The sequence below is a fragment of the Diplotaxodon limnothrissa genome, linkage group LG14 (assembly GCF_057381915.1).
Source record: "Diplotaxodon limnothrissa isolate DT_005_m linkage group LG14, D_limnothrissa_male_GT1.1, whole genome shotgun sequence".
Classification (NCBI taxonomy): Eukaryota; Metazoa; Chordata; class Actinopteri; order Cichliformes; family Cichlidae; genus Diplotaxodon; species Diplotaxodon limnothrissa.
The window spans coordinates 41,659,728-41,731,226 of NC_140609.1; the positions used below are offsets into that span (position 1 = coordinate 41,659,728).

Genomic DNA, 71,499 nt, shown 5'->3' on the forward strand with positions numbered 1-71,499 from the left:
GAATAAAGAAAGTAATTTTTATTGCAACTAAAGGTGTCCCGTGAGGGTAGCCAGAAAAACAACGTATGAAACCAGAAGAAACCGAGGGACCGCACAGGGAACGCCGAGAGCGGGGCTGTGAGAGGCTGTAAAACAAAAAGAGAGACAGATTACTGGGGTGCGGAAAAAAGGCAGCATACGAGGGAAGGTGGAGTGTGCGTCTCACGGTGATAGCCGGGCCGAGTGAACCAGAGGGGGGTGGAGCTCCAAAAGGGGTCGAGACGGCGAAGCTGAATGTGAACCAAATCTCAGGCGGACAGGTGGACAGGCAGGTGGCTCGAAAACAAAAACACGCCGAGTTGTGATCGCTGAGAGGCGACTACGGACTGGCATGGAGCAGCAGGTAGGGCAGGATTAAATAGTCCACCTGGTGATCGCCTGGGATGGGATGCAGGTGTGGGGTTAGCAGCCACGCTCGTGGGCGTGGACATCCCAGCAGCACCCCGGACGCCGGGCCGCGGACCATGACAGTACCCCCCCCTCAAGGGTCGCCCCCAGGCGACCGGCCGGGACCCCGCCTGCGGAGAGAAGCACGGAAAGCAGAGATGAGACGAGGGTCCAGAATGAAGGAGCGCGGGACCCAGAGGCGGTCCTCGGGGCCGTACCCCTCCCAATCCACAAGATACTGCCAGCCGCGCCCGCGCCGGCGCGCATCCAGGATCCGCCGGACCGCATAGGCCGGATGGCCGCCGACGAGCCGGGCGGGAGGAGGGGGCTCGGAAGGAGGGCACAGGGGGCTGAGGCGGACCGGCTTAAGTTGAGATACATGGAACGTGGGATGCACACGCCGAGAGGCCGGAAGCCGGAGCCTGACTGCCACCGGGTTGATGACTCGGTCCACTTCGTACGGCCCGATGAAACGGGGAGCCAGTTTGCGGGACGTGCCCCGGAGCGGGATGTTCCCAGCAGCCAACCAAACCTTCTGTCCCGGCTGGTAGTCAGGGGCTGGGGCGCGGCGACGATCGGCGTAGTGCGCCTGTCGTTCCTTTGCGCGCAGGAGGGCGCGGCGAGCGCAGCGCCACACACGTTGGCAGCGCCGGAGGTGATGAGGGGCCGACGGGACGGAGAGGGACAGGTCCTCTTCCGGGAAGAGCGGAGGCTGATACCCGAGGGACGCTTCGAAAGGAGAGAAGCCGGTGGAGGACGAGGTGTGAGTATTGTGGGCGTACTCCACCCAGGGCAGGTAAGTAACCCAGGAGGAGGGGTTTTGACTGGCTACGCACCTCAGCATAGTCTCCAGCTCCTGATTAAGGCGTTCAGTTTGCCCATTGGATTGCGGGTGGAAACCGGAACTCAAACTGACCTTGGCGCCGAGAATGGAGCAGAAGGTCCTCCACACTTGTGAGGTGAACTGGGGACCGCGATCGGAGACAATGTCCAGGGGAATTCCGTGGAGCCTGAAGACTTCCGTGACTAACGCTTGGGCAGTCTCAGCAGCCGAGGGCAGCTTGGCTAGCGGGACGAAGTGGGCGGCCTTAGAAAACCGATCCACAACGGTGAGGATGACACATTTTCCAGAAGAGGTGGGGAGACCGGTAACAAAGTCGAGCGAGATGTGAGACCAGGGCCGGTGGGGAGTAGTGAGTGGGTGGAGCTGGCCCATGGGATGTTTCGTGGATGATTCATTACGAGCGCAGATGGCACAGGCAGACACGTAGTCCCTCACGTCCCGTAGTAGCGATTTCCACCAGAAGTGTCTGCTGAGGAGGCGCGCCGTTCTGCTCACGCCCGGGTGGCACGCGAATCGTGCTGTGTGGATCCAGTGGATGACTGCTCCCCGGGCGGCGGCGGGAACGAAGCGCCGTCCTGGCGGTCCAGTCCCTGGGTCAGGGTCCCCCGGGAGCGCTTGGCGAATGGTCTCCTCAATCTCCCAGGTGAGAGCACCCACCACGCAGGAGGCAGGCAGGATGGTGGCGGGGGGGGGGCGCCTCGCTGTCAGGGGAATACAGACGGGAGAGCGCATCGGGTTTGATGTTTCGTGACCCGGGACGATAGGAGAGTGTGAAGTTGAAGCGGGCGAAGAATAGGGACCAGCGAGCTTGACGGGGATTTAACCTCTTGGCGGTTCTAAGGTACAGTAGATTTTTATGATCCGTCCATATAACGAAGGGCTGTTCGGTCCCCTCCAGCCAGTGACGCCATTCCTCCAATGCGAGTTTTACCGCTAGGAGTTCCCTGTCGCCGATGTCGTAATTCCTCTCCGCGGGGGTGAGTCGGCGTGAGAAAAAGGCGCACGGCCGGAGTTTGTTCAGGGGCCCAGACCGCTGGGAAAGAACCGCCCCGACTCCCGCATCAGATGCGTCGACCTCAACAACAAACTGTTTAGAAGAGTCAGGATGGGTCAGAATGGGTGTGGACGTGAATAATCGCTTCAATTTAGCGAAGGCTGCGTGGGCCTCAGGGGACCATGTGAAAGACACCTTGGGTGAGGTGAGTTGGGTGAGAGGCGCGGCCACCTGGCTGTAGTTTCGAATGAAACGGCGATAAAAATTCGCAAACCCCAAGAAGCTCTGAAGCTTCTTTCGTGTCTCCGGAACCGGCCATTCCAATATTGCTTTGATCTTCACCGGGTCGGTCTTCACCTGCCCACCAGCGAGGATGTAGCCCAAGAAGGAAATGGATGAGGCTTGGAACTCACACTTTTCCGCTTTTACGTACAGTCTATTTTCGAGCAGCCGTTGTAGCACGCTCCTCACATGGATGCGATGGTCCTCGAGCGTCTTGGAGAAAATCAAAATATCATCCAGGTAAACAAAAACAAACACGTTCAGGAAATCCCGTAACACGTCGTTGACTAGGGCTTGAAAAACCGCCGGGGCGTTCATTAACCCGAACGGCATCACTAGATATTCAAAATGCCCTAGTGGGGTATTGAAGGCGGTCTTCCACTCGTCGCCTTCACGTATCCGTACCAGGTGGTAGGCGTTCCACAGATCTAGTTTGGTGAAGACCGTAGCTCCCTGGAGTGAGTTAAAAATAGAACTAATGAGTGGGAGGGGATATTTGTTTTTGACGGTGACGTCATTCAGCCCCCTGTAATCGATGCACGGGCGGAGCGTCCCGTCTTTCTTTCCCACGAAGAAAAAACCCGCAGCCACGGGAGAGGATGACGGCCTAATACGTCCTGCAGTTAGCGACTCCTGGATGTAATTCTCCATGGTTTCTCTTTCGGGGCGAGACAGGTTGTATAATCTGCTAGAGGGCAGCGATGCACCCGGGAGCAGATCGATAGCACAGTCATATGGACGGTGAGGCGGGAGTGAGAGCGCCTCATCTTTACTGAACACCTGCTGGAGATCGTGATAGTCGGGGGGCACGGAAGAGAGGTCCGGCGCGGGTGGCGGGGCGGGCCTCCGTTCCGTTGAGGCGGAGGGAACGGCTGACCTCAGGCAGTTCGCCAGACAAAACACACTCCAGCTCGCGATACTTTTTCCGGCCCAATCTATGTGTGGGTTATGTCTCTGTAACCAGGGGTAGCCTAGGATAAGCGGGGTGTCAGGAGCAGGAAAAGTGAAAAAGGACAGCTGCTCTTGGTGGTTACCTGATGTGATTAACCGTACAGGCGCGGTTTGGTGAGTTATGTATGCAAACACTTGGTTGTTTAATGTAGACGCAGGGATGGGCGGTTCGAGTGGAGTAAGAGACACAGCTAGCCTCTTAGCCAGCTTCTCATCCATAAGGTTCTGTTCCGCCCCGGAGTCCACTAACGCGGGGCATGTAAAAGTCTGATTAGAAGTCACGATAGTAACGGACAGTAACAATCGGGGTCTAGTAGTGCTTAGAGTGCTGCCCACCCGTATCCCCGGACTCACCGGTGGGCCGGGTCGTTTGGGCGGACCGGGCAAGCAGCGATGCAGTGACCGGGCCTCCCACAGTACAGACATTCTCCAGCCCGAAATCGGCGTTCCCTCTCCTCCGGAGAAAGCCGAGAGCGTCCGATCTGCATGGGTTCAGGCGGGGGCGGCGACGGAGAGCGCGCACACGCAGCTGGGGGCGGGGGCGGAGAAACGCGAAACCCGGGGCGCAATACGGAGCCCATAGGCTTAGACCGCCGCTCGGCATCCCTCTCCCGCAAGCGTCTGTCAATCCTACGGGAGAGGGAGGCCAATTCATCAAAGGATCTGGTCTCCTCGTGAAAAGCTAGTTGGTCCTTCATCTGGTCATTTAACGACCGTAAAAAAACCCCACGAAGAGCCGAATCGGGCCAACCCACGGCGACCGCTCGAGTACGGAATTCAACTAGGTACTCCGCAATACTGCGCCGCCCCTGACGGAGCCCCAGCAACTTCTGCGCGGCATCGTCCTCCGATACCGGAGGGGAAAACGTAGCCTGGAACTCCTCCAGGAAGTCATCGTAATCGCAATCACGAATGGGGTGAGAATTTAAGTAGGCTTCAGCCCATGCTAGAGCACGCCCCCGTAACAATCCCACGAAGTGGGAGATCTTAGCAGTATCCGTGGGGAACGCGTGAGGCGTGCGACTGAAAAACAAGGAGCACTGGAAAAGGAACCCCCCACACAGGTCCAGCTCCCCGTGGAAGGGTTCCAGCGGCGGAGGCGACACGCCGCGGTGCACGGGGTCGGACGGCCTAGTTTGTAATTTATTCTGAGTGTCACTGAGCTCTTGACAACAGTCTTGGAGAGACTGGAGCTGCTGATCGTGGCGACCGAGGATAGCGCCCTGTTTATTAATAGCGGAGCGGAGTGGATCTGCTGGGTCCATACTGGCCAGTCCGTACTGTCATGAACCGAAGTTCCGAGCGCAGGCAGGACCCAGTAGCAGAACACACACACTAGGGTAGGAGCGAATAAAGAAAGTAATTTTTATTGCAACTAAAGGTGTCCCGTGAGGGTAGCCAGAAAAACAACGTATGAAACCAGAAGAAACCGAGGGACCGCACAGGGAACGCCGAGAGCGGGGCTGTGAGAGGCTGTAAAACAAAAAGAGAGACAGATTACTGGGGTGCGGAAAAAAGGCAGCATACGAGGGAAGGTGGAGTGTGCGTCTCACGGTGATAGCCGGGCCGAGTGAACCAGAGGGGGGTGGAGCTCCAAAAGGGGTCGAGACGGCGAAGCTGAATGTGAACCAAATCTCAGGCGGACAGGTGGACAGGCAGGTGGCTCGAAAACAAAAACACGCCGAGTTGTGATCGCTGAGAGGCGACTACGGACTGGCGTGGAGCAGCAGGTAGGGCAGGATTAAATAGTCCACCTGGTGATCGCCTGGGATGGGATGCAGGTGTGGGGTTAGCAGCCACGCTCATGGGCGTGGACATCCCAGCAGCACCCCGGACGCCGGGCCGCGGACCATGACACAGTTGGCATGGGGCAACCAAGATAATGAAGTACTATTCAATTCTATTCTATTTTATTCTATTCTATTCTAACAAAAGACAAATATACATTTTTCTGAAGGCCCATTTGCGTTTTCGAAACCACTAGTTTAAAATCTCTCCGGTGTGTCCCCTGATGATGACGTCATACTGCTGCAGTGAAAAGGATAAAACAAGAAGTGATTCAGTGCAGTTGGGAGGGACTTACAATCAGGCCGCTGATGGGTGATTCTCATCCTTAAATGTAGCTCCGTTTGTGCACAGTTTAAGTGATGTATGGTAAAAACAAAAAGAGGATCATGATGAACTCTTCACAGGTTTCATATTTCACACTCACTGCCTACCTCGACAGCGGGGCTTTGAAATATTTATATTTCACAGTTGTTGCATTTTTATATATTGTTATTGTTACTGTCAATGTCCTGCTGATTGTGGTTATCTGTGTGAACAGAAGCTTACATGAACCTATGTACATGTTTCTGTGCAGCCTGTTTGTGAATGAGCTGTATGGTAGTACAGGGCTGTTTCCATTCCTCCTGCTTCAGATCCTCTCTGATGTTCACACTGTTTCTGCTCCTCTCTGCTTCCTGCAGATCTTCTGTGTGTACTCTTATGCAAATTTGCAGCTCAGTAACTTAGCCGTCATGTCTTATGACAGATATCTTGCAATATGTTTTCCTCTTCAATATCACACACGTATGAGTCCATGCAAGGTATCCATGCTCATTGTTCTAACGTGGTTTTCCTCATTTCTTGGAATCACTCTTTTGATTTCTCTGAGTGCTCCTCTGCAGCTGTGTGGGAACATCATTAACAAAGTGTACTGTGACAACTATTCTGTTGTTAAACTGGCCTGTTCTGACACCACAGTCAATAACATCTATGGAATACTTGGTGCTATTTTCATAACCATATCCTCTGTCACTCTGATTCTCTACACCTACATGAGGATCCTCAAAGTCTGTTTTTCTGGATCCAAACAGACGCGACAGAAAGCCGTCAGCACCTGCACGCCTCACCTCGCTTCTCTGCTCAACTTTTCATGTGGTTCCTTCTTCGAAACTGCACAAAGTAGATCCAACATGAAACACGTCCCAAATATGGTGCGTATTTTTTTATCATTATATTGGCTCATATGCCCACCGCTCTGTAATCCTTTACTTTATGGACTGAGTCTGACCAAAATCCGGATCATATATAAAGGTCTAATCTTTGTAAAATGCAGGTGCTTGATGTTGAAACTTAGACAAGGCAGTGCATTAGTAAAGAGGAAATGAGAGTAAGAGGGTTGTGGGCTGCTGGCTCATGCTCAATTTACTGTTGACAGTTTATGAGAATAAAGTCATCTCTTATTATCGCTTTATTTATCATAACTCACTATTAATTTATTGTTTAAATCCTTTGATCATTTGCTCTCATGTCAGCTACCATAAAGACACCTGCTTACAGACTAAATCTGAACAAAACTGAAACAAATGCAAACTTTAACATGTAATTCTTTGCTAAAATATACATCGGTACTTTAGTCATTAAATATGTGACCTCAGTTTTTAAAAAAATATTTTTTCTTTTCCTGAATTTTCTGAGTTTAAGACTTTGAAGCGTGTCACATCTTGTTTAAGAAATCACTGTGATCATTTCATTTTGCTGCTATCATCAAACACAATGTTTGAATAATTTATTTTTTTATGAATAAAAATTTGTTGTAACTATGTGCCTGAAAACAAAAGCAGAATTACATTTTACTTTCGATTTGTAGCTCAAATGCAATTATATTTAAAGCAGTGTCATTGGTAGGCAGCTACTAGGCCAAATGATTTAAGTTTTATTCAGTCATCACAAATTACACATATTGCTCTTTAGTTTGAAGCCTAATCTTGAAAGTAGAGATAGTGTCTGTCTCCTGAATCCAAACTGAAGCTGGTTCCACAGAAGAGGGGCCTGAAAAACTTAAAATGGCGCCGATGAGGTCGGCTGCCGTGCTGGATGCTCTGCCCTAACTTCTCCACTTTTTGCAGTTTTTCGTCACTTTTTGCTATATCTGCGATAATCTTGCATGGGCATCATGCAAAACACACGAATCCGCTACAGTAGAGACACTTTGGTTTCTATTGGTCTGCAATACACGAACATTTCACCATGTTTAACTCCGGACCCAAACTGGCCAAAGGAGATCCTGAGAGAGAACAAAGGACGCGACCCTAAACGACGGCCTCGAGGTAAAAGAGCCGGCATCAGGAACAGGCTACGGGCTCGCGCACACCGCGCACCCATGCCCAGTATCCTGCTAGCCAATGTTCAATCCATCGAGAACAAGCTTGATGACCTCAGAGCCAGAATCAAGTTCCAGAGAGACATTCGGGACTGCAACCTCCTCTGCTTCACTGAGACTTGGCTGAACCCAGCGATACCAGACCACGCCGTGCAGCCGACGGGGTTCTTTTCGGTTTACCGCATGGACAGGACAATGGAGTCGGGGAAGAAAAGAGGTGGTGGAGTGTGTTTGATGGTGAACAACAGATGGTGCGACAGCACAAACATCTCCCCACTCACACGCTCTTGCTCGCCCAATCTGGAGCTTTTGATCGTTAAGTGTCGCCCTTTCTATCTCCCTCGGGAATTCACTGCGGTCATTGCCTGCACTGTTTACATTCCGCCTCACGCGGACTCGGACACTGCCTTATGTGAGCTACATGAGGCTCTCACACATCAACAAACACTTCACCGAGATGCCGCACTCATTGTTATGGGAGATTTTAACAGAGTGAATCTCAAACGGACATTTCACAACCTTCACCAGCACATCAACTGCCCCACCCGGGGCACGAGGACATTAGACCACTGCTACACCCCGTTCAAGAACTGTTACAAGGCTCAGCCCCTGCCGGCATTTGGAAAATCAGACCATGCCGCCATCTTCCTCATGCCTGCTTACAAACAAAGGCTAAAGCAGCAACCACCAATCAGGAGGGAGGTCGCTCGCTGGACGGACCAATCGGTGGCCGCGCTGCAGGACGCACTGGATGACGCAGACTGGGACATGTTTCGGCGCAGCTCTGATGACATCAACATGTTTGCGGAAGCGGTTGTGGGATTTATCGGGAAACTAGCGGACGACACAGCAGAAAGAACTATCATCCGAACGTTTCCCAACCAGAAGCCGTGGGTGGATAAAAACATCCGCGACGCTCTGAGATCACGCACCGCTGCCTACAATGAAGGGCTCGTCTCCGGTAATATGGACCTATACAAGGCTGCGTCCTACAACGTGCGCAGCGCGGTCCAAAAGGCAAAGCGGAGCTACGGGGAAAAACTAGAGTCACAGCTACGACAGTGCGACTCTAGGAGCCTGTGGAAAGGACTGCGGACTATAACGGACTATAAACGACCATCTTCTTCAATGATGAATGCCGATGCTTCACTGGCTGATGAGCTGAACACGTTTTATGCTCGCTTCGACGCCGCAGCAATTAAAACAACAAACAGCTGCGCGCGCTCGGAGTGCACCAGTGAAGAAAATGCATTCGTCATCACAGAGCATGCCATGAGGAACACCTTCAGGAGGGTGAACACCAGGAAGGCAGCAGGACCAGATGCAATCCCTGGCCGGGTCCTTAGAGCCTGTGCTGATCAACTAGCGGACTGGTCTGTTCACGGAGATCTTCAACCTCTCCCTGGCCCAAGCTGTGGTTCCCACGTGCTTCAAACGGTCCATTATTGTCCCTGTTCCAAAGAAACAACAGCCCGCTTGCCACAATGACTACCGTCCAGTAGCACTGACTTCAGTTGTAATGAAGTGTTTTGAAAGACTGATGAGAGATCACATCACTTCTTCACTTCCTGCCACCATCGACTCACTTCAGTTTGCTTACCGGACTAATCGTTCCACAGACGATGCCATATCTCACCTGCTCCACACATGCCTGAGTCACCTGGACACTGGCAGAGGGAATTATGTTAGGATGCTGTTCGTGGACTACAGTTCAGCATTCAACACAATAATTCCCTCTAAGCTTTTCACCAAGTTGACGGATCTAGGACTCAGCTCATCACTGTGTCAGTGGATCCTCAACTTCCTCACAGACAGACCCCAATCAGTGAGGGTGGGAAACAAGTCTCCCCCTCCATCTCACTCAGCACTGGAGTGCATCAGGGCTGTGTTTTAAGCCCCCTGCTGTACTCACTGTACACTTATGACTGTGTAGCCACATCCGACACCACCTCCATTGTCAAGTTTGCTGACGACACTGCTGTTGTGGGCCTGATCTCCGACAACATCGAGACGGCCTACCTGGAGGAGATTAGGAACCTGGAGACCTGGTGCCAGGAGAATAACCTCCTCCTAAACATCAGCAAGACTAAGGAGCTGATCGTGGACTTCACTACAAAGCAGGCGAGGAATTACAAACCCCTCATCATCAGTGGCACGCCAGTGGAGAGAGTGGACAGTTTCCGATACCTGGGTGTCCACATCACTCAGGACCTGTCATGGTCCTGTCACATCAACACCCTGGTTAAGAAAGCCCGTCAGCGTCTCTTCTTCCTCAGAAGACTTAGAGACTTCCATCTGCCACTGAAGGTGCTCAAGAACTTCTACTCCTGCACCATCGAGAGCGTCCTGACGTCAAACATCTGCACCTGGTTTGGGAACAGCACCAAGCAGGATAGACGAGATCTGCAAAGGGTGGTGCGCTCGGCAGAACGCATCATTCAATCAGAGCTCCCTGACCTGCTGTCCATCTACACCAAGCGGTGCAAGTCCAAAGCTAGGAAGATTATGATGGACCTCTCCCATCCCAACAATGGACTCTTCTCACTGTTGAGGTCTGGGAAGCGCTTCCGCTCCCTTAAGGCCAAAACAGAGAGAATGAGGAGGAGCTTCTTCCCCCAGGCTATTCGGGCCCTGAACCAGGTGTAGGACTGGACTCTCCCAAACACGTCACTATAAGACTGGACTCTCACACACGTCACCACACGCACCACCACACATTTCCTATAATCCTATAATTCCTATAATTTATAATCCTTATCTTTATAATCTCTTCTGCTATTTGCACATTCTTTACTGTAAATTCCTAAGTTAATTTGTAAATTTTGTAGTAACCTGTAAATTGTAAATATTGTAAAACTTTCTTCTGTCATTTAATGGTCGGGCATTGTACAGCTACAAGCATTTCACCCCCATGTCATACTGTGTATGGTTGTGTGTGTGTGACAAATAAAATTTGAATTTGAATTTGAAAACTGAAGGCTCTGCCTCCCATTCTACTTTTAAATACTCTAGGAACAATTCTCACTGTTAAAGGCCTTAAAGGTGTTTGGGTGACAATCATTCCACCCCGGAAAAACAACAGCTCAAAGAATCATTAAACACTCGTGCCAGTGTGTGGCACTGATAGGAAAGAGGCCAAAAGTGCTGCAGAGATGGATTTGCTGCAGCAGTATCTGATTTCTGAGAGCTTGTGGGAAATTTGCAATAATTTTTTAAAATTCAACTAATAAACTCACAACATAGAAAAGCATCAACAATTTTTTGTTTTCTCTTATCTTTTTATTTTAATTAATAATTTTTATGGAACATAAATGTATTCTTGTTGAAAGGCCATTTTTACAGTTCAAAGTTAATTACTGATTTTTAACTTTCTTCAGGTTTGATCTTTGGCATTGTTATGATCCAATGTTGTCAGTGTTTGTTTTATGTGTGGTTCCTCCCACCAGACGATGGCTGTGGGTCTTTTTCCCCTTTTCTTTCTTAGGGGGTGGACACCTGGGCGTGCCTGCTGAGTAGTTGGGTGGAGTCTCTTCCTGTCCTGGGACTGGATAATTGGTTGATCACCTCCAGTATTTAACATTCCCTGATCTGTAAACGTGTATTCATAGCCTAAAAACTCTTCACCTACTAAGAACTGTTATATTTCCGTCATATATATAACTCGAAAAGCTCTTGATAAACATGTGAAGCACTAATAAGCTAACAGTGTTTTTAATGTTAGAAGTGGTTACACATCACAGTGTGTTCAGTTACATCTCTGAGAGCAACGATGTTGCATTACAAACTAAAAATGTACAAAGAATTTAGTTTCCTTTTTTAACTTTGGGGGGAATAAAATATATTTATTGATATATTATGAAATTCTTACTTGGTTCCCAGTCAGCCGAGGATTTAATATTTTTGTTTGGAAAATGGAAAAAATATGTTTTTTTATGGTTTTGAGTTGAGTGTATTTCCTATAAACATGTGGTTTGTGCCTCAGCTGCAGGGGAGGCTGGAACAGCTAGCAGCCATGAGCTAATTAAGCCTCTCCTTGTTTTACGCTGGGACTGGGCCAGAAGGAGAGAAGCTGACAGCGAGGAGGCTGGTGCTGTACACTGAAGCTGACCAGGCATTAGTGCAAAAGCACTGAGTAAAAGCTGTATAAAACAATAAAGAGTTATACTGGACTGGAAATGCTGCATCCTGTTTGTGGTCAGCCTCTAAATTTAGAAGCTCGTTACAGTGATGAAAGCTGTAGGTGCTGGCTTGCTGGTACCTTTGCTAACCTTCAGTTATCACCACACTTTATTTAGCTTCCAAGACATGATTTGTTATCATTGTTGAGCTATTTCAGAACTTGTATTTGGAATTACTTGTCACATGAAAAATGAGTTTAGGCTCTGTGGAGTCTGGAAAGAGAGTAACTGGAATTTTGTTTCTGTTGTTTTCGAGAAACTTACAAAACCTCCTCAGGCTCATCCGTGTCCTGTAACACTTTCTAGCACTGGATTTACTAACCCTGGGCAAATTTGCTTAAAAGTACAGTGAATGCAACTTTGACACCTGTACCTTGAATGCATCACCGATTAAACACTTAACAATATTATGTTATTATCTCCCTGGCATATTGAATCACTTATTTACTGAGGGGCAACCGATCCGGCTAACTTTGCCCTGAGCTGTTAATGTACATTCAGGACAGTAACTAAGACAGATGTTTATTGCTGTGGTTATATTAGGCAGAAAACACGTAAAACATAAAAAAGCCACCATGAGAATAATCATAGAAATAATCTGAGTTATTTTCCCAAACAGTCAACCCATTTTTTCAACTCCTGACAGGAACATTTAATAAAAACATATCCAATTTTGTCAATGTTCATTCTGATCTTTTTATTTCAACTTATTGAATTTATTTATTTATTTATTTTAATATATTTTGATACTAAAACATGTTTATTTTTACTCATGTACAGGTGTTAAAATTGAAATTGGCAGGTGGGGAACCCTGAGATAGATGAAGCAGTGCCAAAAGGGGGATTTTTATTTTCCCCTTTACTTACTTCCCCAGCTTATTGAATTTAAAGAAATATACCACAGTTTCCACATCAAGCATTTGCATTTTACCAAAAATCAGAATTTTACATTCGATGCGGACTTTGGTCAGATTCAGTCCGTAGAGCACAGGATTGAAGAGCGGCTGAAATGTGAGCCAATATAAAGATAAAAAAAATACGCAACAGATTTGGGACGTGTTTCATATCAAGTCTGTTTTGCACAATTTAAAAAGAAAAGTAGAGTAGAGTAGAGAAGTGAGGTGAGGTGCTGACGGCTTTCTGTCGGGTCTGTTTGGACCCAGAAAAACAGACTTTGAGGATCCTCATGTAGGTGTAAAGCAGCGGTTCCCAAACCTTTTTGCAAACATTCAGTAAACAATTAAGCAAATACAAGTAACGCTGTGGCCACGTTATTGTTTACAGGAGATGAATCACAGAATGGCAGATAGAGACGAAATACTGTTAATCTGACTGTCTGCAGGTTTTACACGCAGTTACTGTCCCTCCATTTACAAAGGCAGAGGCGTCACGCTGTGATTATTTTACTGTTTTTTCCTGTGTAATAATGTTCAACATTGCTGTCAATACATTTTTCAAAAAACGCCTCTCTGTGCAAAATGGGTTTAAAAACATAAACAGCTGTGGGATCCTGTTTGTCCGTGATTTGAACGGGGGAGCAAATCGTGGCAGGATCAGCCTGATGTTATTTGTGTCCAGCTGTAACTTTACTGTATAAAGAACAAACATCTCCAACATGTCAGGAGTCGTTAGTCATTACAACAAGTGTTTGAACTAAAGATCAAGAATGTGCGACCCCATCATAAGACCCCCACGGTGTGCTGCAAACTCTGTGTCTCTGTGTGTGTGTATGCACGTGCACGTGAGTGCCTGTGTGTCTATGTGAGTGCACGTGAGTGAGTGTGCATGTAGGTGTGGGTGTGTCGTAACAGTCAAAGCACTGTGTGTGTGTGTGTGTGTCTGTATACGTGACTTCCTGGGGTCATAAAAGTAATCTCCTCACCCAAGCTACACCAGATTCCTCTACACAACATAGAAAACACAGTTAACATATTAGAAACACTGAGACTCCCACTCTGCATCCACTGGGCCAGTGGCCTCTTGTTGACTTACATTTACAGATAAGGTGGAGAGTCTCCTGCAAACCTGCTTCTAAGTTTAGAACAATTATGAGTTTTATTAAAGGTACAAGCATCAGCAACCCCCAACTGTAGCTTCCTGTCTCCTTCTATGGCAGGCTGACCCCAGTGTCCATAAATTCCTTTCCTTCTAAACAATTACACTCTCAGGCTACAGCTAAGCCAAACTAAAACACAGACCAATCCTTCCTTATTCCTCTGATCTAAACAAATTTAGCACATCATATTATAATAATTATTTTCTTGAGCTAATCTGAAGGCCACATGAAGTTTGGCTCTGCAAAAAGTTGGTGACCTCTGCACACTGTGCATCTCAGCATCCACTGACCCCACTCTGTGATTTTACATGGCCATCATGGCTGAGCTGCTGTTGTTCCCAATCACTTCCACTTGGTTATTATCCCACTAACATCTCACTGTGGAATTTTTAGTTGCGCAGGTGTCGTCCTATCACAGTAACACACTGGAGTTCACTGAGCTCCTGAGAGCGAACCATTCATTCACAGTGAATTCAGTGATTTGGATGGGGGAGTAAACGTGTATTAGATGTATTATTGTGTATAATTACTAACACCTCTATGTGTTATCGTAGGATTTACCTTACATTATAAAGCACTTGGACATAACTGTTATTGTGATGTGACACTATAAATAAAATGTAACTGGACTAAGTATCTATTAATGTTGTTGTGGCTACATAAGTGGAAAAAAATAAGCATTTCAATGACAGGGTCAGAGGTTTTACTCCCGGCCCAGACCTTTGTGATAAATGACTTTAATTACAACCTAACCCCATATACATGTGCCGAGCTGGAAGCTTCTACACTGTATCCCACTCCCCAGTTTTAAACCATCACAGATTTAACAGTTTTTATGGAAAACCATTTTTAAGGGAACCATCATGGATTCTTGTGATGGATGTTTCTACCAATGTTTCTGTGAGTGTCTATCAGGCCAGCTTGAACTATTGAGGTCAGCGTTGATCGCTGTTCAGCTCCACATTTGTAATCACGGTGTTGCAAGAATTCAGCTGCCTCAGCAGAGTACTGTGACCACTGATAAACCTGCAGCTGCACAATGCTGTTCATTAACACGGCATATTATAATCAGCAATTAAAAGACAAAGATGAAGGCGCTTCCAAAGAATACTTTATTGGATTTCTTTTAATTTTAAATTAAAATGTTTCCATTCATTTATCCTGTTCGTTGAGACTTTTATGGACCGTTGTTTCCTCTAGTTTACAAAATCCTTGATTCATCATTGAGACTAGAAAAGTTTTACATAAACACCACGCTATGTACCATTCTGACTAATGTGCTTAAATATGTTTTATTCTCTGTTATGTGAGAATTGATTGTGTAAATAAATGTTTCATTTATAAGATTTCTAAATATCCTTATTGTGAAAGATTAGCATTTCATATTATTCAAAGTGACAATATGTGACAAAGATTTAAATAAACTAGTTTTGTTTGAACTTGTTTTGAAAAATGTAAATGTAATGCCTGTTACAGTCACACATATTCCAAACAGTTCCAGAAATCAACTTAGTAAAGTATCTATTAACTTTTTAAATTCATATCTTACCAAATAAAAGACTTTTACATATGAGTCGGATTTTGGTTAGTTTGAGTCCGTACAGGACGGGGTTGAAAGCTGGTTGGCAAGTGAGAAAATATATTGATAGGAAAATGCGTAAAATCATGGGAGCTCTGCTCAGGTTAAACCTGCTCTGCACTATTTCAAAGAAGCAACCAAATGAAAAGTTGAGCAGAGAAGCGAGGTGAGGCGTGCAGGTGCTGACGGCTTTCTGCCGGGTCTGTTTGGATCCAGAAAAACACACTTTAAGAATCTTAACATAAGTGAACAAGTTTAGCAATGCAAGACCAATTAGTACAGTGAATGTGTACATGAGTCCATAGATGTTATTAATTGTTGTGTCAAAGCAGGCCAGTTTCACGACAGAGTAATTGTTGCAGTACAGTGTGTCAACAGTGTGTCCACAGAGCTGCAGTGAGGCATTCAGTGATATCATCACGACTATATTCAGAATAGGGAACAGCCATGTGAGAACGATGAGCTTGGCAACCTTGTTAAACGTCATATGTGTGTGATACTGTAGAGGACAGCAGATAGCAAGATACCTGTCATAAGACATGATGGCTAAGTTATAAAACTCTACATTTGCATAAGTGTACAGACAGAAGATCTGCAGGAAGCAGAGAGGAGCAGAAACAGTGTGAACATCAGAGAGGATCTGAAGCAGGAGGAACGGAAACAGCCCTGTACTACCATACAGCTCATTCACAAACAGGCTGCACAGAAACATGTACATAGGTTCATGTAAGCTTCTGTTCACACAGATAACCACAATCAGCAGCAGGTTAGATCCAAATATAAACACATACAGAGACATGACAATAGTGAAATATAAGTATTTGAATGGCCCAGTGTCAAAGTAGGCACTGAAAGTGAAATATGAAACCTGTGAAAGGTTCGTCATGATCAACAGTTTGCTTCTCGGAACTATGAAAGTTAAACGAGGATCACAGTGTTATTTAATAGAACTGCCAAACAAAAGTAGTTTTCAGTCTACTTACAGCATGTTGCAGAAGTGAATTAGCATAAAACTGACTGACATGCAGACGTTCCTTCATTTAAACTCTTCAACCGGGTGATGTAATAGTCTGAGCTCATTGCCAACGGACACTAATTGTGTCTCACCGCTACTCTTAGCATGAAAACAACTTTTGCTGAAATACAAAAAACTGTAATTCTAAACTTATTAAAGGGTTTTATATGTGGAGCTGTTATATTTCTATAATTTTTGATCTTTTGATTGGCTGATATGTTTCAGTGTGAATGCCAAAATTATATAGTTTAACATTCAGGACTGCCCATCCGCCACCTAGTCTGGATCTTTGTAATATATCCCACTTTATACGTGAATGCCTGTTAATCCATATGAATGACTTGAGCAGAGCACTTTTTTCCAGTAATCGACTGGGGGGGGGGGGGGGGGGGGGGGGGGGTGGCTAAAGGAAACATTGAACTTATAAAATGAATTCTTGGTAATACATTCATTTTAACTACAGCGATCCGAGCTGGCACTGACGCATGCGTCCATCTATTAACATCCTTTTCTATCTTTTTAAAAATATCACAGCAGTTGTTCTTAACAATAGAGGCTACAGACATCACTACCTAAGTACCTAAATAATTAACCTGTCCTACAATGTTTATATCTGGTGGGGTATTGAGAGTGTTCCAGTCTAATTTGAGTAACATAAGAGCAGATTTCCCGAGGTTAATCTTAAAACCTGATAGCTTACCAAAAGTATCTATTAAGTTCAATAGTGTGGGTAAGGTCGACTGGATAGCCGACATGTCGTCCGACAGACATCATCGGCATATAATGAAATATGGTGTTTTGTACACCCTATAGAAACAGGGATGAAGGTGTTGTTTTGCCGTGTTGACTGTGCTAAGGGTTCTATAAAAAGGTTAAAGGAGTGGGGAGAGTTGACATCTGTTAGGTTTATATTGCTGGATTGTCATTTATGCTTAGAAATATTTACTCATATATGCTTAGAGTTATATAATCAATTGCATATTGATAGGATGTCTGATCCTTAGCAGCCTGCAAAGACTCTGTGTGCCTCCCAGAGCACTCTGGCATACACACACATCTTAAGGTCACAAGAGAGGTCGTACCTTCTCTTACTGCAGGCATGTCCAAAGTCCGGCCCGCGGCCCAATCACGGCCCACAGCTTCAGTCTAATTATGTGTAATTTATGGCTCACTTTCTAAGTCTGAATAAATAAATCCTGGCTTTAAAGGTGTAGTTCCTTTTTTCACCACATGGTGGCTGCACATTTTTTCTGCTACTTGCGCCTGTGCGGCGAGCCCGCCCTTCTCTGCTCATTTCTGCCATGGCGACTGTACAAAAAAAGAGAAAGGTTGATGGTGAGGGCCGCTGCTTTCAGGAGCGGTGGGAATTGCAGTATTTTTTTACTGAAATTCGAGGCAATTGTGTTTGCCTGATTTGTAAAGACACTGTTGCCTTGTTTAAGGATTTTAACATTAGGAGACACTACGAGACTAAACATGCTGCAACATATAACAAGCTAACAAGGAGTGAGCGCGCTGAAAAAGTGAAGCAACTCCAAGCTGCTCTGGCTTCGCAACAGCGGTTTTTCATGCGGGCCTGTGAGACACATGAAAATATCATGAAAGCCAGCTACGAAGTGGCTATGTTAATAGCGAAACATGGCAAACCTTTCACTGAAGGTACGTTTGTCAAAGACTGTGTCATGAAAATGGTGGAGAACATTTGCCCCGAGTGGAAGCAAGAATTTCTGAATGCTTGCTTGGCACGCAACACTGTGGCACGAAGAGGTGAGGATATATCGTCAGACATTCACAGACAGCTGCGGGACAGAGGAGTGGATTTTGATTATTTCTCATTAGCCTGTGATGAAAGCACCGATGCATCTGACACCGCGCAACTGCTGATTCTTTTATGAGGAGTCGACGACAAGATGAACGTGACAGAGGAGCTGCTGGATCTCAAAAGCCGTAAGGGTCAAACCAGAGGATTGGATTTATTCATTTCTGTTTGTGAAGCTGTTGATGATATGAAGCTACCATGGAGTGAAGTTTCTGGGATCATTACTGATGGTGCACCTGCCGTGGCTGGTGAGCGAAGCGGATTGTCCACACTGATCTGCAATAAAGTCAGCAAACAAGCAGGTAACGGTGTTAAACTTCACTGTATCATTCATCAGCAGGCTCTCTGTGCCAAACATCTCAAATTTGATGATGTTATGAAACCAGTAGCAAAGACAGTCAACTGTATTCGCTCTAAAGCTCTGTACCACCGACAGTTTCAGGAGTTTCTGCACGACATCCAGGCTGAATATGGTGACTTAATTTATTACAATGATGTGAGGTGGCTCGCATCAAGTCCTTTGGAACCAAACTGCAACTTTTCCAAAGACACTTGTCCCTAACAGAGCCACTTCCCAGCTTTGAAAGAGGTTATTGACAGTTTCCCAGAGGACATTAATGTTCAAATGAAGAGGTACGCAACAGCTATCGCGTCTCTTTCTGGAGAATTTAACAAACGCTTTCAGGACTTTGCAGCTATTGAAAAAGACATGCTGCTTTTCTCATCTCCCTTCTCCGTGGACCCTGATGATGCTCCAGCTTCAGCTGGAGCTCATTGAACTGCAGTGCGACGATGAGTGGAAAACACTGGCAGTCTTCTCTTGTTGACTTTTATCGGCAGCTAGACAAAGACAGGTTTCCTGAAGTGCGATCTCTTGCCAAGAAAATGCTGAGCTTATTTGGTTCCACATATTTGTGTGAGCAAACTTTCTCTGTCATGAACTTAAACAAGAACCGATTGAGATCAAGGATGAGTGACTCCCACTTGCGTGATATTTTACGCATCTCAACCACTGCCCTCAAACCAGACCTAATTGCTTTACTAAAATCTAGATCTCAGTATCACCCCTCTCATTAGTCCAGGGATGCCCAAATTCTGTGCTGGAGAGCTGCTATGCATGTTTTAGTTCCTTCTGGTTTAGCACAGTTGAATCAAATGAAGAGCAGGCCTCCAGGAGTGACATCCCTGCATTAGTCATGTGTTCCTGAACAGTAAAAAGCATAAAGCATGCTAATGCAATCCACAAAAGGAAACGTATTTTGTTAAACTCTTAAGATTTGGTTTTAACTGTTGATGTTATGCTCTTAATTCATAGTTGAGTGTGTTGTGTACATATTGTGTAAATTTACAAATGTGGTTATTTCTTGCGGCAAGTGAACTTCCAGTTGTGCAATCTTCCAGTAGATGTGAAAAACTTTGGCTTCCTGAATAGTCTTGCAAAAGTCAAGGGCGAAATTCACTTTAAAAAAACGTTATTGATAACAGAACACTTTGCATTACTTATAACTCCTGTTTAAATGTTCATTAGGCAAAGATATGGCAAACTCGTGGAAATTTAGGGTATTCTATACAGTTTGTTCACTGTTGTCTGACTCTCCAGATATAAATGAAAGGCGGAATTGTGTCTTTAGAGTTGTAAATGCTTGAGTGTCTTTTATTTAGGTACATTTCTATTTTAAAAATAAAGGTAATTGTGACTATTAAAACTGTTCTTCATTATATTTTCATGTAACTTTGTTATGAAAAAGAAAGTCAAAAGGAACCATTGGCCCCCAGGCATCTTCACTTTATAAAATTTGGCCCTCTTTGCAAAAAGTTTGGACACCCCGTCTTACTGATTTATGGTATTGGAGGCCACCTACTCTGTGTCTGGTTAAGTATAAGAGCCCTTTGTTTAGGTGGACGGATGGACTCCTGGCACCAGCTTTAGGGAGTCCAGCGTCATATCTTGACACACACACACACACAAACACACACGCATCCCTACACGACATACGGACAAGGTACACTCTCTTCACATGTATGCCTATGTAAGACGTCATATGTTAATGAACTTATGCATAGTCATGAAACTGCAATACAGAGCAGTGCTACGAGGGAGCAGACGAGAGCAACTGGGGTCAAGCGAAGGAACAGCGCTCGTCAGCCCTCCCTCGTGCACGAGTAACACAAAGAACTTTGGTGACTTGCGTCCTGCTTTTGCTGTTGTAGTAGAATTGTCTCGTTCCAGCGGTGGGACAGAACCATCAACATCCCTGTCTTGTCCTGTGAAATATACTAAATGTAGATGAGGGACTTTCACCAATACAGACATTGGCTGAAGGCTCGGTGTATAAAATTTTTATCATCTTAATAACTTTTGGGCCAAAGTTAAATTTTCTAATACTTTCTACAAAAACCTCCACTCCACTTGGTCAAATGCATTCTGGACGTTCATAAAGAAAAGACCAATCAGAGATCGGGACCTACTAGATTCATCAGTAATATGGCCTTAGTCGGAAATAGGTCGATAGTTATTGCACTCCAGGGGATCCTTGCCTTACCAGACTTTGGCAAGACTGTTATTAAGGCTGTACTAAAGGTTGTTTAGTCCCACACATGGGAAATTTGTTTTGTTACAGCAGACAGTGGACAGTGCATAGTTAGATCGCAAAAATAAGTAAAACACTGGAATAGGATAAGAATAAGATACTGTACACAATACATTAGAATAAAATAAAATAAAATACTATATACAACTGAGTATAATACAACATTGTCAGAAAAAGAATATTGCACTTAGTGTTATTGCTATTGCACATGTGGAGTCTGACAGTAGCTGGAAGGAGACCTGCGTCCCACATGCCAGGTGGGTGCCGCAGCCACTGAAGGAGCTGCTCAGTGCTGTCAGAGTCTGCTGCATGGGCTGGGAGATGTTGTCCAACAGGGATGACAGCTTAGCCGCCATTCTCCTGTCACTCACCACCTCCACTGGGTCCAGAGGGCACCTGTGTTCCACAGTGTCCCCCTGTGTCCCCCTGTGTCACCCTGTGTTCCACGGTGTCCTGTTCCTCGTCTGCGTCTCTCTACTTCTCATCCCTTTATCGTATGCTCCCAGGTCTGTTATTTTTAGTTCCCCCAGTTTAGGTGTCTTCAGTTATTTGTCATGCCCCACTGCTTGTTTGCCACTACACCTTTGTAAATAAACCTCACTAGCATTTCATCCACTGCCTGCATCTTGGGTCCTTCTTCCAACTCCACACGGCTCGCCTCGGCAGCCGTGACAGTACGAACCGGCCACAATGGACCCAGCAGCATTCAACCCGCCCGAGGAGCTCCGGGAGGATATTATTTATTCTGTGGACCGTCTAATTAATTTATGGCTGGGGCATGAGGAGAAGGGATTCTGCCAAGCCATAACTAATCGATTGGAGCGACTGGTTTCCGGTCTCCCCAGGCTGCTCAGCTCACTCCACCCACTTGTTCAGAATTTCTTTCTGAACGAGCTGCACCTTCACCCCCCTACCGCTCGTCTGCTCAGCCCACCGGAGGATAAGCAGTCTGAACTGCCGGATGTGGAGTTACCCGGCCTGTCGGAGCGTTCTCCGAGGAGGAAGCAACGTTCGCGTTGTAGGCGCCTCACCCCACAGCCGGGTGGTGGGACTTCAGAACTGCCAGCTGTGGTGAGTGAAAAAGACACTCTTTCTGTTTCTCCAGACTTTGGGACTGTTAATTCTGGGGCTGTGTTTATTCAGTTAGCCGCCCGGCCTCAAGCTCAGTTAGCCGCCCGGCCTCAAGCTCAGTTAGCCGCCCGGCCTCCAGCTCAGTCTCCAATTCCACCACCGTCGTCATCCCAACCATTATTTCAGTCACCCTCAGTTCAGCCTCCTGTTCAGCAGCCACTAGCCCTGCATCCTGTGTCACTTGCTACTCCGGTACGACAAGCTCAGTCAAATCAATCTGAAAGGAACTGTGTTTCGTCCGTTTGTTCTAAGCAGAGAGACGAACCTAATAATAACGTAATCATTCCTAAAAAGCTGGCTAGTTCAGAGACTGTGATGCGCTCCAGGGCCTCCCCAGAGGCTGAGTTTCAGCCCTCAGCCCACTCTGGACCCCTGGAGGCTAGGAACCCAGCTGAGGACTGCACCCGTCTGTCACTGCCTGAGCAGAGTCAATGCTCTGCGCAGCTGCAGTCTGCTATGTGTTTGCCAGAGGCCACTGTGGCTGCTGGTCCTGTTCTGTCCCTGCCAGAGGCCCGTGCGCCTGCTGGTTTTGTCCTGTGTGTTCCAGGGGCCCCTGTACCCACTGGTCCTGAGACTGTTCTCGCTGGAGGGCCCGAGGAGCCCGTCCAGCCTTTTGCCTCGTCAGCTGGAGGGCCCGAGGAGCCCGTCCAGCCACCAGCTGCTCCACCAGCAGCCTCATCCACGCTTGCAGTGCCTCCGTCTCCAGCTTCCACGCCGCCGCCAGCTGCAGCCTCATCAGCGCCGCCTGGTCCAGCTTCAGCATCCTCATCAGCGTCGCCTGGTCCAGCTTCAGCAGCTTCATCCTCGCCTGGTCCGGCCTCAGCAGCTTCATCCTCGCCCGCCTCGCCTGGTCCGGCTTCAGCCTCCGCCTCAGCTTCTGCCTTGTCTGGTCCAGCCTCCGCCTCGCCTGGTGCCGCAGGGATCACGCCACCTTCAGGTCCCAAACTGCCGCCTCAACATCATCGAGCATTTGTCAGGCCGCTTGTTGGGCATCATCACCACCGTGGCCGCCCTCCGGACTTCTGTTGCCGCCCCCGCCTTCTGCGTGGACGACCTCCTACACGCCGCCACTGCCTTCCGCATGGCCGGCCTCCAGACTTGCATTCCCGCCGCCGTTGCCGTCCGCACGGTCGGCCCCCAGAACTGCATTCGCGCCGCTGTTGCCGTCCGCACGGTCGGCCCCCAGAACTGTTTCCACGCCACTGCCTACTGCGTGGCCGGCCTCCGGACCTGCCCCACTGCCGCTGCCATTCGCATGGTCGGCCTCCGGAACTGAACTGTTTTGGCCTCCTGCACTGTCGGCTCCCTGAACTTGGCCATCTGGGCCTTTTTTGGACTCTGTCCCTCCGTCCTGGACCCTCTCCGCCCGCCCTGGTCGGGTCGTTTTCTGTTTTGTTTTGGTCCGTTTTTGTGTTTCTGCTGGGCTGTCTGGAGCCAGCCCTTGGGGGGGGGGGGGGGGGGGGGGGGTACTGTCATGGTCCTGGGTCGGTGACCCAGTGCTTTTAGTTTGTTATCATTTTCTAGTTTATTATGATGATGATGATGATTATTGTTTGAGTTCTATGTGTTATATTCGGTCTGCCTTTGAGTCTGAGTCTGTATCTCTGTCTGTCTATGGTGTCACCCCGTCTGTTTGTGAAGCTGTCTGTTTAGTTCTGTGTCTTGTTTGGTTCCCCGTGTTTGAGTTTCCTGTTTTATTGTGAAGGTCTCTGTCTGATGTGAGTGTGTTCAGTTTACGTTTCCCCTGTCCCGTCAGCTCCGATTCCTCCCAGCTGTGTTGCCCTCCTGTCTCTCATCCCCTGATTACTGGAGTGTGTATTTAAGCCCTGTGTGTTCTCCTGCCTGTTGCCCGTTCGTCTGTGTTACCCGGTGTCCTGTTCCTCGTCTGCGTCTCTCTGCTTCTCATCCCTTTATCGTATGCTCGCAGGTCTGTTATTTTTAGTTCCCCCAGTTTAGGTGTCTTCAGTTATTTGTCATGCCCCACTGCTTGTTTGCCACTACACCTTTGTAAATAAACCTCACTAGCATTTCATCCACTGCCTGCATCTTGGGTCCTTCTTCCAACTCCACACGGCTCGCCTCTGCAGTCATGACATTTTCAGTCTCTTCCTGTCCACAGCAGAGATACTGCCACACCAGCAGACCACACCTTAAAAGATGGCTGAGGCCACCTCATAGAAGCTCTTCAGGAGTGGGCCCTTCACTCCAAAAGACCTAAGCCTCCTCTCCAGGAACAGCCTGCTCTGCCCTTTGCCAGCAATATGGACTAAGCTATCACAACAGTTAAACACAGGGATTGATGGACACCAAAGCTGAATGAGATTGTATCTTTTCACCAACTCCATAAAACATGTAGACTGGTTCGGCAAACTCCCACACACCCTGAAATATCCTTTACAGAACAAAGAGCTTGTCCATTGTTCCATGACCAGGATGAAAACTCCATTGTTTGTCTTTCTTCCCAGTACCCTGCCATCAAAATTCCCAGGAGACTGAGGAGACTGAGGAGTGTGATGCCGCTGTAATTAGAGTGCAGAGTGTGAAGATGGCGCCCGTGCGGTCGGCTGCCGTCACGACTGCTCCGACCACCTTTTCTTTGTTTTTGTTTTTTAAGTTAGTTTTCAGCGTTTTTAAATGAGCAAAATCATCACCATGCGGTACATTAGGTATGACAGAGACACTCTTGTTTCTATTGGTATACAATGTACTCACAATTTAAAGTTTTTAACTCCGGATCCGAGCTGGCCGAGTGAGATCTTGAGGGAGAACAAAGGACGCGACGCGAAGCGGCAGCCTCGAGGGAAACGAGCCGGCGTCAGGAACAGGCTGAGAGCTCGTGCACACCGCACACCTCTGCCTAGCATCCTGCTCGCCAACGTCCAGTCACTGGAGAACAAGCTTGACGACCTCAGGGCCAGGATAAAGTTCCAGAGAGACATTCAGGACTGCAATCTCCTCTGCTTCACCGAGACATGGCTGAACCCAGCGGTGCCGGACCACGCCATCCAGCCGGCCGAGTTCTTCTCGGTTCACCGCATGGACAGGACACGGGACTCGGGGAAGTCAAGGGGAGGCGGCGTGTGTTTAATGGTGAACAACAACTGGTGCAACAGTGCGAACGTTGTTCCTCTCACACGCTCCTGCACAACAAATCTGGAACTACTGTCCATCATGTGTCGTCCTTTTTATCTACCTCGGGAATTTACATCGGTCATTGTAAGTGCCGTTTATATTCCACCACAAGCGGACACGGTCACCGCCTTATGCGAGCTGCATGAGGCACTCACACAGCACCAGACACAACACCGGGACGCTGCGCTTATTGTGACGGGGGACTTTAATAGCGCCAACCTCAAACGCGCAGCGCCGAACTTTTATCAACACATCACCTGCCCCACCAGGGGTGAAAGGACACTGGACCACTGCTACACTACGGTCAAGGACGGCTACAAGGCACAATACCGCCCCCCGTTTGGCAAATCTGATCACGCCGCCATCTTCCTCATGCCAAAATACAAACAAAGGCTGAAACAGGAAGTTCCGGTTCAGAGGAAGGTCGCGCGCTGGACGGACCAATCGGTGGCCACGTTACAGGACGCACTCGATGACGCAGACTGGGACATGTTCAGAAACAGCTCCAATGATGTCAACGTGTTTACGGAAGCGGTTGTGGGATTCATCGGGAAACTAGCGGATGATACCGTGGAGACAAAGACTATCACAACGTTTCCCAACCAGAAGCCGTGGGTGGATAAAACCATCCGCGACGCTCTGAGATCCCGCACTGCTGCCTACAACACGGGACTCATGACGGGGGACATGGACCCGTACAAAGCCGCGTCATATAACGTGCGGAGGGCGGTGAAAGAGGCGAAGCAGCGCTACGGGAGGAAACTAGAGTCACAACTCCAACAGAGTGACTCTAGGAGCCTGTGGCAGGGACTAAGGACAATAACGGACTATAAAGCACCAACAACCGGTATGACGAACGCGGCCGTGACTCTGGCAGACGAGCTGAATACTTTCTATGCTCGCTTCGAGGCTGCAGCTAAGGTCTCCAACAATGCTAGTGCTAGCGGCGCTAACGGCTGCAGACAGGAAGATACTGCCAGCACCGGAAACATGCTCGTCATCTCCGAGCATGAAGTAAGGAGAGCCTTCAAGAGAGTGAACACCAGGAAAGCAGCAGTTCCAGACGGCATCCCAGGTCGTATCCTCAGAGACTGCGCATACCAGCTAGCTCCTGTGTTCACTGAGATATTCAACATCTCTTTATCTCAGTCGGTGATCCCCACATGCTTCAAAGAGTCCATCATTGTTCCTGTCCCGAAGAAACCCCACCCTGCTTCTCTCAATGACTATCGCCCTGTAGCCCTCACCTCAGTAGTGATGAAGTGCTTTGAACGCCTGGTCAGAGACTTCATCATTTCTTCACTACCAGACACACTGGACCCACTACAGTTCGCTTACCGTCCAAATCGTTCCACAGACGATGCCATCTCTCATCTCCTCCACACATCACTCACTCACTTGGACACTAGAAGGGGGAATTATGTTAAAATGCTCTTCATAGACTACAGCTCTGCATTTAACACCATAATTCCCTCCACACTCACCACCAAGCTGGAGCATCTGGGACTCAGCTCATCTATGTGTCAGTGGATCTCCAACTTCCTAACTGGCAGACCACAGGCAGTAAGGATGGGCGGACATGTCTCAGCCTCCACCACTCTCAGCACTGGAGCCCCCCAGGGGTGTGTTCTGAGCTCCCTGCTGTACTCTTTGTACACATATGACTGTGTGGCCACTACCAGCTCCACCACCATCATCAAGTTTGCTGACGACACCGTCGTGGTGGGCCTGATCTCTGATAACAACGAGACGGCCTACCTGAAGGAGATTAGGAATCTGGAGAACTGGTGCCAGAGGAACAACCTCCTTCTAAACGTCAGTAAGACAAAGGAGCTGATAGTGGACTTCAGCACTAAGCAGGAGAGGAACTACCAGACCCCCGTCATCAACGAGTGCCCAGTGGAGAGAGTGGACAGCTTCAAATACCTCGGAGTTCACATCACGCAGGACCTGTCATGGTCCTGTCACATCAACACCGTGGTGAAAAAGGCCCGTCGGCGTCTCTACCACCTCAGACGCTTGAGAGACTTCCAACTGCCCTCCAAGGTGCTCAGGAACTTTTACTCGTGCACCATAGAGAGCATCCTGGCGGGAAACATCTTAACCTGGTTCGGGAACAGCACCATGCAGGACAGACGAGCTCTACAGAGGGTTGTGCGATCAGCTGAGCGCACCATCCGCTCCGAGCTCCCTGACCTGCACTCAATCTACAGCAGGCGGTGCTGGACCAAGGCCAGGAAGATCGTGAAGGACCTCAGCCATCCCAACAACAGACTGTTCTCTCTGTTGAGGTCAGGAAAGCGATTCCGCTCCCTGAAGACCAACACAGAGAGACTGAGGAGGAGCTTCTTCCCGCAGGCGATACGGTCTCTCAATCACACCACCACACAGTACTGACCCACACATACAGTTCTTACACACACACACTGGACTTTCTGGACATTTATTTACACTTGTGGCCACTGCACAACTACACTGTGTGGTCATCTAATCGAATCACTTTATCACAAGTTACTTAAATAAATCACTTTAAGCATATTTGCACTGCACAAGACACTTACACATGTGGATTGCACAACCCTGGACATTATATTTCTTCATTAGCATTTAGTATTTGTACAGCTGCTGTTACTGTTCTATATTTCCTCATATATTCTTATATATGTTCTATATTGTGTATTTGTGTATTTTGTTGTACAGTTATTTTATTTTTAACTTAAATTTTTGAGAAAAATTAGAAAAAGAGAATAAACAAAGCAAAAATGAAAGTATTTGAAACATAGTTTTACGTTCTAAAATTATTTTATAGGCTAACAGTAAACTGTTTTCAAACACAGAGCATGAGCATATACAGAAGACAGAAGGAGCCTGGATCCTCTCCACATTTCCTCTCTGCTGTTGCACTGACTGGTCCAAGTTCTAACATCAAGCATTTAGACTTTACTTAAGATTAGACCTTTATATATGATCCGGATTTTGGTCAGACTCAGTCCATAAAGTAAAGGATTACAGAGCGGTGGGCATATGAGCCAATATAATGATAAAAAAAATACGCACCATATTTGGGACATGTTTCATGTTAAGTCTGCTTTGTGCAATTTCAAAAAAGGCACTGCATGAATAGTTGAGCAGAGAAGCGAGGTGAGGCGTGCAGGTGCTGATGGCTTTCTGTCGGGTCTGTTTGGATCCAGAAAAACAGACTTTCAGGATCCTCATGTAGATGTAGAGAATCAGAGAGACAGCCGATATTGTGGTGAGAGAAGTGGAAATAAGTCCACAGATGTTATTGACTGTGGTGTCAGAACAGGCCAGTTTAACAACAGAATAGTTGTCACAGTACACTTTGTTAATGATGTTCCCACACAGCTGCAGAGGAGCACTCAGAGAAATCAAAAGAGTGATTCCAAGAAATGAGGAAAACCACGTTAGAACATTGAGCATGGATACCTTGCATGGACTCATTCGTGTGTGATATTGAAGAGGAAAACATATTGCAAGATATCTGTCATAAGACATGACGACTAAGTTAGCAAGCTCTGCAGTTCCATATGTGTGCACACAGAAGATCTGCAGGAAGCAGAGAGGAGCAGAAACAGTGTGAACATCAGAGAGGATCTGAAGCAGGAGGAACGGAAACAGCCCTGCACTACCATACAGCTCATTCACAAACAGGCTGCACAGAAACATGTACATAGGTTCATGTAAGCTTCTGTTCACACAGATAACCACAATCAGCAGGACATTGACAGTAACAATAACAATATATAAAAATGCAACAACTGTGAAATATAAATATTTCAAAGCCCCGCTGTCGAGGTAGGCAGTGAGTGTGAAATATGAAACCTGTGAAGAGTTCATCATGATCCTCTTTTTGTTTTTACCATACATGACTTAAACTGTGCACAAACGGAGCTACATTTAAGGATGAGAATCACCCAACAGCGGCCTGATTGTAAGTCCCTCCCAACTGCACTGAATCACTTCTTGTTTTATCCTTTTCACTGCAGCAGTATGACGTCATCATCAGGGGAAAGACGGGATGACACTGACTTTTTTTAAAATTATATAGAATCTTAAAAAGCCATCATGACACGATGCCAATAAATACAAACCATAATTATTTAATTTCATATACACAATGTATATTCAAACAAGTTGTTTGCAAATAAATTAAAACGCTGGACGCAAAGAGTGTTTCGTAGCTGGACCTTTGTGCTAAACCACTTTGACCATTTTGAACACCATGTTCATTTATTATCATTAATTAATGGCAGGACTTCTTTAAGCAGTTTTGTAGGAATGGGGTATAAAAGACATGTTGATGGTTGGAGGAAGTAATTATCAAGGCCCACGGTGAAAAAATATAACAACAAATAAATCAGGTTTTTGAGTTTTCCAGCTAGGGTAGACAAGGCCAAGTGTCAGGCTTTCAGATGAATTAAAACTGTCTTGGCCTTTGGTTAATTAACAAGCTGGAGTGGACAGACTAAGCATATCACTCCTGGTCCAATTGGGGAAGAGAGAATAATAATGGATTGCATTAATATAGCGCTTTTTGAGACCCTCAAAGCGCTTTACAACTCCACTATTCATTCACTCTCACATTCATACACTGGTGGAGGCAGCTACAGTTGTAGCCAGAGCTGCCCTGGGGCAGACTGACAGAAGCGAGGCTGCCATATCGCGCCATCGGCGCCTCTGGCTGGAGAGAAAAGGGTTCCATAATAGGACCAATTCTGTTTAAATTATCCATACTTCCGTTAGGCAGTATCATTAGAAGGCTTGCCTGAGCCCTCAGTAGAGACAGGTCGTGGCTGCACAGGCTCAAATGATCCCCCAGCTGACATATGTAGCTTTGGCTGCGGCTGCACAAAGCGACAGAGGTAGCACAGTTGAGTAGGATGAATTGGTTGTGTGGACAAGAGATATTTTATTTTGTATTCTTATGGTGACATTTTATAATCATAACTATCATTGATCAGACATTCATCATTGTTGAATCTGATGACAGTATAATCTTTGTTTTATATCTATGGTAATCTGAGTAAAGATTAATGTATGCATATTATCATCATTTTAATCAGTCTCAAATGGTATTCACAGCATTGTATTCACCGTCCATAACTGGAGGGTCCAGCAGGACCTTGTTCTAATTCATTTGCAGGCCTACATCAGAACATGCACATAGAGTGTTATGTAAACACGCACGTTCGCATACACACTTATTTACACAGGGAGGTCGTGTCAGGACGTTCTCTAGTTGGACTCACAGAACTGCACAACATGACATGTCACACACACTTGTTTTTCTCTAAAGTATCATCTGATGTTTGTATAAGGAGAACTTTGGACTATGGGGAGACTGTTATCATTTCCAGTAAGGTCTAACTGTGTGATGTCATCATGGGTTATATAAGGATGGGGAGCTGTCCACTCTTTGGAGAATCTGTTGCAAGTTTTCTTCCCACACTTCTGCGCAGAGTGTGTAATTAAAGATCACTATTTTGACGCCTCCCTGGACTCAGCCTGCTTTCTTCTCTTACCCAAATCGAACGAATCTTAACAATTCTTGGTGCCGAAACCGGTTGGGGAGGAGAGGAGCGTGCGACTGTGGCCTGGAAGGTGCCAAAACGAACTGAGATCAGCAGCTTATCTGAGTGACAAGCCAGGCGAAATAAAAGGTGAGAGTGCCACCTGTTGATGTTTATCCAAAGGCGCTAAAATTGGAAGTTAAAGCTAAATTTAATTAAATAATATTCACTCAGTATAGGCTTCTTATGTCTGTTCATAGTGATTTTGGGGTAATTAGTGTTAAAACTTTGGGGAATATTGGATTGATTAAATGTATTGCTGTTTATTTTGGGGGCGAATATTGAGTTAAGAGGTTATGTTTTAAGTAAATAAGCGTGTTTATTTTGATGTGGGTTGAGGCCAGCCAGACAAACAGTAGTTCAGGGTATTTGGTTTGTTTGACCAGCAGAAACGCGGTTTCGGGCGTCGAAATAACTGGGGGCGAAGACCCCGCAGTGACGCTTATAATACACTTGAGTAAATTTTCTTAGGACGGGGGCGTGGCCCCTAAGGGCGCAGTTGCTCAGCGTGTGACGGCGACCCCTGATCGTGGACGCACGGCCAGGTTAAAGTTTGGGTGGTACCCGGGGGACTTCGGGCACCCCTTAAAAACTAAAGTGAACAAGGGGTTCACTTTCCTGCCTGCTTTCTTCTCTTACCCAAATCGAACGAATCTTAACAGTTGCCAAGGTGATAGTAATCTCGAAAAACCAGTAAAAGGACTGTGTCAGAGTTAAATCACAGTATGAGGCATAGGGTGCCAATGGTGGGAGCGCCGTTTCCTCTGGGAAGAGGGTGCCGGCTGGCTGAGCAACAGAACCTCTGGCAGGATGGCTCCCTGCCCTAGGTCAGGTACGTGGCAGGGTGTGGATTGGGTGGATTCTTTTACATTTTGATGGAAGCCAGTTAAGTCTAATAATAGATTAAATGCCTTGTTGAGGGTGTCATTTTTAGTATCTATATGAATGTTAAAATGACCCTGAACAGTTGTTTTATGGGAGCAAGCTATTAACAAGCTAGAGTAGACAGGCTAAACATATCCAATTGAGGAGGGGAACAGAGGGTTGGAGTGCCATGCATTTCACGCTAGGACCAATTCTGTTTACATTATGCATTTTTCCCTAAGGCAGTATCATAAGAAGGAATAGCATAATAAAAAAAATAATAATATTAATAATGATAATAATACATTTTATTTATAGGTGCCTTTAAGACCCTGAAGGTCACCTTACCATAGCACAAGAACAATAGCAGCAATACAATATAACAAACATGGCAACCAAAAAAAAAGTAAGCACAATTCTGAATAAATGGGTTTTGAGATGTGATTTAAAAGAGGTGAGAGAGTGTAAAGGCTTTGAGTCCCGTGGTAGTCAGGCAAGCAGGTGGAACAGACAGAAGAGAAGCTGAAGAAGAGTGAAGTGCACGAGCAGGTGAGTATGTAGTTCAAGTTCAAGTTCAAATTTTATTCGCCACATGCAGTGGCAGGTTTCCCTGCAGTGGAATGAACCCGCCCCCCGACCTTACACACACAACACAGACATCACATGAGGATATAAGTCAGAGAACGGTTGCATTACAGAAAACCACTGAAATGTACACTACAATGGGAAAGTACAAGAGGAAAAAAAGAGCCCTCTGCTCATGCTGGGCTATAGAGGACAGCATGAGAACAGGAAACAAAAAAACTCTTCTGCACAGAAAGCACATAAATGTCCACAGCACAACATTATAGAGCACGTGACCAGCAACAGGGTTGGGTAGGGGATAAGGAGTAATCCCAGGCAACACAGCAGCCATCCTGCCACTGCGCCGACTCTCCAGCGCGGGCCCAGACCCGCCTCGTGTTCCCAGGAGGCAACAAGCATCGAAGGCGTTGGAAGGGGAGGGGGGACGTGTGAGTGCTTATCAGTGTAAATGTATGTGTGTGTGTGTCCAGAGTTCAGCTGAGACAGTGTCCTCCGCCCTATCAGGCTAAGTAAACAGTCTACCAGCCAACCCAGGTGGCCTTGCATGGAATGGGAAGGAACAGAATCAACACAGTCGTTATCAGGGAGTTTTGTTCAGCTCCGGCCTTGAGACCGCAGCTGGTGCCGAAGGGGTATCTGCATTATGATGGTGATTTTTCTTTTGTGACAACTCAGGAGAATTTCAAGCTGTTTTTAACACTCCGACACCGACACTGGTCTCTCAATCTCCCGTTGGATAGCTGCTTTGAAGTTTTGAAATTTAAGCTTAAATTTCAGAACTTACATTTTAACTACTGATTTTATCTACTGTTCTGATTTTATCTGTTTTGATTTTATATACTTTTTTGTTTGTTTGTTTGTTTGTTAATTAGTTAGTTTGTTTGCTTGTTTTAATCAATTTTAAATCATGCTTTTTATTTGTTTTTGTTTCTAATGTCTCTGTAAAGCACTTTGACTCACCTTGTTGAATTGTGCTATACAAATAAACTTGCCTTGCCTTGCGAGTTTCTCCATGATGTTATTTACCTTCAATTCCGTGGTCTTTTCACTCTTTTGCTCAGAGAGCAGATTCTGAGACCTCACAACCGCAGCCAACTGATCCGCGATGTAATCCAGCTTCCACCCAGAGGTGTTGTTCCGAGTGGATTCTTCCCTGATGTAATCCAATATACGCTCAGAGGTGTTATTCTGAGTATTCACTGCAGCCGTTAGCGCCTCCAAGCTCTTAACCATGCTGCATTCAGTGCGTCCTTTCCGAGAAGCCGCACCTCGTCCCATCGTTTCAATCCCAGCGGGCAGCCTTGTGGGGATTTGAACAGCCGGTTCCGCTTTCTTAATTCTCCGATAAGCCAGGGCCAAGCCAGCTCCGATCAGCAAGAACCCTGTTATCATGGTTCCAAATAGATAGATATCTTCAGCGTCCTCGATCGACAGTCCCGCCATGCACACGACCCTCCAGTTCTGCCACCCGTCCATCGTGTACCCGGCAGGGAAAGTCCCTCCAGGGCACTCAGGCTCTCCCGAGCCCAGACTTCTCGTTGAGAAAAGGGTGTCAATAGCATTCAGAGACCAGTTGATCAAATCCATAATTCTCTTTTAGGTTTTAGAAACAGACTGTGAGAGACTGTTCCAGGGAAGTGAAATACACATGAGACAAGACAAAGACACAAGAGGCTAAGCAGGGAAGATAAGGGGAAGGAGAAGAGGAGAAAAGTGCGACTGCCTTCGCCGAGAGCCAAACGAGAATGTATGTAGAAGATCAGATAAATATGGAGGAGCGAGGTTATGAAGCGCTTTGAAAGTGAGAAGCGGGATGTTGAAATTGACACGGAGGTGAATCGGAAGCCAATGGAGCTGTTTAAGAACAGCTGTTATATATTCAGTGGATCTAATTCTGGAAATAATACGAGCATCTTTATTTTGAACTAACTGCAATTTATGGAGGGATTTATGAGGTAAACCATAGAGAAGAGAATTACAGTAATCTAAACGAGATGACAAGAGCATTGACGAGTATGGCGGTACTGCTTGCAGTGAGTGAGGGATGAAGACGATTAATATTACGGAGATGAAAGTAGGAAGACTGAGTGATATCATTTATATGTGCTGTGAAGGACAGAGTGTTGTCGAGGATGAATCCAAGACTCTTAACCTGAGGGGAGGGTGTGACATCAGAGTTATCAATGGATAACGAAAAATTTCTGGTTGGGACTGTGGTCAGTTTTGATTTGGTGCCTATTAAAATTAACTCTGTTTTATTGCCATTAAGTTTAAGAAAGTTGTGAGTAAACCAGACCTTGATTTCACTTAAACAGTCAGAAATGGATGTGGGTGGGAGAGTAGCTGTGGGTTTGGAGGATAGGTAGAGCTGGGTGTCATCTGCGTAGCAGTGAAACTGGATGTTATGCTTCCTAAAAATATTACCAAGGGGTAGGAGATAGATGATAAAAAGTAAAGGACCCAGGACAGAGCCTTGGGGTACACCAGAATTAACTGGAGTAGATACTGATCTGTGAGGGAGTAACTGAACAAACTGTGAGCGGCCAGAGAGATAAGAGGTAAACCAGGTGAGTGCTGTACCATTGATGCCAATAGATGCCAACCTGTGAAAAAGGATGCAGTGGAAGATAGTGTCAAAAGCTGCTGTAAGGTCAAGGAGAATGAGGATGGAGATGAGTCCAGAGTCAGCTGCAAGCAGAAGATCATTAGTGATTTTTACTAGAGATGTTTCTGTACTGTGACATGAACGGAAGCCGGACTGAAACTGCTCGTACGAGTAATTTCCAGTGGGATGACGATGAACCTGTGCAGCCACTATCTTTTCCAGAATTTTGGCTAAGAAAGGCAAATTTGAAATTGGCCTGAAATTATTTAGATTGGAGGGATTTGAACCATTCTTTTTCAGTATTGGGGTTATTATTGCAGTTTTAAGAGAAGAAGGAACAGAACCCGATATAAGAGAGGAGTGTACGATATTAGCAATCAGTGGGGTAAGAGACGGGAGTGAGAGTTTAACAAGATTAGTCACCAGTGGATCAACTTTATTTATCCATGAAGCCAGATGACACATACCAATTAGTTAAACTGTAGGAATGTCCTAAAGACATAAAGACCTGGATTGCCGCTAACTTTCTGTTTCTTAATTCAGATCAAACTGAATTTAGAAGCAGCCCTAAACATCTTAGAAATATGGTATCTAAAGAAATCTTACTCTGGATGGCATGACCTTGGTCTCCAGTAACACTGTGAATCTTGGAGTCATTTTTGACCAGGATATGTCCTTCAATGCACATATCAAATAAATATGTAGGACTGCTTTCTTTTGAATGAGCTCTCCCCACTCTAGAGGTGCTCATTGGTCGGCAAATGTGCTGCATTCCTCACCAAATATTGGTGTCATGTTTCTGCTCCTCTGGGCAGAGTCGACCTGGTTTTTTCCTGGGAGCTGCATCTGGGGCTGATTAGGAGCTACAGTATTTAAGACCAGCACACACAACAACTCTTTGCCATATCATCAGCTACCCAGCGTTAGTTCAGCCAACTCATGTACTTCATTGAATCTCATGCTTGTACTTACCTTGTTTCTCTTGTGCTTAGTTGTGTCCATGGATTACTCACTTCACCATCTACATTTCTCCTTCCACTCGGTCACTGGACTTTTACTGCTGTATTCTCCACCCTCACTCACCTGCTTGCCTCTCTGCACTTGCAATTGGACTTCTTCACGGATTGGAATACCTCAAACTCAACCAGACCTTCTCCAAATTTACTACATGTGCCGGCAGACAAGTAAGCTACTGGGAATCAGTGTCATTGGATAATCTTGCAGACCGTTTAAACCCCACGCTGATACCACTCTCCTCTGTTACGGTCTCTTTGACCATCGATCAATTCCAGTGTCTGTGTTTTTAACGTGCCCCATGGGTCCATCCTGTTTCTGACGGCCTGTGCCATGACAGATATAGGCTAAGTTCCCAGACAAACCGGCAAGTGACAGTACTGAACTCTCTGCTCCTGAGTTTGTCAAGCAGGACTCAGAATCATGACTTGTCTGCCACATTCTGGGATTTCCCTTAGGATTAGACTGGCTGTCAATCAGAGACTGATCCTTATGTTTGTCAGTCTAAAGACTTTGAATCTGCTCTTTGTGTGCTGTGTTTTGAACCTGCCTGTAAAAGTGTTGTGCCGGCTGCTCCAAGCACTATGTCTAGCTACCTACAGCAAATTTTTCTGTAGTCTGTGTTTTCTCTCGCTGAGCTAACCTCTTCAAAGACTGATGTTTGTATGGGTCAAACATGAGGCCAATACTAAGCCATCTCTTTTTCCTGTGCCAGCTTCCAGGGTGAGGTTAGCCAAGACCCAGTCCGCCTTAGCACCCGGACTAGTTCCACGGGTGGGGGTGGCTTGGGTTCAGTGGGTTTCTGCACCTGTGCCGGGTGCCTGCACCTGTGCCAGGTCCCAGGGCGAGGGTAGCTGAGACCCAGTCCCCTTCTGCACCTGTAACTGTTGGGTTTTGGGGAGGTTATTGTCCAACTAGTTTCTGTGCCTGCAAGCGCTGCAAAGCCCCAGCCAGAGCAATCAGAGCCTTTTGCGAGCCAGAGGTTTTCATGTCATCTGGCCCAGCCATGTCTCAGCGAGAGGTCTTAGTGTCATCTGGTTCTGTACTTGCCAAGCCTGCCACACCGAGTCCTGCACGTCTTGTGCCTGCCATGCCACATCCTGCACTGCCTGCACTTGCCAAGCCACATCCTGCACCATTTGCGCCTGCCAAACTGTCTTCACCCAGGCCGCGGCCAACCACCTGCCAAGTCATTCAAGGATCTTTGCCCATGCTGCCGCTGACCACCTGCCAAGCTGCCTGAGGATGCTTTGTCTCCATCGCCATCGTGGCATGGAGCCTGCCATTGTGTTTTGTTTTGGACTCCTGTGCCCCGGGTTTTGACAACTAGTGATACTTTTTTGTATCCTTTCTGGTCTGTATCAGTTTGTCTCTGCTGGCTTCCTGTTAAATCCAGAATTGAATTCAAAATCCTGCTCCTCACAGGATTTAAATAATCAGGCCCCATCTTATGTTAATGACCTTAAAGACACTTCCGGTGCTGCTCCGAGCTGGCAGCCAGTATCAGCAGCTCCGACCTGAACAAATCCTTCTTTTTCTCTTTAATATATGTTTCTTTGTTGTTTGTGTTTATTGTTTTTGTTTTTCTATTGTGGACTGCTGTCCCCCACAATGGAGCTCAGAATTCTATGGACAATGGTGTTCGTTATTACATTTTTTACAGCGTCTTTGTCCGGAGAGCACGTGGAGGTCCGACCTCCCATTGTTTACAGCAGCTGTTAGCCCTCGGAGCCTCCGCTGCCCTGCCTACCGCCGAGCAAGCTAACATCCCCCGTGAGGTGAGGAGGAAAAGACGCGGTACTCGGGCCGGGATCGGGCGTCGCAGTAAAGTTAGGAGGTACCGGCCAGCGATTCCATCTGTTATTATGGGGAATGTGAGATCTCTCCCCAATAAAGTAGATGAACTGGCAGCCCTTACCCGACATCAGAGGAGCTACAGGGAGTGCAGCCTGATGTGCTTCACAGAGTCGTGGCTAACTGCGCTAACTCCGGACTCACACGTAAACATGGATGGTTTTCATCTGATCCAGGCCGACAGAACAACGGAGAGTGGTAAGAAGAGAGGAGGGGGTCTGGCTGTGTTTGTGAACGATAGATGGTGTAACTCTGGGCATTTATCTATCAAAGAGACGCTATGCTGTAAGGACATTGAGCTGCTAGCGGTTAGCATGAGACCGTACCGCGAGAGTTTTCATAGCTAATAGCTGTGTATGTCCCACCCTCTGCTAACGCTGCAGCAGCCTGTGAGGTCCTGCACACTGTAACCAGCAGACTCCAAACACAGCACCCTCAGGCCCTTTTCCTGATCTCTGGGGACTTTAATCACATCTCCCTGTCCTCCACTCTCCCCACCTTCACCCAGTATGTTACCTGCCACACCAGAGACAATAAAACATTGCCAACACCAAGGAGGCATACAGCTCATCACCTCTTCCTCCCCTGGGGGGCTCTGATCACAATCTGGTTCATCTCCAGCCTGTGTATAAACCTCTAGTACACAGAGAACCAGTTGTGAAACGCACAGTAAGGAAATGGTTGGCAGAGACTGAAGAGGCCCTGAGGGACTGTTTCCGCTCTACTGTGTGGGACAACCTCTGCAGCCCCCTGGAGGATGACCTCAGCAGCATCACAGACTGCATTACGGATTACATGAACTTCTGTGTGGACAACACCGTACCCATCAAAAAGGTACGGTGTTTTTCTAACAACAAGCCACGGATAAATCCTGAAATTAAGGCTCTCCTCAAGGAGAATAAGAGTCTTTAGATCTGGAGACAAACAGGAGCTGAGAGTTGTTCAGAAGAAGCTGAAATGGAAGATAAGGCAAGGAAAGGAAAACTACAGGAGGAAGATGGAAGAGCAGCTGCAACAGGACAACATCAGAGGGGTTTGGAACAGCCTGAAGACAATCTCAGGACAAAAACCAACCCCCCAGGCTGCAGGAGACTTGGGGTGGGTCAATGACCTAAATAAATATTTTAAAAGGTTTGATCAAACACCCACCCCTCCCACAGCATCGTCCCCCCCTGCTGCAATCTCCTTCATCTTCAGGGACGTCCTGTCCTTCATCTCAGGACTTCACACCTCCCAGCTCCCAGTCATTACACCCACCCCCGGCTTCTGTGGACTCCAACATACACACCACTCCCCCAAAATCCACTCTTACTATCTCAGCACTTCAAGCGAGGAACGAGCTTCGCAAGATCAAGGTGAGGAAGGCTGCAGGTCCAGATGGCGTCAGCTCCAGGCTCCTGAGGTGCTGCGCAGATGAACTGTGTGGCATCCTAGGTTATCCCTTCAACCTGAGCCTGTCACTGGGGAAAGTACCACAGCTGTGGAAGACCTCCTGTGTGGTACCGGTACCAAAGACCTCCCATCCCAAGGACCTCAGCAGCACTGTACTGCCCTATATTGCATCTTAATTTGTTTTTATATAATTGCGTGAAATGAGTCTTGAGTTGAATGTTTTTTAATAGGCAAAAAATACTTAAATAAGAAAATGGCGAATTACATTTTTGTCTTCATTTTTTTTCTGCTGATCTGAAAATTGATCCGATCAGTGACGAAAAAAACGTGATCCAATCCAAACTATGAGACTTTTGATCCTTTGCACCACTAAACATCACTCACTGTAACAGTTCAAAATGAAACAGATTACCAGAGTTACTGTACCACATATTAAAACCCTTATTTGTAGCGCACCTGCAGAATTTTGCCTGTTTTTGTTTTGTTTCATTTTTTAACTATGAAGACATCAAAGGTTTTACTGTGTTCAGTTCATGAAATCTGTTCATACATCAAGATTTGCTGCAGTTAGTTTTACTATTAGCACGGATATAATAACAGGGTGTTACATGTCAGCACAGAGTAGTTTTTTGCAGGTGAGAGAGATTTTGGACAGGGTCAGTCCATACATTAAAGGGTTGAATACAGGTTGACATGTTAGAAAGTATAATGATAAAAATATCCTCAGCATGCTGGGTACACTGTTCATGTTAAACCTGCTCTGCAGAATTTCAAAAAAGCAGCCGAAAGAGAAGTTGAGCAGAGAAGCGAGGTGAGGCGTGCAGGTGCTGATGGCTTTCTGTCGGGTCTGTTTGGATCCAGAAAAACAGATTTTAAGGATCCTCATGTAGGTGTAGAGAATCAGAGATACAGGGCATAGGATAACGAGAGGAGTGGAAATGAGTCCATAGATGTTATTGACTGTGGTGTCAGAACAGGCCAGTTTAACAATGGAGTAGTTGTCACAGTACACTTTGTTAATGATGTTCCCACACAGCTGCAGAGGAGCACTCAGAGAAATCAAAAGAGTGATTACAAGAAATGAGGAAAACCACGTTAGAACAATGAGCATGGATACCTTGCATGGACTCATTCGTGTGTGATATTGAAGAGGAAAACATATTGCAAGATATCTGTCATAAGACATGACGGCTAAGTTAGCAAGCTCTGCAGTTCCATATGTGTGCACACAGAAGATCTGCAGGAAGCAGAGAGGAGCAGAAACAGTGTGAACATCAGAGAGGATCTGAAGCAGGAGGAATGGAAACAGCCCTGTACTACCATACAGCTCATTCACAAACAGGCTGCACAGAAACATGTACATAGGTTCATGTAAGCTTCTGTTCACACAGATAACCACAATCAGCAGGACATTGGCAGTAATGATTAAAAAATATAAAGACATAACGATCACAAAAAATAAATATTTCAAATGCCCGCTGTCAAAATAGGCACTGAACACCAAGAATGAACTCTGAGATGAGTTTACCGTCATCCTCCTCTCCATTCAAAAAACAAAGGTAATACTGTTTGCAGGATCCATATTATTTATCATCACATCATATAACCACAGGTTTTCAAAACAGTGAAACTCCAACAAAGCAACAGACATGAAACAGTTGGGGAAGAATTTCACTGATGATAATCCATCATGGTAAATGTCCAGCGCTTACCATTCAACAGAGTGCTTAGGCAACGTGGGTTATGACATTGTACTCAGACCCCTGAATCACTCCCCACTGAGCTAAAGTTCTGCTTCTGCTTCTTCACAAACTCTGTTCTGAAAACACGCCCACTGTGGCACACTGACCTCATGACTGAAAGAATGCCCCAAGGGTCAGAAAAAAAATCCTTCATGAAAACACAGGTGGAAAAATTATCAGGTCGCCCAATCTTTTAAGCTATGAGTGCTCAATTCACCTCCTCAGAGACTTCATATGATCACAAGAAATCAATGTGTAAACTACAATTCAATAAATAATTAGATCAAACACATGTGAGACTAGGAAAAGTCAAACAATCAGCTGTACTCATTTATGAAGGAACAAAAATGAATTCACACAAGTCACTGAAGGTGTTTACATCACGACATTTGAATATTTATTGTATAGACTTTATTCGAAATGGCGCCATGAAAGGGAGCCGGAGATCGACAGACGGATTGGGGCTGCAGCTGCAGTAATGTGGATGCTGCACCGGTCCATCGTGGTGAAGAGGGAGCTGAGTGTAAAAGCGAAGCTCTCAATTTACCGGTCGATCTACGTCCCTACCCTCACCTATGGCCACGAGCTGTGGGTAGTGACCGAAAGAACGAGATCGCGGATACAAGCGGCAGAAATGAGCTTCCTCCGAAGGGTGGCTGGCCTCTCCCTTAGAGATAGGGTGAGAAGGTCGGCCATCCGGGAGGGGCTCAGAGTAGAGCAGCTGCTCCACATCGAAAGGAGCCAGCTGAGGTGGTTCGGGCATCTGACAAGGATGCCCCCTGGGCGCCTCCTGGGTGAGGTGTTCCAGGCATGTCCCACCGGGAGGAGGCCCCGGGGCAGACCCAGGACACGCTGGAGAGATTATATCTCTCGGCTGGCCTGGGAACGCCTTGGTATTCCCCCGGATAAGCTGGAGGAGGTGGCTGGGGAGAGGGAGGTCTGGGCCTCTTTGCTTAGGCTGCTGTCCCCGCGACCCAGCCTCGGATAAAGCGGATGAAGATGGATGGCGCCGTGAAAGAAAACTTGCCTTTACATTTGGTCTCAACACGCCATTTAACTAGTCACCTGACCTCTCCGCTGATTCTGTTTCACTATAACTTCAGTGTTTTGAATGAAGTTGTGCAAAACACTCAGAAGACATTAGAGCATCTCAAAGGAATCATTTTTACCATTTGTGATATCAGGATCATCTTCAAGCATTGGATGGTGGTGGAAAAGCTGGTGCTTTGCAAAGGCAGGAAAGATGGCAGAAAAACTGTCATCCTGGTGCCGGAAGGGTTTGCTGCTCCATCTTGTGGAGGAGGGGACAAAAAGAAGAAACTGGTGTGAGGAATCATTATTCCTATGTTTGCAAATGACTGATATGGATATGAAGACTGGCAACATGGTGCCAGGAATGTGCACTGTTATATCTTGTGAAAGATGGTTAGATGCAGGGAAACTGGCATCTCAGTAGGGAAAACTTGCTGCTACATTTGTGAAAGAGGGATAGAAGGAAGAGAAACTGGCATCCCGGTGCCAGAAAATTTTGCTTCTACAAATTGCAAAGGAGAGATAGTAGAAAAATAAAGTGGCAACCCGGTGACAATAAGTTTTTGTATTTTTGGAGAAAATGGTTGATGGCAGAAGCTGCCAATCCAGTGCCAAAAGAGTAAACTGCTGTACTTTGCAAAGGAAGATCAGGGAAGAAAGAACCTGGTATCGCAGTGAAAAAAGTTTTGTTTTGCATTTGCAAATGAGGAATAGAGAAAGAGAGCCTGACATTCGTTTTGACATTCTTTATGACATCCTAGTGCCAAAAGGAATGTCTGCTGCTTAGAATATGTGGGCTAGATGTGGAGAAACTGGCAACCCAGTGGTAGAAAAACTTGCTTCTGCATTTTGCAAATGAGAAACTGGCATTCCGGTGTCAGGAAGTCTGCATATTGCAAACATGACATCCTAAAGGCAGAAGAGTTCCCTGCTGCTTTTTGTAATGATAGATGCAGAAAAGCTTGTTGCTGCATTTTCAAATAAGGGATAGAGAAAGAATGTGGCATCCCTGCGCCGAAAGGGTTCACTATGAAGGACCAATGTGGAAAAACATGCATACCAGTGGCACGAAATTTGCTGCTGCATATGCAAAGGAGGGATAGAGAAAGAACCGGACATCACAGTGCCAGAAGGGTTCACATCTGCTTTTTCCAACGATAGGTGCAGAGAGACTGGCAACTCAGTGCCAAAAGCATGCTGCTGCATTTGTAGAAGATGAGCTTGTTTTTTTTTTTTAATCTTTGCAGAGAAACTGGCATGACGGATAGAGAAGGAGGGATAGAAAACATCGAAACTGGCATCCCGTGGCTAGCAGAGATAAACTGGAATGGAGGAGCAGCAGAGGATGGAACTGGTGACTGATGTCCAAGCTGCACATTAAATGGTGTTAGGAGGCAGGTGCACAGAACTGAGCTTGTCCCTGCTACCTGGCACTGACGAGTGGGTGGAGCTAAAAAGTACGCAGTAGCTTTTTCAATTGGAGCTTTCATTTGCTTCTGCATGAAGAAGACTTTGGATTAACATTTGGTTAAGTAGGTTAAGAAGCAGTTGAAACCGGGCTACTCTGGAGACCTTACGTAAGCGTGGGTACAGCGTGGCTTCTGGGTCCTGTGTTGGCATCCGTTGGCTTTTCGGCTAACTGGCCCGGCCAGTGGGCCTGTTTCCGAGCAATGTGAGTGGAGCTGTGATGGGGTTTCTCTTCACCATGGAAATGTTTCTGCGAACATACACCACTGGTGTCTTCTGTGGACGTCCTGGTCTTTTTGCATTGCTGATGGTACAGTGTACCAGTGCTTTCTTTCTTTTTCAGGATGTATCAAACTGTAGATTTTATCACTTCTACTATTGTAGAAGTGAAAAAAAAGATGTTTTCTTGTTTCACCTGCATGGAGAGCTCCTTTTGACCCCATGTTGTCTGTTCACAGCAAAATCTTTCAAATTCAAGCACCACAGCACAAATTAACTCCAGGTCTTTTATCTGCTTAATTGATAAGGACAAGAACTGCCTGTTCATGAAATTGTCCAATTGTCCAATAACATAAGGTGGCACATGTTAAGGAGCTGAAACTCTTAAACCTTTCATCCAGTTTTAATGTGGATACCCTCAAATGAAAGCTCAGAGTCTACAGATAATGTCCATGTTTATTATATTCAGTAATATGATGGACATGGATATTACTGAATTGGAATATGTTTCAATAAACAGGTAAATAAACAAAAGTTCTATCATTCTCCGGATATATATGGACCTAACTGTATCTTTGGCAAAGGGAGGTGTGTAGTTGTTCCAGTGACTTTTCCTGCCTTTCCAACATGATCAACCTGAAACAAACCAGTAATGTAAAATCAATAGTGGTGCAATGGATCACGGTTGATCCGTAATCCAAACCGATCTCACTCTGCGGTTCGGCACGCACGTGATCCGAATATTCGAAAAAGAAGGATAAAATATGTGTATGGTGCACGTGGTCAGTCTGTCAAGCGATAGCTATGGCCAGCGCTAGCGGTCCAAGTGGAGGAGCAGAGGAGTTTGCGGTATTTAAGCAGCCCTTCGTTGCCAAATCCGACTGGGCTACAGCTATTACAAAAGCTATTGGGGTGTTTAGTTGCAGACGGGAGACCGTATTCTGTTTTGCAAAAGAAGGGGTTTAAACTAGTCAACGTGTTAGTTGATGCATTGACGCCGTGCAGCCCCACGCACGGGGCGATCCGCGGTAACTAGTTAACGCAGATCTGCCATGTTAATGCAGTTATGGCATTAATGTCATTTTAACAAGATTTACGCTGACAGCACTAGTTTAAACTATGATGAACGTGCTTGAGCCACGCTATGGCATCCCGTCGCGCGTCCACTCATTATATCACAGCGGAGTGGTAGATACAAAGCCCTGTACTGCCCTATATTGCATCTTAATTTGTTTTTATATAATTGCGTGAAATGAGTCTTGAGTTGAATGTTTTTTAATAGGCAAAAAATACTTAAATAAGAAAATGGCGAATTACATTTTTGTCTTCTTTTTTTTTCTGCTGATCTGAAAATTGATCCGATCAGTGACGAAAAAAACGTGATCCAATCCAAACTATGAGACTTTTGATCCTTTGCACCACTAAACATCACTCACTGTAACAGTTCAAAATGAAACAGATTACCAGAGTTACTGTACCACATATTAAAACCCTTATACGATATCCAACTCTATATATCTTTTAAACCGGAAGAGGCTTCTAAGCTGCGGCTTTTAAATGTGTGCTTGGAAACCATTAAAGGCTGGATGGCTGAAAACTTCCTCCAACTAAATGAAAGTAAAACCGAAGTCCTCTTATGTGCCCCAGATAGACATAGACCCAGTATAATAAATGCTCTTGGTCCTCTTTCAACGTTTGTAAAACCATCTGTCAGGAACTTAGGGATTATCCTTGATCCTGCTCTTACGTTAGATAGTCATGTTAAATCTCTTGTTCGGTCCTGCTTTTATCATTTAAGAAATATCTCTAAATTGAGCTCCATAATTTCCTATACCGAACTGGAGATTGTTATTCATGCTTTTATCTCTTCACGACTGGACTATTGCAATTCCCTGTTTACTTGTTTAAATAAAGGTTCTTTGGAGCGTCTGCAGATCGTTCAGAATGCTGCAGCAAGACTTTTGACGAAAGCTTCTAAATTTTCACATATAACACCGTTGCTCATGCAGTTACATTGGCTTCCTGTTGAATTTAGAGTCCAGTTTAAGATTTTGGTTTTAACTTTCAAGGCTCTTCAACAACAAGCACCACCATATATTATTGAACTTTTACAGCCCTATGCCCCTAGTAGGTCTCTGAGGTCGAGTAGTCAGGGCCTACTTGTCACTCAGTATACGAGACTGAAAACTAGGGGTGATAGAGCTTTTGCTACTGTGGCCGCCAGACTGTGGAATTCCCTTCCTCAGGACTTACGATCCGCTGATTCATTGATTACTTTTAAAAAACAGCTAAAAACACATCTTTTTAAAACTGCCTTTTGCTAACTTTGTTTGTATTTTGTCTTTTTAATCTGTTATATCTTGTAAAGCACTTTGTGATCTCTATCTAGAAATGTGCTATATAAATAAAATTTTACTTACTTACTTACTTACTTATTTGTAGCGCACCTGCAGAATTTTGCCTGTTTTTGTTTTGTTTCATTTTTTAACTATGAAGACATCAAAGGTTTTACTGTGTTCAGTTCATGAAATCTGTTCATACATCAAGATTTGCTGCAGTTAGTTTTACTATTAGCACGGATATAATAACAGGGTGTTACATGTCAGCACAGAGTAGTTTTTTGCAGGTGAGAGAGATTTTGGACAGGGTCAGTCCATACATTAAAGGGTTGAATACAGGTTGACATGTTAGAAAGTATAATGATAAAAATATCCTCAGCATGCTGGGTACACTGTTCATGTTAAACCTGCTCTGCAGAATTTCAAAAAAGCAGCCGAAAGAGAAGTTGAGCAGAGAAGCGAGGTGAGGCGTGCAGGTGCTGACGGCTTTCTGTCGGGTCTGTTTGGATCCAGAAAAACAGATTTTAAGGATCCTCATGTAGGTGTAGAGAATCAGAGATACAGGGCATAGGATCGTGAGAGGAGTGGAAATGAGTCCATAGATGTTATTGACTGTGGTGTCAGAACAGGCCAGTTTAACAATGGAGTAGTTGCCACAGTACACTTTGTTAATGATGTTCCCACACAGCTGCAGAGGAGCACTCAGAGAAATCAAAACAGTGATTACAAGAAATGAGGAAAACCACGTTAGAACAATGAGCATGGATACCTTGCATGGACTCATACGTGTGTGATATTGAAGAGGAAAACATATTGCAAGATATCTGTCATAAGACATGACGGCTAAGTTAGCAAGCTCTGCAGTTCCATATGTGTGCACACAGAAGATCTGCAGGAAGCAGAGAGGAGCAGAAACAGTGTGAACATCAGAGAGGATCTGAAGCAGGAGGAATGGAAACAGCCCTGTACTACCATACAGCTCATTCACAAACAGGCTGCACAGAAACATGTACATAGGTTCATGTAAGCTTCTGTTCACACAGATAACCACAATCAGCAGGACATTGGCAGTAATGATTAAAAAATATAAAGACATAACGATCACAAAAAATAAATATTTCAAATGCCCGCTGTCAAAATAGGCACTGAACACCAAGAATGAACTCTGAGATGAGTTTACCGTCATCCTCCTCTCCATTCAAAAAACAAAGGTAATACTGTTTGCAGGATCCATATTATTTATCATCACATCATATAACCACAGGTTTTCAAAACAGTGAAACTCCAACAAAGCAACAGACATGAAACAGTTGGGGAAGAATTTCACTGATGATAATCCATCATGGTAAATGTCCAGCGCTTACCATTCAACAGAGTGCTTAGGCAACGTGGGTTATGACATTGTACTCAGACCCCTGAATCACTCCCCACTGAGCTAAAGTTCTGCTTCTGCTTCTTCACAAACTCTGTTCTGAAAACACGCCCACTGTGGCACACTGACCTCATGACTGAAAGAATGCCCCAAGGGTCAGAAAAAAAATCCTTCATGAAAACACAGGTGGAAAAATGATCAGGTCGCCCAATCTTTTAAGCTATGAGTGCTCAATTCACCTCCTCAGAGACTTCATATGATCACAAGAAATCAATGTGTAAACTACAATTCAATAAATAATTAGATCAAACACATGTGAGACTAGGAAAAGTCAAACAATCAGCTGTACTCATTTATGAAGGAACAAAAATGAATTCACACAAGTCACTGAAGGTGTTTACATCACGACATTTGAATATTTATTGTATAGACTTTATTCGAAATGGCGCCATGAAAGGGAGCCGGAGATCGACAGACGGATTGGGGCTGCAGCTGCAGTAATGTGGATGCTGCACCGGTCCATCGTGGTGAAGAGGGAGCTGAGTGTAAAAGCGAAGCTCTCAATTTACCGGTCGATCTACGTCCCTACCCTCACCTATGGCCACGAGCTGTGGGTAGTGACCGAAAGAACGAGATCGCGGATACAAGCGGCAGAAATGAGCTTCCTCCGAAGGGTGGCTGGCCTCTCCCTTAGAGATAGGGTGAGAAGGTCGGCCATCCGGGAGGGGCTCAGAGTAGAGCTGCTGCTCCACATCGAAAGGAGCCAGCTGAGGTGGTTCGGGCATCTGACAAGGATGCCCCCTGGGCGCCTCCTGGGTGAGGTGTTCCAGGCATGTCCCACCGGGAGGAGGCCCCGGGGCAGACCCAGGACACGCTGGAGAGATTATATCTCTCGGCTGGCCTGGGAACGCCTTGGTATTCCCCCGGATAAGCTGGAGGAGGTGGCTGGGGAGAGGGAGAGGGAGGTCTGGGCCTCTTTGCTTAGGCTGCTGTCCCCGCGACCCGGCCTCGGATAAAGCGGATGAAGATGGATGGCGCCGTGAAAGAAAACTTGCCTTTACATTTGGTCTCAACACGCCATTTAACTAGTCACCTGACCTCTCCGCTGATTCTGTTTCACTATAACTTCAGTGTTTTGAATGAAGTTGTGCAAAACACTCAGAAGACATTAGAGCATCTCAAAGGAATCATTTTTACCATTTGTGATATCAGGATCATCTTCAAGCATTGGATGGTGGTGGAAAAGCTAGGAGGCAGGTGCACAGAACTGAGCTTGTCCCTGCTACCTGGCACTGACGAGTGGGTGGAGCTAAAAAGTACGCAGTAGCTTTTTCAATTGGAGCTTTCATTTGCTTCTGCATGAAGAAGACTTTGGATTAACATTTGGTTAAGTAGGTTAAGAAGCAGTTGAAACCGAGCTACTCTGGAGACCTTACGTAAGCGTGGGTACAGCGTGGCTTCTGGGTCCTGTGTTGGCATCCGTTGGCTTTTCGGCTAACTGGCCCGGCCAGTGGGCCTGTTTCCGAGCAATGTGAGTGGAGCTGTGAGCTTTGCTGGTGGTTGATCTTGCTGAACTTCGTGGAGGTGGTGAGCAGCTGGAGTTACTTCATAAATGGATTTAGCAGAAAGGAGATGACTAGATGGATCAACGAAGCAGACTGGATTGTTGTGCGGCGAGAAAACTGCTCGAAAGTTTCCCTCGATGGTCTGCAGCATTCAGCACTCCCTGAAGCACCGCAATGACATTCATTGTGTTCGATATTCTTGGACTGCCTGAAAGGGATGCGATGAAGCAGAGCTGAGCAAAGCAAATGGAAGGGTGGATGACTGGATATGTAAAGCGCTTTGGGGTCCTTAGGGACTAGAAAAGCGCTATATAAATACAGGCCATTTACCATTTACCAAATAATGTTACTCTTGTGAGATAAGCTGTGTTAAAAACCTTCTCAAAAGGTGTACGTGGGAGAACGAACAGCTTCCTAGGGGGATCATATAGATAAGAACCGGAAGGCACTTGTTTGGAGGCATGGTCTCACTCCTGAAATTCAGATATTTTATCTCCAATTCTGGTTCTCTGGATTCTGATTTATATTCATTATATTATTCCTGCCTCTCTTGTGTTCCCGATTTGTAATTAACTTGATTGTGACTACCTTCATTATTCCTGGAATTCTTAGTCTTCTCTGTTTCTTTTGGATTGTGGGCTTTGCTTGCCTCTGTCTTTAGATTTATTTTTAGGACCTAAACAACCTTAACAAAGGCTCACCTTTAATCACGAACTTGATTAATGAAAACATTCTTTTTTTTTTCTTTTTTTTTTTGCCTGTCCCATTTGGCTCTTTTGCATCAGAATTGTTGCCTAAAGGCAAAGAAAGATGCCCAACGGATTTACTTTACCAAACTGACCATCCCAGCCTTGCCGTAATGGTCCATTTGATTCACCTTTTATTGTTTATTTTATTTTCACTTACTGAATACGGGACAGACTTGACTGGGGGAAAGACAAACAGCTGAGAAGAGGGACGGGGGAGAAGGGCAAAAACCAAAAACCAACAGAATGAGCAGAAAAAGAAAAAAAAAGAAAGAAAATGCATATATCAATCACCTGGATCACCTGCTGAGAAAGAAAAAAGAAAACAAGCAGAAGAGAACAAGAGTAATAGAATAAACAACATCACAATGATATATGGGAATATGACAGTAAATACTAAATATTAAACATTATTGTGCAGCACATAAGATCAACAGAACACAGTGTGCTTTGAGGTAGGAGCCAAAAAGGGTGTAGTTTGTGGGTGTGATCACCCGTGTGTACACCTGTGAGCATGGACGCGCTTGTTTTTTTAAAAGGTTCCTTCATGTAATGATCTGCTAGAGGGTGTGGGGGGGCCACAGCCCCGTCCTCCAGGGCGTGAAGCAGGTGTGGAGGAGATCAAAACTCCAGACATCCAGAGGCCCCCAGAACACAAGAGACCAAGGAAGACCAACAGAGGGGCAGCCGCGCCACTGTCCCAGTAAGAGCTAAGGAGAGTCCCAGATGAGGGCTCACTCAGCAGCCGCGGAGCAGAAGCCAGGGGGGGTTGCAGTGACGCGCCCGTGAGCTCCGCCGGCAGCCAGCTGTGTCTGAGTGACCGAAGTTACCGTGTCTGAGTTACCCGCCAGGGAAAGGGGGCCCAGGCCCATCCAGACCGGGGCCCAGTGCAGCAGCGCCTCCCGGCCCCACAGAGCCCGGGACAGTCCACCCGACCCCACCACAGAGAAAACTGCACCCACCCCACCATCCACTCATCTTCCAGACTACATAAGACAATAAACACCCAGGCTGAGATCTTCCTCCACCTCTCCTGTATCTCCCCCTCCTGCAGAGGGAGCCCCTGAGGAGAGGAAAGCTCCTGCAAGATGTGACAATCTTCCCCACCAGTTGAAGAGCCCCCCAGGTGGCTCGATGCACCGGCGGCATCCTGCTCCAGGGCTGGGCCCCCATGCACCCACCCGCCCACAACCCCAGCAACACACAAACCAGGACCCAAGGCCCCGAGGCCCAGCCAGGGCCCCAGCCCAGAGACGGAGCGCCCCCAGAACCTCACGCCCATCCCGGACCCACCCAGGGGCAGCCAGGCTACCAGGTCAGTAACCACGTCCGTCAGCACAGACCCTCCCCTAGCCCCGCTGCACGCAGCCGCGAGGAAACAGTCACCTGAGAGCCAACAGAGCCCCTAACCGGACATGACCGCTACCCCGGGTTGAGCCCCGCAAGGAAGATGCCTCCGGGGAACCCCCCGACGCCCTAAGCCTGTCCCTACCCCCACACCAATCACAACAGTGAAGGCGGGACCAAACTATGACCACCCCACCCCCACTAGGTGATGGAGCTGATCAAAGGAGCCCAGAGCAATTGATCTGATGTGGTGGCAGAGGCTGTGTCAAGACTAATGTAATCTAATAGATAATTTCTATATTGGTTAGAATTAAGATTATTTTTATTTTTCCAGTTCATGAGGACTGTTTTCTTGGCTATGCATAGGGCAGTGAAAACCATATGGGCGATATTCTTTTCTGAAGTGACATTATCTAAGCTGCCCAACAAACACACTAAGGGGGAAGTTGGAATGTTACATTTCAGACACTTTGATAAGTCTTCACATATCTCGCGCCAAAACTTCTGAACTGGTGGACAGAACCAAAGAGCGTGGATATAATTGTCCGGTGAATTGGTTTGGCAGTGTGAGCAGTTGTTGGTAGACGTAAAGCCCATCTTGAACATCCGATGACCTGTATAGTGCACTCTATGTAATATTTTGTATTGAATTAATTGAAGACTGGGATTTCTGATTAGATGAAAGGTTTTTAAGCAAGTCTGAGACCAGAAGTTTAGGTCTAAGTTAACTGATAAATCCGCTTCCCATTTTGCAATAGGAAGTGATATTGATTCATCTGTTTTAGAAAGCATTCTGTATATTTTGGATAGTAATTTGGGGGGTTTAAGAGTAAGAAATTGAACCACACTTGGTGGTGTTTGTAGTTCAACTTGACCCGGTTTAAATTTCTTTTTTACTATGGATTTAATTTGTTGATATTCTAAAAATCTTTTCTTGTTGATCCCATATTGTGTAACTAGTCCGTCAAATGAAATAAATTCTGTTCCTTCTAGTATATGTTCTAAATATTTGATTCCTTTATCACTCCAATCTGAAAAGTTTATCATATTATTGTTTTGTAATATGTCAGGGTTGTTCCAGATAGGTGTACGTTTGCATGGGATTAATGAAGACGCCGTCAATTTTAGAAACTCCCACCATGCTGTCAGAGAAGCGCTGATGTTGATGCTTTTAAAGCATTCATGTCGTTGGATGTTTGAGCTGATAAATGGTAGGTCTGAGATCTCTAGATTATTGCAAAGTGCTTGTTCTACATCTAGCCAAGGTTCATCTAAGAGGGTGTGTTTTAGCCATCCTGAGATAAACTGAAGCCTGTTGGCTAAGAAGTAGTGCTGAAAGTTAGGCAGTTCTAGTCCTCCTTTATCCTTGGTCTTTTGTAGTGTTTTTAAGCTTATACGTGGGGGTTTATTTTTCCAAAGGAATTTGGACATACATGAATCTAGAGATCTGAACCAATCTTGTGGCGGTTTAGTTGGGATCATTGAGAATAAATAATTTATTTTTGGTAAGACCATCATTTTTTATAGCGGCAACCCTTCCCATGAGTGATATGGGTAGACGTTTCCATCTAGCCAGATCATCTTCTACCTTCTTTAAAAGTGGGATATGGTTTAATTTAGTTAGATCTGCAAGCTTGGGAGAAACATTAATACCTAAATATTTTATATTTCCCGATTGCAGTGGTGTAGAAGAGGAATTATGGAAGGAGCAATTAATCGGTAGGACTGTAGATTTTGACCAGTTAATTGAGTAATCTGATATTCTTGCAAAAGAGTTTATCACTTCAATCACCCCACAGATATTGGTTTGTGAATTTTGGAGAAAGAGTAACACATCATCCGCATAAAGGCTGATTTTATGTTCCACATTCTTGCATTTTATGCCCTTAATTACTGAATTCTGTCTAATTGCTGCTGCTAGTGGTTCAATAAAAATTGCAAACAGTGAAGGGGAGAGTGGGCATCCCTGCCTGGTGCCCCTCAAGAGACAGAAGCTGGAGGATGTCTGGTCATTTGTTCTAACACAAGCTGTTGGGGGATTATACACTGAACAAAAATATAAACGCAACACTTTTGTTTTTGCTCCCATTCCCCATGGGATGGACGTAGAGACCTAAAATTCATTCCAGATACACAATATAACCATCCCTCCCAAACAGTGGTCACAAATCAGTCCAAATGTGTGGTAGTGGGCACATCTGCTATATTGAGATAATCCATCCCACCTCACAGGTGTGCCACATCAGGATGCTGATCTGACATCATGAGTAGTGCACAGGTGTACCTCAGACTGCCCACAACAAAAGGCCACCCTGGAATGTGCAGTTTTGTCTCACAGCAAAATGCCACAGATGCCACAAGCAATGAGGGAGCGTGCAATTGGCATGCTGACAGCAGGAATGTCAACCAGATCTGTCGCCCGTGCATTGAATGTTCATTTCTCAACCATAAGCCGTCTCCACAGGCGTTTCAGAGAATATGGCAGCACATCCAACCGGCCTCACAACCGCAGACCTCGTGTAACCACACCAGCCCAGGACCTCCACATCCAGCAGGTTCACCTCCAAGATCGTCTGAGACCAGCCACCCAGACAGCTGCTGGAACAATTGGTTTGCACAACCAAACAATTTCTGCACAAACTGTCAGAAACCGTCTGAGGGACGCTCAACTGCATGCCCGTCGTCCTCATCGGGGTCTTGACCTGACTCCAGCTCGTCGCCGTAACAGACTTGTGTGGGCAAATGCTCACATTCGATGGCGTCTGGCACGTATGGAGAGGTGTGCGCTTCACGGATGAATCATGGTTCACATTGTTCAGGGCAGATGGCAGCTGAGAATGTCCCAGTTCTTGCATGGCCAGCATACTCACCGGACATGTCACCCATTGAGCATGTTCGGGATGTGCTTGACCGGCGTATACGACAGCGTGTACCAGTTCCCACGAATATCCAACAACCTCGCACAGCCATTGAAGTGGAGTGGACCAACATTCCACAGGCCACAATTGACAATCTGATAGACTCCATGCGACGATGTGTTGCACTGCATGAGGCAAATGGTGGTCACACCAGATACTGACCGGTTCTGGGTCCCCAGACCCCCAATAGCGCAAAAAACTGCACATTCCAGGGTGGCCTTTTGTTGTGGGCAGTCTGAGGTACACCTGTGCACTACTCATGATGTCAGATCAGCATCCTGATGTGGCACACCTGTGAGGTGGGATGGATTATCTCAATATGGCAGATGTGCCCACTACCACACATTTGGACTGATTTGTGACCACTGTTTGGGAGGGATGGTTATATTGTGTATCTGGAATGAATTTTAGGTCTCTACGTCCATCCCATGGGGAATGGGAGCAAAAACAAAAGTGTTGCGTTTATATTTTTGTTCAGTGTATAATATTTTTAACCAGTTTATGAAAGAGGATCCAAAACCGAATTTGTGTAAAGTTGCAAATAGAAATTTCCAGTTAACTCTGTCAGGATTTTCCATACAGGCGCTGTGGAGAGCATCCTCACACAGAACATGACATCGTGGTTTGGGAACAGCTGTGTGAAGGACCAAAAAGCTCTCCAGAGAGTGATCCGTACAGCAGAACGCTGCTGCAGGATTGCTCTCCCCCCGCTTCAGGACACCTACACCAGGAGATGCCGGACTAGAGCAGATACTGAAGGACCCGTCCCATCCTGGCAACAAACTGTTCCAACTTCTGCAATCTGGTAGAAGGTTCCGCATCTTCCGGGCAAGGACAGAGAGACTCAAGAGGAGCTTCTATCCCCAAGCCATCCGTGCCCTAAACACACACACCCGCCCTCTCACATCATCTATAATTGACTGAGTCAGGACTCTTCCAGACACTAAACCAAGGCACAATGTACATTTCAAATTCCTTTAATTTTAAATATGTTTATATTGTCTATCCTGTAAAATAGTCAGATTGTCTATTCTTATTTAATTCACTTAATGTACAGACTTCACCTGCTTGCTGCATACATGCTACTACTGCACATTCACCTAATGTATATATTATATATTGTTCTTCATGTTCTTCCTCTCTCCCGCCCCCTTTTTACACAAGTCGAGGAGTGTGTCAGGTTACATTTCACTGTGTGTTATACCTGTATAACTACGCATGTGACGAATAAAGAACCTTGAACCTTTCTGAAAACGCTGTAACTAAGTTTAAGAATATAATCCACTCACTGTTATCATGTTCAATGCCCTGTACCAACATAGAGCAGAGCAGCTATCTGAACGCTACTCCAACAGAGATCGATTATCTTGTTAATAATTTCACCTCCTCACTACGTACGACTCTGGATACTGTAGCTCCTGTGAAAACTAAGGTCTCTAATCAGAAGTACCTGACTCCGTGGTATAATTCTCAAACACGTAGCCTAAAGCAGATGACTCATAAGCTGGAGAGGAAATGGCGTGTCACAAATTTAGAGGATCATCATTTAGCCTGGAGAAATAGTTTGCTGCTTTATAAGAAAGCCCTCCGCAAAGCCAGAACATCTTACTATTCATCACTGATTGAAGAAAATAAGAACAACCCCAGGTTTCTCTTCAGCTCTGTAGCCAGGCTGACAAAGCTCTTTTGAGCCAACAATCCCTTTAACGTTAACTAGTAATGACTTCGTGAACTTCTTCACAAATAAAATTTTTATCATTAGAGAAAAAATTACCAGTAATCATCCCACAGATGTAATATTATCTACAGCTACTCTTAGTACCATTGATGTTAAGTTAGACTCTTTTCTCCAATTGATCTTTCTGAGTTAACTTCAATAATTACTTCCTCCAAACCTTCAACGTGTCTTTTAGACCCCATTCCTACAAAACTGCTCAAAGAAGTCCTGCCATTAATTAATTCTTCGATCTTAAATATGATCAACCTATCTCTAATAATCAGCTATGTACCACAGGCCTTCACGCTGGCTGTAGTTAAACCTTTACTCAATGTAGCGACTTCCACAGTCGCTAGAGGCCGGGGATGAAGCCTGCCTATTTGCCTGACGCACTGTCAAAGTTACGCAATAATGCGAGAGATGGAATTGTTTGCTCGTTTAATTAAAGTGCTTTGAGAGTTTACAGAGTAATGTCATCGGATCCCGATTCAGACATTTCGTGAATGACAGACTGACAACGCCCATTTATGTCACCGCTAGCACCCACGTGACTCCCATAACAACCAAACAAATAAAAGCCCAGTGATCATCAAAATTCAATACATTCAATTATGGCTCCTACACTCAAAAAGCATCTCTAGACCCAGCAGTCTTAGCTAATTATAGGCCAATCTCCAACCTTCCTTTCATATCAAACATCCTTGAAAGAGTAGTTGTCAAACAGCTAACAGATCATCTGCAGAGGCTTATTTGAAGAGTTTCAGTCAGGTTTCAGAGCTCATCACAGCACAGAAACAGCTTTAGTGAAGGTTACAAATGATCTTCTTATGGCCTCTGACAGTGGACTCATCTCTGTGCTTGTCCTGCTAGACCTCAGTGCAGCGTTCGATACTGTCGACCATAATATCCTATTAGAGCGATTAGAACATGCTGTAGGTATTACAGGTACTGCACTGCAGTGGTTTGTATCATATCTATCTAATAGACTCCAGTTTGTGCATGTAAATGGAGAGTCCTCTTCACACACTGAGGTTAATTATGGAGTTCCACAGGGTTCAGTGCTAGGACCAATTCTGTTTACATTATACATGCTTCCCTTAGGCAGCATCATTAGAAGACATAGCATACATTTACACTGCTATGCAGATGACACCCAGCTCTATCTGTCCATGAAGCCAGATAACACACACCAATGAGTCAAACTGCAGGAATGTCTTAAAGACATAAAGACACAAAATCATGCGATGTGTACATGTATGTATGTGTGTATGTAGGTAGGTAGATAGATAGATAGATGACTTCAGTGCCAGAACAAGCTACCTGTACAGTAGGGTAGTTATCACAGTACAAACTGTTTATGATGCTCCCACAGAGTCAGATGGAGGCTTAAACATATAGTAATAGTAGATGAGTACAACCATATCATAACAATAAAGACAATCACCTTTTGAAATGTTATGTGGGATATAAATGTTTATTGCAGGAATATTATTTTTCAGTACCCAGATTTTTGTCTATAATTTGTTGGTGTTTGAGCAGATCTGAGCATAATCTGTTTCATAAGTTGAACTACAAGGTTGATACTTCTGTTGTCGCTACCACAATACATAATCTAAGTAAACTGATCCTGCAATGAGTGATCTAAAGTATGTTTCCCTGAATGTTAAAGGGATAAACAATGTTATTAAACGTAAGAAGATTTTGACCTGGTTTAAGAAGGAGAAAACTAACATTGCTCTCCTGCAAGAAACTCACCTCTCAGATGTGGAACACCTAAAACTAAAGAGAGAATGGGTGGGGCAGGTGTGCTTTTCTTCTTTTTCATCAAGTAAGAGAGGGGTTGCAATTTTAATTCATAAAAATACCCCATTTGTTCTTACAAAGTGTATTAAAGTTGATCAGGGTAGATTTGTCATAAGATAAGATAAGATAAGATAAGATAACCTTTATTAGTCCCACACGTGGGAAATTTGTTTTGTCACAGCAGGAAGTGGACAGTGCAAAAGTTATGACGCAAAAATTAGAATACAATAAGAATAAATACAGTACACAGCTGTACAGAATAGAATAAAATAATATACTATATACAGTAGAATAAAATAGAATAAAAATATACAATAAGATAAAAATAGAATACGAATGCTATATACAACTGAGTAAAAATACAACGATGCCAGAAAAGATTATTGCACTTAGTGTTATTGCATATGTATGGATGTGTGTGCTTGATCAGTTAAAGTCTTTATTATGGAGTCTGACAGCAGTGGGGAGGAAAGACCTGCGAAATCTCTCCGTCCCACACCGTGGGTGCCGCAGTCTCCCACTGAAGGAGCTGCTCAGTGCTGTCACAGTCTGTTGCATGGGGTGGGAGATGTTGTCCATCAGAGATGACAGCTTAGCCGCCGTTCTCCTGTCACTCACCACCTCCACTGGGTCCAGAGGGCATCCTAGAACAGAGCTGGCCCTTCGGATCACCCTGTTCAGTCTCTTCCTGTCCCCAGCAGAGATGCTGCCGCCCCAGCAGACCACACCATAAAAGATAGCAGAAGCCACAACAGAGTCATAGAAGGTCTTCAGGAGTGGGCCCTCCACCCCAAACGACCTGAGTCTCCGCAGCAGGTACAGCCTGCTCTGCCCTTTCCTGTAGAGGGCGTCTGAGTTATGAGTCCAGTCCAGTCTGTTGTTCAGATGAACACCAAGGTACCTGTAGCTGTCCACAGCCTCAATGTCCATACCTTGGATGTTCAGTGGTTGCAGTGGAGAATGCTTGTGCCTGCGGAAGTCTACCACCAGCTCCTTGGTTTTACTGGCGTTGATCTGGAGGTAGTTCAGCTGGCACCAGTCCACAAAGTCTTGAGTCAGTCCTCTGTACTCCTTGTCGTCCCCATCAGTGATGAGGCCGACTATTGCAGAGTCATCAGAGAACTTCTGCAGGAAGCACTGGGTGGAATTGTGGGAGAAGTCTGCAGTGTAGATGGTGAAGAGGAACGGAGCCAGAACCGTTCCCTGTGGGGCCCCCGTACTGCAGACGACCCTGTCCGACACACAGCCCTGAGTCCTCACATACTGTGGTCGGTCGGTGAGGTAGTCCAGGATCCAGGTAGTGAGGTGATGGTCCACTCCAGAGTTCACCAGCTTGTCCTTCAGAACCGAGGGAAGAATAGTGTTGAAGGCACTGGAGAAATCAAAGAACATGATTCTCACAGTGCTTCCAGCGGTCTCCAGGTGAGCGAGGGAACGATGTAGGAGGTGAATGACGGCATCATCCGCGCCAATGCCAGGCTGGTAGGCAAACTGAAGTGGGTCCAGTGATGAGCTTGTTAGGCGCCGAAGCTGAGCCAGGACCAACCGCTCCAGGGTCTTCATCAGGTGGGATGTCAGAGCCACCGGCCTGTAGCTGTTGAGGTCCTTGGGGCGTGAAGTCTTTGGCACTGGTACAACACAGGAGGTTTTCCAGAGCTGTGGGACTCTTCCCAACCTCAGGCTCAGGTTGAAGAGGACGTTTATATGGGGAATCTGTTCTGATAGGCTGTATTTATGCTCCGAATGTATATCTGGAAAATTTTTACTCAGAACTTATAAAAGAAATATCTGTCAATTTGACAGATTTACTGTTCTGGCAGAAGATTTTAATTGTAGCATAGACCCAGAAATGGATCAAAATCCACCACCCAACAGCTCAGTATCCAAAAAGCAAGAAGCTATCAAGGGACTGTGTTCTGACTTGCAGCTGATAGACGTTTGGAGAACTCTTCATCCAGGTGAAAAAGATTATACTTTTTATTCTAATCCACATAAGAGTTTTTCCCGTATTGATTATTTCCTTGTCTCGAGGGAGGTCAACAGAGTTAGTATTTGTGATACTGGTACGCGTATACTCTCTGCAGATGTTCATTTAAATATTTCACCTCCTGAAGCTCACCCAACTCTACGTAGTTGGCGATTAAATCCATCACTTTTAAATAATTCTATGTTTCGGAGTTATATAAAAGAACAAGTGGATCTTTTTTTACGGACAAATGATAATAAACACAAATCCTTTTGTCCTTTGGGAGACAATGAAGGCATACTTAGGTGGCGCTATAATTTCATACAGTATAGCGAAAAAGAAAGAATCTTTAAAACATCAAATGGACCTGGAAAAAAAATGAGCAGATCTAGAGCACTCCCTCAAAATACATTTTTCACCTGACGTACTGAAAAAAATAGAAGCCACTAGATCAGCTCTGAATCAATTTGTGACTGAAAAAGCAGAGGCCAGTATATTCTATGCTAAGGCTGTTTGAGCTGGCAGATAAACCTGGACGGTTATCGGCACGTTTGGCTGCTGGGAAACTAGAATCTCACGTCACTAAAAGATGAAAGAGGTCAGAATCAATATGAAAATAATAAACTGGTTAAATTAATGGAAAATTTCTATAAACAATTATATATATCTGAAAATACACAAACAGGCTGCACAGAAACATGTACATAGGTTCATGTAAGCTTCTGTTCACACAGATAACCACAATCAGAGACGTGTTGGTAGCAATGACTGTGATGTAGAACGTCACTGTTATCATAAAATACAAATATTTCAGAGCTCCTACCTTCATATAGGCTTCAAGAATGAAATACGTGAAAACTGATAAACTAGAATTCAACATCATTTCATAAAAGAGACAATAATGATTAAAAATATTCTTTTAAAAGTGTCATTATTTCCTAAACTTCACGCTGGTTTTGGACTCTCAGGTAAAAGTAGGGACAAGCAGCAGGAAGGAACATTAAACGTCCAGCTGTGTACTTGTTACCTGCTGTGGTGTAAGTCTGCAGCAAATGATTTTATAAATGTGACCTGCTGAGGGGACTGATAAGGAATGGGAAGGAGAGCTACAGGCAGAAGATGGAGAACCAGCTTCAACAAAAAACGTTGGCGAAGTCTGGAGAGGCCTCAGAACCATCTCGGGCCACAAACATCAGAACTCTCTGCCTGGGGGGGATGTGAGGTGGGCAAATGAACTGAATCATTTCAGTTCATTCACCTCCTACATCGTTCCCTCGCTCACCTGGAGACTGCTGGGAGCACTGTGACAATCATGTTCTTTGATTTCTCCAGTGCCTTCAACACCATTCTTCCCACGGTCTTGAAGGACAAGCTGGAGAACTCTGGAGTGGACCATCACCTCACTACCTGGATTTTGGACTACCTCACCGACCGACCACAGTATGTGAGGACTCAGGGCTGTGTGTCGGACAGGGTCGTCTGCAGTACGGGGGCCCCACAGGGAACGGTTCTGGCTCCGTTCCTCTTCACCATCTACACTGCAGACTTCTCCCACAGCTCCACCCAGTGCTTCCTGCAGAAGTTCTCTGACGACTCTGCAATAGTCGGCCTCATCACTGATGGGGACGACAAGGAGTACAGAGGACTGACTCAAGACTTTGTGGACTGGTGCCAGCTGAACTACCTCCAGATCAACGCCAGTAAAACCAAGGAGCTGGTGGTAGACTTCCGCAGGCACAAGCATTCTCCACTGCAACCACTGAACATCCAAGGTATGGACATTGAGGCTGTGGACAGCTACAGGTAGCTTGGTGTTCATCTGTACACTCATAATTCAGACGCCCTCTACAGGAAAGGGCAGAGCAGGCTGTACCTGCTGCGGAGACTCAGGTCTTTCGGAGTGAAGGGCCCACTCCTGAAGACCTTCTATGACTCTGTGGTAAGTAAGTAAAGTAAGTAAAGTAAAATTTTATTTATATAGCACATTTCTAGATAGAGATCACAAAGTGCTTTACAAGATATAACAGATTAAAAAGACAAAAAACAAACAAAGTTAGCAAAAAGCAGTTTTAAAAAGATGTGTTTTTAGCTGTTTTTTAAAAGTAATCAATGAATCAGCGGATCGTAAGTCCTGAGGAAGGGAATTCCACAGTCTGGCGGCCACAGTAGCAAAAGCTCTATCACCCCTAGTTTTCAGTCTCGTATACTGAGTGACAAGTAGGCCCTGACTACTCGACCTCAGAGACCTACTAGGGGCATAGGGCTGTAAAAGTTCAATAATATATGGTGGTGCTTGTTGTTGAAGAGCCTTAAAAGTTAAAACCAAAATCTTAAAATGGACTCTAAATTCGACAGGAAGCCAATGTAACTGCATAAGCAACGGTGTTATATGTGAATATTTAGAAACTTTCGTCAAAAGTCTTGCTGCAGCATTCTGAACGATCTGCAGACGCTCCAAGGAACCTTTGTTTAGACAAGTAAACAGGGAATTGCAATAGTCCAGTCGTGATGAGATAAAAGCATGAATAACAATCTCCAGTTCGGTATAGGAAATTATGGAGCTCAATTTAGAGATATTTCTTAAATGATAAAAGCAGGACCGAACAAGAGATTTAACATGACTATCTAACGTAAGAGCAGGATCAAGGATAATCCCTAAGTTCCTGACAGATGGTTTTACAAACGTTGAAAGAGGACCAAGAGCATTTATTATACTGGGTCTATGTCTATCTGGGGCGCATAAGAGGACTTCGGTTTTATTTTCATTTAGTTGGAGGAAGTTTTCAGCCATCCAGCCTTTAATGGTTTCCAAGCACACATTTAAAAGCTGCAGCTTCGAGGCCTCTTCCGGTTTAAAAGATATATAGAGTTGGATATCGTCTGCATAACAATGATAACAAATATCCTCAAAAGGGCTCAGAATGTGCTGGAGAGGGAGTAAATAAACTAGAAACAGTAATGGCCCCAGCACAGAGCCTTGTGGCACACCAAAAGACAGAGACGCAGAAGATGATCTATACTTAGAAACTGCCACAGAAGAATATCATTCAGAGAGATACGAGGAGAACCATTTCAATGCAGTCCCAGAGACACCGACCCAGTGTTTCAGCCTGTTAAGTGAAATATGGTGGTCAACAGTATCAAAGGCCGACGTAAGATCCAACATTAAGAGAACAGATCATTTACCTGCATCGCTTTGTAACAAAATGTCATTAGAAACTCTAAGAAGGGCTGTTTCAGTGGAATGAACTTTACGAAAGCCAGTGGTCTCAGTCATCTTCTATGGTGTGGTCTGCTGGGGTGGCAACATCTCTGCTGGGCACAGGAAGAGACTGAGCTAGGATGCCCTCTGGACCCAGTGGAGGTGGTGAGTGACAGCAGAACGGTGGCTAAGCTGTCACCCCTGTTGGACAACATGTCCCACCCCATGCAGGAGACTCTGACAGCACTGAGCAGCTCCTTCAGTGGCTGCAGCACCCACGGTGTGGGACGGAGAGATTTCACAGGCCTCCCCACTGCTGTCAGACTCCACAACAAAGACTCCAGCTGATCAAACACATCCACACATGTACAATAACACTAAGTGCAATACTCTTTCTGGCATCGTTGTATTATACTCAATTGTATTTGTCTATAGTATTTTATTTTTATTTTATTTTATTCTATTGTGTACAGTATCTCATAGATATATTATTCCAGTGTTTTTTCTCTAATTTTTCTGTGCAACTTTGCACTGTCCACTGCTGTAACAAAAGAAATTTCCCACACGTGGAACTAATAGAGGTTATCTAATCTTATCTTATCTATCTTATGGATGCTATGATGAGTAATTTACTGCAACAGAAGTTTTCCGACATGTATACAAAAAAAAAAAAGAAATATATGCAAAGGTGCACACAAACAACACTTTGTGATTAATAAGTCATGTATTTGGTTTTTGCAGCTTTGATACCTTGTTGTATCTGATAATTTAACAAAAAGATGTTAAAAAAATTTTCTGCGTCCATGAAATAAGGCCAAACTGGAGCCATCATATTTGGCACTTTTTAAAAATAAAGACTGAACTGCTTATTTGCTCATGAACCTTTTTTGTTCTCCGCTCTGTTAAAAATCAGCTAAATCGAGAAGCAATCATACAGCTGCCATCAGACAAAGTTGATTAATTTCCCCTGATTTGATGACATAATCATCATCGCATAACTAAGTGATGCTTTTCTTCACACTTCACTGTCACACCTGATTTTAAGGTTCCCACTCACCAAATTCTAGTTTAACCCTGATGAAAACCTAGATGAGGCCCCCCCACACTCCCTAGCAGATCGTTACATGGAGAAACCTTTGGAATACAAGCGCGCTGATCCACACAGGTATGCACACGGGTGTTCACTGCTCGTAGACCCAAATTACACCTTTCTTGGCTGTTACTTCGAAGCACATCTATCCTGCGTGCTGCACAACAACATTGAATATTTAGTATTTACTGCTGTTTACACTTAGCTAGATTAATGCGATGGTGTTGTGTTTAGTATGTTGCTTTGTTTTGTTTTTTGTTTTTTTTGCTTGTTTTCTATTATTCTCTCAACAGGTGATCCAGGAGATTTTTATTTTTTTTCTCCCCCCCTTTCTCACTGTCCCTCTCCCCTTCTGCTTTTCCTTTCCTTCCTCTTTCTTTCTCCCTTTCCTATCCCTCACTCATGTCTGTCCCGTCTGTAACATCTGAAAATAAAATATAATAAATAATAAAAACAAAGATCGACCACATGGACCAATACGGCAATGCCACGATGATCCATTTGGCAAAGTAAATCCATTGGGTATCCTTGTTGGTCTTCAGACAACAATTCTGACGGCTAAAGAACCAAATGGGACAGGCGGAAAGAAAAAAAAAGAAAACCAAGATGATCCAAGATGGCAGCGGCTCACAGCTCCTCCCATTTGGTGCTTTGTTTTGGGGTTCGTTTGTTTTTTGTTATCTTGATAATGTCAGTAATCGTGTGTTGCGAAGAGACTACTGTTTTTCAGCAACACAGCACTGGAACCAGTCACATTTCCATATATTGTCTCTTTGCTGCTGAAAAGCCGTCTTCATTTCTGGACACATTGATGCAAGCAGCCACAAATAACAGGACCCGATGTGCCATTCAGCAGTGAACATCAGCGCCCATCCAAAGGTTTCTTGCTGTTTTTCCTTCCAACTGTTGCCATGTGTTTGCTCACAACCTGTTCTTAAAAAAAGTAGCACTGACCAAAATGACCCTGCAAACTATAGGCCGATTTCCTTCCTACCCAACTTCCTTTCTTGGGTAAAACAAGAAAACAGTCCTTTTGCAACTACGGGCCCATCTAGATGCAAATAGCATCACTGATAAATTCCAGTCTGGGTTCAAACATGTCATAGTACAGAAACGGCATTGTTGAGAGTTTTCAGTGATCTCCTTTTAATCACTGATTCAGGGCACTCAGCGGTTTTAGTTTTATTGGATTTGTCCTCAGCGTTTGAATTAGTGGACTCCAATATCCTTTTAACGAGGCTAGAACACATGGTAGGCATTAAGGGTACTGCTCTTAGTTGGTCTAAATCGTACCTTTCTGAAAGGTCCTTCGCTGTTACGATGGGAAATTACTCTTCCTCTGTTGCCCCCTTTTCCTGTGGTGTGCCCCAAGGGGCTGTGTTGGGCCCTGTGTTGTTTTCTTTTATTTGTTACCTCTAGGTCGCATCTTTGAAAAATATAAAATTTCCTTCCATTGTTACGCAGATGATATTCAAATTTACTTTCATCTGACTGAGGATGTCTTACTGTCGCTAAGATAAGATAAGATAAGATAAGATAAGATAAGATAAGATAGAACTTTATTAATCCCTCGGGTGGGTTCCTCTGGGAAATTCGACTTCCAAAAAAAAAAGCACAGCAACGACCGAAGTTACAGTTACAGAATTGTTACATATATATATATATATATATATATATATATATATATATGTATATATATATGGTCCCCGTGGTAATCGGAGCACTAGGTGCGGTGACTCCCAAGCTAGGCGAGTGGCTCCAGCAGATCCCGGGAACAACATCAGAGATCTCTGTCCAGAAGAGCGCAGTCCTGGGAACAGCTAAGATACTGCGCAGGACCCTCAAGCTCCCAGGCCTCTGGTAGAGGACCCGAGCTTGAGGGATAAACCGCCCGCAGGGGCGTGCTGGGTGTTTTATATATATATATATATATATATATATATATATATATACACACACACACACACACACACACACACACACACACATATATAAATACAGAGACAAATATAAATAAAATATACGAAGGGGATAAATAGAATAAATAGGAATAAAAAATAAAAATACAAGTGAATTGCACATTTCAAGTATTGAGTCTATTGCACTGTTGACTATTTACAAAAAGTATTGCACAAGGTATTGTACAGTGAGGTGAAGAGGCACTACAGCTTAGTTGTTCCCCCCTCCTTTGTCCTCCTGTTTCCTGTTTCCCCTCCCTCTCCCCTCCAGAGAGGAGTTAAACAGTCTGATGGCGTGTGGGACGCTGCCTTTTTGATTGTAAGAGAGAAGTTAAGGATTGGTTATTGAGTAACTCACTCATTTTAAATGAAAAGAAAACAGAAATTCTTGTTTTCGACAGCCATATTCCTAGGGACCAACTGACAGGTTCCCATGGGCAGTTTGCACCTTTCTTTCTGACACTGTAAGCGACCTGGATGTTCTCTTGGACATTTTTTTTTAAACTTGACAAACAAGTCTCCACTGTAGTTAAATCTAGCTTTTACCAATTACACCAAATTGCCAAGGCCAAGCCTTACATACCCTGTAAGGACCTTGAGAAACTTATCCATGCCTTTATTGCCTTTAGATTAGACTACTGTAACTCCCTCTATATTGGCCTCCAATCTACCCTTCTCTGCAGACTGCCTGTTGCCGTGTGGTGCTGTTACTCGCCACACCAGGCGGGGGCATTGTTTGTACTCTGTGATGTTTGTGTTATGTAAGTTTCCAGGTGGAGGCTGACCATTGGTGGAAGATGGAATGAGGCCGGCTACAAATTGGGACCTAACTGGGCCGGCAGCCCCCTCCTACTTCCTGTTTCCAGTGAGCTGTGCATTTGGGCCCCTTCGTACCATGTGACTGAGTTTTCCGAGATGAGATTGAAAAACGAAGCTTTTCAACACAGTCCTCTCTGGTGACATCTGGTGGCCAAAAATATGAAGCGCAGCTTGAATCCACAAAATAAAACCAACTGCTTCATTATGATTGCCCACTCGACAGAGTGGAGTTCTGTCTGATATTGGGCCGCCGCTGTGTTGCTTTGAACGTCTATTTTGGGGGGTTAAAAAATGTGGTTTATTTGTTTAATAAATAATTATGACCAGTAAACTCTCCTTGTTTAAACATGCACCATGGCGTGGTCTTTCTTTGCTTTTCACTTCTTGATGTTGGTAAATACGATAATTGAAAAATACCACGTTACATATAATATACATGTAATAATGTACAACACATTATGGAGTATGCTTCTGCTGTGAGGTCCTGCCTCCATGCACTTATGAAATTAATCGCAAGATGGGTGTATTTATCAATAATATTATATTAGGGAAATTTTCCCAGACATATTTCTGACCTGGGGGTAGAACTGATTGTGAAATGGAAAATGCTTATGAACTTGCGAATTAAAAACATGATGCATTTAAAAGGTAGCCCTTTTCCATTTGTATTGTGCGATGGCCGAACCTGTTCCTTTTATATTTAGATAATTTCTCCTGCCTTAAGGAAAATCCCTTCACATGGCACAGAGGAGGCTGGAGTGCAGAGAAACTGGTAGAGATGCAGTTATACAGTCTACCACACAAACTATCAGCTAAAGAGAATAAATACATTAAATTTCTGCACATTTTGCAGACTAACATTTTAAGATTATTTAAAACATAAAATGTATCTTTTTATAACATTAAGTGTAAAGAGTCAAATGGAAGTTTTTCTAAAGTTATTTAATGATATTTATATTATGAAAAGCAGATTTTTGACATTTATGTTTTTCCCGTTGTTAGATCAAATAAACACGCACAAAACAAAAGCAAACAGCCAGAACACAAAGCTGGAAAACCCACCCGATTGACCTCTCCCCGCCACATTTCCAGGGGAATCTGAGACAGTCTGAAGTCACGTAGAGTAACCAAACTTATCCCTATTATACTATATAATCTCTCTGTGTGTGTGTGTGTGTGTGTGTGTGTGTGTGTGTGTGTGTGTGTGTGTGTGTGTGTGTGTGTGATCATAACTCTGGATTTACTGGCCTGTAATTAAAATATAAAAACTTTAAAGTCCGAACTTTCAATGTGGCTGAAACAGAGACTCAGCGGCTGCAGCTTGTTGCTGTGTCAGCTCACATCAGTCATGTGATCTGGAGGTGCAGCGTGTCCGTGGACCACAGAGGGTTAGTAACACTCACCTTCCTTCCATTTCCAGAGTGTAACATCCACCCACCTGTGTAAAATCCGTAATTCCCATGGTGTTCAAAATGTGCTCTGGCACGAACATAAACATCGCTGGCTACTGAAAACAATAAAAAAGCGGTCCTGCTATGGGCTGAACCATTTGTTAATGTTGCAGGGGGGGGGGACACTATGCAATATATTCAGTTTTAGCATTTATGTTCACTGTTGACTGTAACTACGCTCAAACTGTTAATCTTATTTTAATAAACAACACTGTCATATGCAAAACTGGGGTGGCACTTGCCACCCCATGCCACCCTTCTAGATCCGCCCCTGTGTGTGTGTGTGTGTGTGTGTGTGTGTGTGTGTGTGTGTGTGTGTGTGTGTGTGTGTGTGTGTGTGTGTGTGTGTGTTTATTGCCTGAAAGCTATATTATATTACAGCGTATATATCTGTGGCACACAGGTTCTCTCTGGTGCTTCTCTTCTGTTTTGTTAAATACAAATCAGCTAAACATTAATTCATCTCCACAGGAAGACACTTTCTCATAATTTAACAAACACATTTCAAGGTCAGCTGCTGTCAATCACTCTGTGAAACTTTACTACACCCACATGACATTATAGAGGACAGCACATGTTCATAAACGCCTCTGATCTTTGACATCTGCGTTCCATACAAGATCGGATTCATGAGCGGCTGCATCATGAGAAAATACAGAGACAGGAAGATTCTCAGAGCGGCAGGTAAACCCGTCGTATCGAACCTACTCTGAAATATTTCAAAGCAACAACCACAAGAAAAATTCAAGAGAGACACCAGCTGAGGCGTGCAGGTGGTCAGGCTTTTTTGTCTCGTCTGTTTGGATCCATAAAAACACACTTTGAGGATTTTCATGTAAGAAAACAAGATGATAAGTGTGGGGACTATGATGGTCATAATAATGTCAAAAATCCCATAAACATTATTCACCTTTGTGCTAGAACAAGCCAGCCTAACCACCAGGTAATTCTGACAATACAAACTGTTTAAGACGTTTCCACACAGCCTGAGACGCAGGTTTAAGGACAAAGCAATAAGAAATTTCGCTAAAGAGTACGCCCACATCACCATAATCAGAACAGCTGTATTGTTAGATGTCATTTGGGTGTTATATTGTAGAGGACAACAAATAGCGAGGTATCTGTCATAAGACATGACGGCTAAGTTTGAAACTTCAATGCTTCCATAAGTGTGAATGCAGAAGATCTGCAGGAAGCAGAGAGGAGCAGAAACAGTGTGAACATCAGAGAGGATCTGAAGCAGGAGGGACGGAAACAGCCCTGTACTACCATACAGCTCATTCACAAACAGGCTGCACAGAAACATGTACATAGGTTCATGTAAGCTTCTGTTCACACAGATAACCACAATCAGAGACGTGTTGGCAGCAATGATCAGGATGTATAATATTACAGTTAATGAGAAATAGAAGAATTTTAAACTTCCAACATTCATAAAACCTCCAAGAATGAAATAAGACAGAGGAGGCGTGGTTACATTTAACATAGCTCACAAAGTACAAATGTCCCAAATATGTCATGTGCACAGTTGTTGTGTCTGATCTAACAAACACTGCAGCTCACCTGTTCACCTGTGACAACACAGTCACCTCTGCAGCCTTTTTATACCTTCTCAGCACAAATCCGCCTTCGTCGCTCCATGTGACGGACTAACGAGTTCAGTGATTGACGGGAAGGTTCGGATTTGTTTTGTTTTGCGTCTGTGTGGTTCAGTGTAACAGCCTCTGTCTCCTGAGCACTTACCGTCTGGAATTGTTTCAGTTTTCAGAGTGAGCCATCTCATTGCTTTAATAGCACAGGGTGAGCAGGTGACCAGAAGCCCCGGGTTTGACTCTACCCGAGGCCCTTTGTGTATCTGTCCAGCTTCAGAGGACAACCTCACAGACGCAGCAGTCCTCATGTGAAGCCTGGTTAGTTGTTGCCTCGCTGCATCACGGCTGGGCAGCTTGGAGTTGACGTGACGTCAACAAAGAGCTGTCAGTAAGCAGTCATGTGTCTCACGCTAAACCTGCTCAGACCTACAGATTCTGGCCTTGGCTCAAACTGCACCACTAATTTTGCAAACATGCAGCTGTGGCAACACGTCACTGACGTGCTGATGAAGATGGGCCCACTAAAACAACAGGCCAGGCTCAGCATGAGTCGAAATTTCTGCACTTTTCAGTTGCACATGAACGTTTTCTTGTTTTAAATAAGCTATCACAGGCAAATTCAGCCGGCTTCACACCGACCACTTCCTGCGCAATTTGAGCAGAACATCACAGTTCAGAGGTTCAGAAGAAGAAAACCACTTTTATTCTGCTGTGGGTGTCCTACTGTGGACAAAGGACGACTCATCCTGATCTAGTCTGATAGATCTAAATCTGGGTGTTTCAAGCAGGTGAATAATGAGTGGTAGGTTAGCTGAGCCCAAACCCTAACCTCAGATGGGTCACCTATGACCTGGTCAATAGATTTCATCCTGATACCCAGTGACAGTCAGTGTGCCGCTGCCTGTAAAGGTCTGTGCAGCCCTCTGTGGATATGCCTCCCCAGACCATCAGTGACCCCCCACAAACGATGTTACAACGTTCTCCACAACTTCACCTTCACATCTGTCACATGTGCTCAGAGTGAACCTGCTCTCGTCTGTGGAAAGTTTGGGCACCATTGGTGGACCTGCCAATTATGGTATTCTATGGCTAATGCCTGTCGGGCTCCACGGTGCCGGGCAGTGAGCACAGGGTCCACTAGAGGACGTCGGGGCCTCAGACCCCCCTCGTTAGTCTGTTTCTGATTGTTTGGTCAGAGACATTCACACCAGTGTCCTGCTGGAGGTCTGTAGCTCTGAGGACGCTGTTCCTCCTTACAAAGAGGAGCATTTACCGGTCCTGCTGATGGGTTAAGGGCCTTCTACGGCCCTGTCCACCCATAACTGCCCATCTCTCTGCATGGTCCTGAGACCGTGCTGGGAGACACATCAAACCTTCTAGCAACGATACGTAGATGCCATCCCTGTCATCAGGTAGTTGGGCTACCTAGCTCTGCAGGGTCCAGGTATGGCCTGAAACTGACTAACATCTCCTTCCAATACTTACCTGAATAGTTCAGACTCAACGCTGTAGTCTGATTAAAGTGTTCTTGTACTTTTTTAGCAGTGTGTTTGGTACCACAGTTTGGCCTGACTTTGATCAAAGTGGGTCGTTTGATTTTATTATTGCGGTAGGGTCTCTACCTTGCAACATCAAGCACTTGTGAAAAGGTCGGTCATCCCAAGCCTGCTGACAGTCATGCTCACAGTCTTCATGGCGGCGCTTCTGAAAACATGTCAGGTGGTTACCAGACTGATGAACGCCCCAGTCTGGTGCACGTGAACGCTCCCTGTTTTTAACCAAGAATAAACTCAGAAGCTTTCGATCTTATTGTTCCGCTGAGCTGAAATTAAACTGAAACTAATCATTAAAAATTGTTTTAGATTTATGAGTCACCAGTACAGCACACCTTTATCTACCTGAGGTGTCTGACTGCGCCACATATTGTGTTTTTTGTATTTCCTAAAGTATTATAATCTTAAAATGTGACAGAGACCACCTGCTACATGTCAGCTCACGATAGAAAGTGATATGAGTATAGATTACATTTTTTAAAAACGGAACAAAAGTAGAAAGCAGTTTTTATAGTTTTATATATTTATATGTTGTAGAATGCAGTGGATGG

General features: G+C 45.2%; 5 protein-coding genes and 3 pseudogenes across 5 annotated transcripts; 2 read left to right on the top strand and 6 right to left on the bottom strand.

Annotated features, from left to right (window-relative positions):
* Positions 1–5,674: 5,674 nt before the first annotated feature.
* Positions 5,675–6,545, top strand: LOC146619562 (olfactory receptor 11A1-like; annotated as a pseudogene).
* An 8,871-nt stretch (positions 6,546–15,416) lies between these two features.
* LOC146619563 (olfactory receptor 4S2-like) lies at positions 15,417–16,343 on the bottom strand. The gene has a single exon (XM_085370896.1). It carries the CDS (start codon positions 16,341–16,343, stop codon positions 15,417–15,419), a length of 927 nt encoding a protein of 308 aa, XP_085227022.1.
* An 11,735-nt stretch (positions 16,344–28,078) lies between these two features.
* Positions 28,079–29,006, bottom strand: LOC146619564 (olfactory receptor 11A1-like; annotated as a pseudogene).
* Positions 29,007–29,905: 899 nt separating this feature from the next.
* Positions 29,906–33,772, bottom strand: LOC146619565 (uncharacterized). The gene is made up of 3 exons (XM_085370240.1): positions 33,178–33,772; positions 30,689–30,798; positions 29,906–30,010 (listed from the first exon to the last, which is right to left on the bottom strand). Exons 1-3 carry the CDS (start codon positions 33,770–33,772, stop codon positions 29,906–29,908), a joined length of 810 nt encoding a protein of 269 aa, XP_085226366.1.
* Positions 33,773–38,198: 4,426 nt separating this feature from the next.
* On the top strand, positions 38,199–39,075 carry LOC146619566 (uncharacterized; annotated as a pseudogene).
* A 579-nt stretch (positions 39,076–39,654) lies between these two features.
* LOC146619567 (olfactory receptor 11A1-like) lies at positions 39,655–40,596 on the bottom strand. Its single transcript, XM_085370788.1, has one exon. It carries the CDS (start codon positions 40,594–40,596, stop codon positions 39,655–39,657), a length of 942 nt encoding a protein of 313 aa, XP_085226914.1.
* Positions 40,597–46,105: 5,509 nt separating this feature from the next.
* LOC146619568 (olfactory receptor 11A1-like) lies at positions 46,106–47,047 on the bottom strand. The gene has a single exon (XM_085370863.1). It carries the CDS (start codon positions 47,045–47,047, stop codon positions 46,106–46,108), a length of 942 nt encoding a protein of 313 aa, XP_085226989.1.
* A 21,276-nt stretch (positions 47,048–68,323) lies between these two features.
* Positions 68,324–69,238, bottom strand: LOC146619569 (olfactory receptor 51G1-like). The gene is made up of 2 exons (XM_085370241.1): positions 68,629–69,238; positions 68,324–68,526 (listed from the first exon to the last, which is right to left on the bottom strand). Exons 1-2 carry the CDS (start codon positions 69,236–69,238, stop codon positions 68,324–68,326), a joined length of 813 nt encoding a protein of 270 aa, XP_085226367.1.
* Positions 69,239–71,499: the final 2,261 nt, after the last annotated feature.

Excerpts from the sequence above, each read along its gene's own strand:
- LOC146619563 (XM_085370896.1), bottom strand. The coding sequence starts at position 16,343 with ATGACGAACCTTTCACAGGTTTCATATTTCACTTTCAGTGCCTACTTT.
- LOC146619565 (XM_085370240.1), bottom strand. The coding sequence starts at position 33,772 with ATGGATTTGATCAACTGGTCTCTGAATGCTATTGACACCCTTTTCTCA. Across the intron at positions 30,799-33,177 it reads GGAGAAACTCGCAAGGCAAG|ATAAGCTGCTGATCTCAGTT; the intron begins GCAAGTTTATTT and ends CTTGTCACTCAG. Across the intron at positions 30,011-30,688 it reads TTAAGATTCGTTCGATTTGG|CCGCAGCCAAAGCTACATAT; the intron begins GTAAGAGAAGAA and ends CGCTTTGTGCAG.
- LOC146619567 (XM_085370788.1), bottom strand. The coding sequence starts at position 40,596 with ATGGAGAGGAGGATGACGGTAAACTCATCTCAGAGTTCATTCTTGGTG.
- LOC146619568 (XM_085370863.1), bottom strand. The coding sequence starts at position 47,047 with ATGGAGAGGAGGATGACGGTAAACTCATCTCAGAGTTCATTCTTGGTG.
- LOC146619569 (XM_085370241.1), bottom strand. The coding sequence starts at position 69,238 with ATGAATGTTGGAAGTTTAAAATTCTTCTATTTCTCATTAACTGTAATA. Across the intron at positions 68,527-68,628 it reads GTTTTCTTACATGAAAATCC|TTGAAATATTTCAGAGTAGG; the intron begins TCAAAGTGTGTT and ends GTGGTTGTTGCT.